At 42.9% G+C, this 71,552-nt stretch overlaps 3 protein-coding genes across 3 annotated transcripts; 1 reads left to right on the top strand and 2 right to left on the bottom strand.

Annotated features, from left to right (window-relative positions):
• Nucleotides 1-33,801: 33,801 nt before the first annotated feature.
• On the top strand, nt 33,802-37,306 carry atpaf1 (ATP synthase mitochondrial F1 complex assembly factor 1). Its single transcript, XM_069152920.1, has 9 exons — nt 33,802-34,027; nt 34,687-34,795; nt 34,907-34,969; nt 35,291-35,353; nt 35,471-35,521; nt 35,787-35,834; nt 35,953-36,048; nt 36,199-36,306; nt 36,785-37,306. Exons 1-9 carry the CDS (start codon nt 33,813-33,815, stop codon nt 36,971-36,973), a joined length of 942 nt encoding a protein of 313 aa, XP_069009021.1. The 5' UTR covers nt 33,802-33,812; the 3' UTR covers nt 36,974-37,306.
• A 1,119-nt stretch (nt 37,307-38,425) lies between these two features.
• On the bottom strand, nt 38,426-53,928 carry rhpn1 (rhophilin, Rho GTPase binding protein 1). The gene is given in 17 exon segments (XM_069152917.1): nt 38,426-40,677; nt 40,817-40,969; nt 41,165-41,311; nt 41,960-42,036; nt 42,124-42,166; nt 42,168-42,319; nt 42,412-42,543; nt 44,001-44,157; nt 44,247-44,434; nt 44,752-44,918; nt 45,681-45,805; nt 45,927-46,004; nt 46,465-46,540; nt 47,232-47,360; nt 51,454-51,569; nt 53,439-53,532; nt 53,759-53,928. Coding segments are annotated over 17 exon segments (2,064 nt in total). The 5' UTR covers nt 53,779-53,928; the 3' UTR covers nt 38,426-40,467.
• A 5,068-nt stretch (nt 53,929-58,996) lies between these two features.
• Nucleotides 58,997-66,152, bottom strand: LOC138200339 (uncharacterized). Its single transcript, XM_069152918.1, has 3 exons — nt 65,163-66,152; nt 63,758-63,811; nt 58,997-59,901 (listed from the first exon to the last, which is right to left on the bottom strand). Exons 1-3 carry the CDS (start codon nt 65,560-65,562, stop codon nt 59,660-59,662), a joined length of 696 nt encoding a protein of 231 aa, XP_069009019.1. The 5' UTR covers nt 65,563-66,152; the 3' UTR covers nt 58,997-59,659.
• Between the last annotated feature and the right edge of the window lie 5,400 nt (nt 66,153-71,552).

The following is a 71,552-nucleotide window of genomic DNA, read 5'->3' as shown; positions in this document are numbered from 1 at the left end:
TTATGTGTTGTTATGTTATGTATTGTTGCGTTATGTGTGTTTACGTTATTTAATGGTAGCGTTATGTATTGTTACGTTATGTATTGTTGCGTTATTTATGGTTACGTTATGTGTTGTTATGTTATGTATTGTTGCGTTATGTGTGTTTACGTTATTTAATGGTAGCGTTATGTGTGGTTATGTTTAGACTTCTCAGATCACCGTCGTGGTCAAACTTATTCCCCGCCGGATGCTTTTTTCGCTGACCGATGTGGATAAATTAATGAGCGTGGAATCTTAGGAATGTTAATTAATTTGATTATGTGCGCAGAAAGGGGGGTGGAGGGGTGAGGGGGGGTTATCGAGAAGGGGGTGGGGGGGGTGCATAGCCTTCTGTAGAAGACGAATAGGTCCTCTTGGCTTGAGCCAGCTTTGCCTGGCCTTAATATATAGCATGTGCTGCCACATAGTCAATGCACTTTTAATTCACCTCTTACTACACACACACACACACACACACACACACACACACACACACACACACACACACACACACACACACACACACACGTTCATTACCCCTTTTACTAATGGAAATCTAATCATTACTCCACCTGCTTGTTCACACACACACACACAGGCTGTGGTTTATTTATCATTGATATCCCCTGGTGTATTAATTCAGGACCACCAGGGGTGTTTATATACTTATGAAGCCACAGTCACACTAATAGTATCCCCCCCCCCCCAAAAAAAAAAAATAAAAAATAATAATAATAATAAAAATAGCAAAGCTGGTGATTCTGACCCGGAGCCGTTCACGACCCACCGATCAATCCACCTCCTCGGCTCAGTGCCCCCCTCCCCCTTCCCCCCTTCCCCTGATTTCCTTCCTGTTTTCTTCCTCCTCCATCCTCCTCTTCTTCCTCACCACATCATTTTGCCATGTCTAAATCACCCCCCCCCCCCCCCCCGCCGTCTAATTACCATCATCGTTAAGATACTGTATATGATGGAGCTGCCACCGTAAAGAAACACACCAGTAAAACGATGTGGAGGCAAACAAACAGGCGGTTTACGGCGGCGGCCTGGCGCTGCTGATACGGGACGGCAGTTATGACCGTTCGGTGACGTTTTCATTTCATATTTAACGGCACTCTGGTGATTATGGCACTTAGGGTTTTATTTTTTGTACGTTTATCTAATGGCGCTCTGGTGGCGGCGCGGCGACACTGTTTTATTTGACTCCGGTGCTCTGTCAGGCTGAATTTACCGCCGCTTCTGTTCCCCGTCGAGCATCGAGCCGAACGAATGTTACGAAGGGCCGGTTTCCTCCGCGGCGGCGGTACTTTTATATATTTTTAACTTGACATCCAGCTTCGCGCCATCGTCTGCTCCAGCTGGTGTTTCATCGTCATAGAAAGCGTCACTTCGTTTTTAGTCGCCGGTGAAGAAGAAGCAAAACACTGACACGGTGTCCTCTGGTGGACAAACAGGTGTACTGCACACTTAGTTGTAATATCGGGTTGCATCTTTTCAACGCTTCATCATTTTTCCATCCTTCCACCTTCCCTCCTTCATCCGTCCTTATTTCCTTCACTAATTTCTTCTTCTGCATTTCTCCTCATCTTTTCATGGCTCTAATTCTTCCTTCTTTTCCTTCTTGATTCCCTCCAACTCTGATTTATTTCCTTCTTTCTGAACATATTGTTACGTCCTCTTTTCCCTTTTTCTTTATTATTTGATCCTTCTCGTCTTTTGTTTTCTTCCTTATATGTTATTTTCATAATTAGCTCCCTCTGTTTTTTTTTCCAATTTGAAAAAAAACTGGACTGGATTTTTTTAATACTTGTTGACATCATTATTTACCGCTACAACACGTGTATTGGACCAAAGTAAAGCATCAGAGCACTTCTTCCACCATTTGAACAGTTAAAACACGTAATAATAATGTTGTATTTCACCAGAGTCTCCGTCCTCGACTCTTCCCGGCACCAGTTAGGTAACAGGCAGGTGTTTTCTATTTTTTTTTCCACCACCTCCCACCACTGCCCCGACCTCCTCTGACAGCCCTGTCACCATGGAGACGGTCAGTCAACACAAAACTCTGTGTCACCGTGGAGACGGGGGCCAGGCAGGGCCGGGACAGCGCTTGTCACAACGGCCCAGCGTCCCGTCCCCCCCCCCACACACACACACCCATCCCAGAGTCAGAGCTCATCGTGCGGCGGCGTCTCCGGCAGTCAGCGGCAGTCTGCGAGAACAGACAGGTGGAGGAGAGAGGAGAGGACAGGTGGGGGAGGGTGGTGGTGGTGGGGGGGGGGGGGGTGGTGGTGGCGGAGAGGAGTCATTAAAATATTTCCTTTGTCTTTCTTTTTATTGGCGTTTTGTTGTTTTGTGTTCGTGGATAGTTAACGATGGTGCGATCGTATCCTCGCTGCTGTCCCGTCGAGGAAGGAGCGCCGCGCTGCGACAGCTGCTCCTGTTTTATTAATAAAACTCACAGCTTTTTAAAGCAGACAAACAACTCCTCCGCCGGATGGGCCATTACCCTTTTTGTTTCGTATCTCTTTTGTCTTTTCTCTGTCTTTGTGAGACTGAGAGGTAAACAAATCCTCCTGCCTGTCGTTGGAGAGACGACAACAATGATAGTTTATATTATAAGAAAAGGCCAGAACCAATCAACGTTGGTCCACCTCCTAATACTCCCTGACTTGGCTACCTTCGAGCTCATCGGTTCCTACTGACGACAACTAGAAATACATTCCATCATTTCTTGGAAACCCCGAGGAATTTTAAAACACTGCATTTTTGGGAAATTATTTTCCGCAGTTAGTTGGACTCCTGATATAAAAGAGTTTGTAGCTTCCGAGTCTGAAATATGAGGCCTTCAGCTGCAATACCAGCGAGTGCCACTAGAGGTCGGCTCCAAAAAGCCTCCGGCTCCATAGACTCCCATTCAACTTCTCTCATCAAATCCAAAGTGAATAAAATGTGTCCATCAGTTATCTCGGTGTTGTTAGCTAAAGTCACTCCTTCTTATTAGTTTTCTGGACCGCTGGCTCCTCCCCCAGCTCGCCCAAATATGGCCACTTCCAGGTTCCAATGTAGGAAGATGGCGCTGGTCAAACCGACAGGGTGACGTCACTGCTGGTTGCTCCCTCTAAGCCTCAACAGGCCAAAAACAGTCTTTTTGTGAATGGAGTCTGGTCTGAAGAACTGATGAACTCCCACAAACGAGATGCAGTGATTTTTTTTTTTCTTCAGGAGTTGCCGCCACTTTTTCAGAGACCGAAGTGGGAATAGTTGTGTTTTACGGCTCCGGTTTTCCCTACGTTTTTTTTTTTTTCCCACCGTGCGCCTCTAATCAACGAGATAAACCGCCCTCCCGACTCGTGGTGCTCGTGCCCTACATCAGCGCTCCACCGCACGCCTGCACAACTTGCTGTAAACGCTCCGTAAAGCACTTTATCACAAACGCTTGTTCTTTTTGGTCTTTTTCTGCTTTCTTGTTGTTTTTGTTTTTCCTCCTTCTTCCCTCCTCCTCCTCCTCCTCTTTCCTTTAAAAAAAAAAAACAATAAAAGAAAGAAAGAAACCTGCATCCTGACACTCATTAAAAGAGAAAAGAGGAGGAGAAAAAAAACAAAAAAAAAACATCAAGAGATGGAAGCGTAGGCGCTCACACGCTCGCCTCTTCTCCAACCTGCGGTCACGTCACGGCGTGCCGAGGTGCGCTCGTTATGGAGATCAGACTCCCTCTGTTTTCCACTCACCCAGCCGTCTCACATAAAGACAATCAATTATGGATCAAATGGGGGGGAGGAGGAGGAGGGAGGAAGGAGAAGGGTGGGGAAGGGGGGCCTCTCTTTAATTCATCGCAGCCCTCCCTTCATGCAGTCTGTCCTCCTGCACTCCTTCACCATGTGGGAGGCACGCAGGACGTCCGCCGGTGAGGCGTCAGGGTCACGAGTAAATGTACTCGAGTACATTTACTCGAGAACATTTACTCGAGTACATTTACTCAGAGTACATTTACTCGAGTACTGTACTGAGATGCACTTTTACAGTACTTTTGTTTCCACTTTCTACTTATTATTGTATTTACTTTGAGATAAATTGACCCTTTTTGTTTCCCTCTTTTACTCTTTCCTTTCATGTCACGTCATTTATTTCCTTCATTATCCGTTTTTCTTACGTCTTTCTGTCGTCTTTTCTTTCATCTTTCCTTTTTTCTATTCTCCTCGTGTAGTTTCCTTCCTTTCTTCCTCTCCTACTTCCTTCCTTTCCATCCTTGTTTCCTCATTTTCTGCCGGCTTTCCTTCCTTTTTTTCCTTTCCTTCTCGCCTCCTTCTTTCTTCTCAGTTTAACTACTTGTTCTTGATTTCTTTATTCTCTTCTTCCTTCTGTTCTTCCTTTTCCTTTTTCTTAACATATTTTTTCCTCCTTTATTGATTCCTTTCGTCTGTCGTTCCTTCTTCTACAGCTTTCTTGTCTTTCCTTTTTTCATCCTTCCTTCCAACTTTCAATCCTTCTTATTTATCTAAATACATTATTTTGTCCGTCCTTCTTCTACAGCTTCTTTTCTTTTCTTCTCTTTTCTTTTTCCTTCTTTCTTTTATGATTCTCTTTTCTCTTTCTTTCTTGTTAATTTTCTTTCCATAATTTTTTACTTATTTACTGTCCTCTGTTACTGTCTTTATTCCGTCTCTAAATTCATGTCCTACTTTACTTTTCTTTCTTTCTTTCTTTCTTTCTTCTTTCTTCTTTCTATTATCCTACAGAACTTAACTCTCTTCACTATAAGTACTTTTATTTTGTAGATTAAGTTGATATCAATTCTTGTTGGACTTCACTCTGATTGCAGAACTTTTCTTTCCTGCTAAACTCATTTGAATTCTTTACTTCGGGACGAGTTGTAAAAACTCTGCTGTGTTTTTTAATCTGTGTGTCACTTATCTCTCAGTCAGCTCTCAGCTGTTTCAGTAAAACAGACGATAACTCAATAACGTCATACCCCCCCTCCCCCCTCAACCCCCTTCCATCTCTCCCTCCTCCTCCTCCTCTTATCCCCTCCATCACTCTCATTCATAATTTATCCGGAGGGCTGATTTTTTGCCGACACAATCCCGGCGTAGCAGCCGCAAACACTCTCTCCAGTTTCACTCGGGCGGCGTGCTGCGTGGCCACTTCCTCCTGCAACAGGAAGCAGGTGTCGATATGTACAGGAAGTGAAAAACTGGCCCGGCCTCAGGTGAGTCTGTCCTCTTAGGTGTTAGGATATCCCTTACCACCGATCCCTCCGACACACACACACACACACACACCACACACACACACACACACACACACACACACACACACACACACACACACACACACACACACACATCACTGTTCACGTAACTCGGGTAAGGAGGACATCAAATCACACCTGCAGCCTGTAATTCTATATTTTTACTTGTTTTAAAACTAATTATGAACTCTTATTGTTATTATTATTATTATTGTTGTTATTTCATTATTTGTTTCAGTTTACAGGATACACTCTCACAGATTTCCTGAAGGAATAAAAAAAAAAAAAAAGTGCCGTAATTTTGATTTAAAAGAAGAAAACATTATTATTTTAAAGACTTCTTTTTTCTTGTTATGACATAAAACCTCTAATATAATCCAGGTTTTAGCTGAAATTAGATTTAAATAAATTCCCAGTATCACTATAAAGTTAAAACAATATAATGATGAAAGGTATTTTATTATAATAAAGAAGGAATCTTGCTTTTTCTACTTCTGCTATGTTAAATAGGCTTTTTTTTATCTTCATATTTCACCTGTGGTCTAAAGTTGAATATTGTTCCTTTTTTAACATATTTTATTATCTGTCTCACCATTTTTTTTCATTTGTTCTTTTCTGTCTTTGCTCTAAATGTCATATTTGGTTACTATAATTTCATATAGTGCACACGGAGAGCTCGTGTGCAACGATACGTCCCTGCTGACAGGTTCATTCTGCAAAGGCGGAGCTTCATTACTACGATTCCACCAAAGTCAATATATTAAAAAAAAAATAGCAACTTTTAAATCCTCGTTTTAATATTGTAGTTTTTTGTAATATTGTACTTTGAGGGTTTTGCAAAGTAACACCTGGCTCTTTCAAAATTATTGATCATGCCATCAAACTTTGTGTTATTCATTGCAGTCCAGTTCTGTCTTAATCCGACTGTGTTATTGTTGGAAAGTGATCCAAACAAGCTTGTAATCCAACCTTTTTTTTTAAGGAATTTATTTTAGTGCAAATACACGATCAATACTGTAAAATCAAGATTTTACCACCTTTGCTCACAATCTACATTAAACTGAATGCAGCATCATAAACTAGATTTTTGTTTCCTGATTGTTTCCTCTCTGTTGCAAACACATGAACCTCGACTACGTTCGTTTATTGAGAAAGATGAGTCGTGTTAAACATTGCAAAACTTTAATTAAAAAATGCTTTGGTGTGTATTCATTAATTAATCAAAACATGAGAATGAATTTTACACACTGTGTAATATCGTCACGTGTAATATCTTTAATTTAAGAGATATTTAAGGCACATTGTTGACTCCACATGGAAAACATTTTCATTCCCTTCATTCATCTCGGGTAAACAGACGTATATTAAAGAAGATGTGATTCATCGCTTCACACAGTGATGCTGTTATTAAGAGATTCGGCCTCCATTCGCTGGTGTCACCTTTCACCTGATTTTGTAAATGTAGCAGATGAAGCAGAGCTTCAGGCGACACTCAGTGACCACAATGAGAAAAAACAACACTTCCACTGCAGCCCGGTTTCAATCATCAGGACTTTTCCTGTTTCTCTGGGTTGTGCTCCACACTGAGCGTTCACATCACAGTCTCCAAAGAAACCTTCTCAACTTGGCCTTTATTGTCTGATAATAAAAAGTTTCATATTCTGCATTGAAGACAAATAAAATCCTGCGTAGTTACCGTCAGTTTAGTTTATTTGATTTATTTGCAGTAAGGACGATGTGTAAAAGACATTAATCTCACCAGACACCACAAGACACACGTAACAAGAATTAAACACATCACAAGATTAATATAAGTTTGTAAGAACAGTTTGTCAAATGTAAAAGTCGGGTTATTTGAAATCCACTCTTTAACCGGAGATGGTGACGTCTGTGCAGGTTGTGGGATTTTATTTCATTCATTAGCAGCTTTTAAAAGAGAAAATAAAAACAAACAGATTGTGTAAAAGCAGAACTTCGACCTGGATGCTCGACTCATTTCTCCTCAGAGGTGGAGGAGCAGCATCATTAATGAGCTTATGAGTATGAAATTAAGTTGAATTTGATTTGAAATAAATAATCAGAAGTTACGATTTAGGATTAAAGTAGGAGGCAACTGATGCGTTGCTCCACTCGTACGCTGAAACAGTTGATAAATCAAGTTGATCGCAACCTCAGTTCTCTGTGGAAGAATAAAAAAATCGTTTTACAGCCACTTTTCACACAAACAGTGCCGAATGTTTCACCTTGTAAAAGTAAATGAACTTTGTTATTTGCAGTGTAAATGAACAGCAGACACTCTGGGATCACATCCGGCGTCTCCACTCTGACTGCAGCAGTCAGAGCGGGACGGTTTCATTCTCGACAGTCGATCGGACGCCGACTCCCCCGTTTCTCCTTGACCTCCTCGAGGAAAACACTGTGGTGTGTGTGTGTGTGTGTGTGTGTGTGTGTGTGTGTGTGTGTGTGTGTGTGTGTGTGTGTGTGTGTGTGTGTGTGTGTGTGTGTTCATGTTCATCACGGCGTTTTTAAAATCAGACGAGCTGGATTTTTTTCTGGTGTCCTGTGATGTTTCTGCCTTCCTCCCCTCTGAGGAAGAGGAGTCGGAGAAAAAAAAACAACCACAGCCAGCATCCCGGAGAGAGTCGTTAGAGAGCCATTTCAATTAAAGACAGAAGTGGGCTGGAGGGACTCGGGGCGGGTGGAGGGCCTCAGATGATTACCAGCTTCCTCCGCTTAATGAGACGCAGGAGTCCTGCTGTTTATTTATCGGTGGAGCGGACGGTCGGTGGGTGGACGAGTTTTCAGACGGACACGTCTCCTGCGAGATCGTCTTCGCTTCGTCGTTCAGATTTCATGAAGCCATTAAGTTGAAAAAACGTGTCGTCCACTCGTTGTAAGACGACATATTGTGTTATTTTTTATTTACAGAGAACGATTCCTTCTGGAGCCGCTTGAATCCCGGGTTTCTGAGGAGAAACAGGTAAGAAGGAGTTATCTTTAAATGAGGTCTGCTGATAAAAGCCCTTTCTGCTTGATGGTGGGCGGAGCTAACGCTACTGGTGACAGCCCACCCGTTGGTTTGTGAACTTTAGTTTTGAAAACCTCCAGTTTGGCATTTCAGCACGTCGCCATCTTTGGGGGTTTTTTTGGGAGCCAGAAGTGACCATATTTGGACAAGCTGGGGAGGAGCGAGGGGGTGGATCTGACACCATGCCCCGCCCACCTACAGCAGAAACCTGATAGTCCTAATCTAATGAATGCTGGAATTATTTTCAGAAGGAAACACTGATCAGAAGGAGTTTATCTAACGACACCATGATGACTTGTGGAGAAGTTGATGCTTTTTGAATGAGAGTCTTTGGAGTGAGCCCCTAGTGGCCGTCAGTGGTTTACACTTAGAGGCACTTTTACTGTGGTTTCACTTTTGATACCCAAAGACTTGCATCCATCTAAATCCATACAGCATTATGGGTGCAGCTCAGGAGCCAATTTACTGACATCTGGTAAATGCAGTAAAAAAAAAACAACAAAAAAAAAAAACACAGCAGCAATTAACGCTTTTCGCCAGAGGTGCCGCCAAAGAGAAGAGTTTGTTAAAAAGTCGAAATGTTTTATTCTGGCTTATTTCAAACTAATAACTTATGTCGGCCTTTTAGTGTGACATCACATGTCCAGAATTTCCACATGCAAAAAATAGAAAGGCTCAGGTGATCATTTTGAGCAGCTGAAAGATGATTTCCAGGGTAGGAAAAAGGTTTTAGGCTCATTTTTGCATATTTTCGGACTTTTTTCTGAACTTTGCTCTTTTTTCTTGCATAGTTTTTCCCTTTTTCAAGCCTCTAAATTTATTTTTAAGAGAGCAGACATGCTTCATATCAAGGTGTCATCCTGAGAATCACCGCTTTATATCTTTGAAATAGCGACGAGCTGAGCACCTCATCTACTGTATGTCAGATCCCATAAAAAAATGGAGGTGTGGGCAGCCGGCCCGTTGTAAAGTAAAGGTCAGAGAGTCACCAAAAATATCAGCCCCTCTGGAGAGTCACCAAAAATATCAGCCCCTCTGGGAACCGGGAAAACTCATTCAACATTTTACAGCAATCTGAGCAGGTCCGTTGAGATATTTCAGATCAAAGTGTCAGACAAACGGACTCAGGCTTGACTCCAACAAAAGCAAAAAAATAAAATAAAACAACAACTCCTGAATTTCTCTGCACAGAAAAGACTCTCTGATCTCCTGCAGTAATCACAGGCCGCGGTGCGAAGCCCAGATCTGTGTCGTCCTGTTGACAGCGACCACTCGTCATAAAAATAAAGTGAAACAAGTCCTGGAACCGACGGACCTCAGATGACCCATTTCTCTCTCGCCCCCCACACCCCCCATCTCCCCCCTCTCTCCACCGTCCTCTGGCTCTCGGCTCATGGCGACATTCCCAGGAGGCCGTTTTCCGGACGGGTTTTCCGCAAGCGAGATGGGATGAACTCCACATCTCTCACCCGTAAAGAGACCGAGCGAAAAAGCAGCTGCCTCAGCACCTGCTGGGCCCCCGGCGAAAATCAAAATATCAATAAGCTCTTATAGCATTAAGGAAAATGCCTAAATCTGACACTTTCTCTCCCTCCATCGCCTCCTCTTTCCCTTTGCCAATATCACTCAACCACTTACACTTGGCATGGGCCCACTGGAGAGTTTTACATGTACATTAAGAGAGGCTTTTTGCCTCTATTTGTCCTCCTCCGCCTCTTCCTCCTCTCCACTATATCTATTAAAGTAAATATACACTGGCTGGGTGGTGACACATATTCCATCCTCATTCATTTTTGAGCAGGTGATTGACAGGACTTGAGTTATCGCCGCGTCTAAAGAAGAAGGAGAAGAAGACCGCAGTCGGATCGTTCCTGCGACTCTCAGTTAATAATATTAATGTTTTAAATACGTGGAGGGAAACAAAAATCACAGGGAAAAACAACTGTTTTTATTCCATTAGAAGATAGACAGTGAGTGTGTGAGTGTGTGTGTGTGTGTGTGTGGGGGGGGGGGGGGGGGGGTAGTAAAGTCGTGTTTAGATAATCCATCACTGTAGAAAAGCGCAGACTGACCTCGTGAAAAAGTGCCTTGCCAAGTGAAAAAGGATGAAGATATGATACACATAAAAAGAGAGAGAGGGGGGGGGGGGGCTGGAAAAAAAAAAAAAAGTGGGCCGAATAAGCAAAACGAGATATCAGAGAGCGAGAGGAGTTTAAGTAGGGGAGTAAGGTGTGGATGGGAAGAAAGGCCTCGGGCAGGAAGAGGATGAAGAGAGGGGATGGGGGGGAGGGAGGGAGGGGGGGTGCATAGAGAGGGAGGGAGGGGGGGTGCATAGAGAGGGAGGGAGGGAGTGGTGGTAAAGCTGAATGATTGCTCTGTGAGAATTATTATTGATGATTCAGGCAGTGTGAATTATTAATGGGGAGCGAAAAGCATCTTTGAACGTGTCTCTGACATTCAATACTGACAGAGATCAATGAGCTGGCGTGGACACGAAGAGGAGAGGATGGAGGTAGGGAGGAGGAGGAGGAGGAGGAGGAAGAGGAGGAGGAGGAAGAGGAGGAGGGTAAACAAAAAAATTATTTAAAAAAAAAAAAAGTAAGAAGAGAGGTGTTGTTTGGACAAGTGGAGTCCTTCAGGTTGTCAGGAAAGGTTTAAGGAGGGAGGACAGAGGACGGGACGGCCAACCGCGGGGGAGTCATGTGACAGTGCTGAAGGTGATTGGCTGTGACATTGTCTTGGGTCTAATGCTCCTCCTCAGACACAGGAAATAACAGAGCAGCTCCTCCCCCCTCCCCCCTCACCCCCCTTCACGTCTCTCCTTCCTGTCTGCCACACCGCTCCATGTCATTGTGTGTGTGTTTGAACATATGTGTGTGTGTGTGTGTGTGTGTGTGTGTGTGTGTCTGTGTGTGTGTTTTTCATCTCACAACATCAGACAGGCAGGGTTAAAAAGTGCGTCGGTCCTCGTTCCTCCTCTCGCTGATATCTCTACGCCTTCTACGCCGATGACGTTAAAAAACACGTCCTCACGTCAGCAGCATTTTCTTTAAATGAACTCGTGGACACGAGAAGAAAAAGTTCGTGAACAAAGTCTGCTCACAGGAGTTACGTTGCGTCCTTTAAGACAACTTTAGGCTGGAAGATGTTCTCGTTTTTTAACTCTGACTGTGGTCACGTACCAGCGCGTTACTAAAGGACTCCACTAGAGGGCGCACCGGAGAACTAACGATATGAGTCGAACCTCTGAATTTTTTACGTATTTTTAAGTAAACAAAAAACATGGCGACGCGTTATCGCGTGGAAACTTGGTCTCACTGAGGTGGCGATTTATCAAATATTTTAACCAGCTCAGACAAAACGGCCCCCACTCTTGTTTTTCCGTCATTTTCCAAATACACGAATGTCTCAGACTCGTTTCCATGTCGACCAAAATGATGCTGATCTCAGGACGGCTATTCTACACGTGTGGATTATGTCGGACTTAGTCTATTAACTTATCATCAAAACTTTACGCTATTGTCCTGCTCGTTGTACTGCCCCCTACTGTTCATGTGCGTATTGCACCTTGTGGACGCGACCTTGGTTGGAGCTCAAGGTTACAACTTTAGAAATATATTTTTTTTTAATCAGTTTAATATGAAGTCCTGCGCTCCTCTGCACTAGTTTGGAGGTTGTTTTTTTTTTTAATTTTCAAGTTCTTTCAGTTTTAAAACGTAAAGTATTTTGTGAATAAGTGACATTTAATTAAATACCTTTGATCATTTCTTACTAGTATTATACAGAATATCAATCCCTCTGCATTTTTTTCTGTTCATCTAACGTGCTGCTGAGCGAAGTAGGAACCTCCACGGTGTGTGTGTGTGTGTGTGTGTGTGTGTGTGTGTGTGTGTGTGTGTGTGTGTGTGTGTGTGTGTGTGTGTGTGTGTGTGTGTGTGTGTGTGTGCGTGCGTGCAGGGGTCAGCGGGTCATGCAGGGAAAGACTGATCCTAAGGGACAGACTGCCAGGGCAACTCAGCTACTCCCCCAAAAACACACACACACACACACACACACACACACACACACGCGCACGCACACACACACACACACACACACACACACACACACACACACACACACACACACTCACGCCGCTCGTTCGGACTGTCAGTCGGACCGTAGCGGCGCGGACGTCGGCGGGGCTGACACTAAAAGGGGACAGGTCTCAGCTCCTATCGTCACGGTAACAGGCTGACGGGGGAGACAGACTAGCTGCAGCCGCCACACCTGATCACGGAGCCGGACGAGAGGTCGGAGCACACGAGCGTTCGCTTTTGCTCACATGTCACACAAACACAAACACAAAACTCAACACGGATTTACCGACCGGCGTCTTCATACGACATCTGACGGGCCACATTCAGCCATTTCTGAGGTCGACTCGGACGCCGCGAATAGTCCGGGAAGTCCGGCAAGAAGAATCACAGTCTTACTTCAGTGTAACCGAGGAGACAGCTTATGAAGGGAAGTCGTAACCCTCCTGAACAGGGACGTCAGTTTTGTTACACAAAAAAACATGAATTTTGTCCAAACCTTTGTGGTTCCTCATCAGAACGACTTTGCGTTTTTTTTTCTCCTCTCAGGTCAAAGTTCATCTCCGCAACGAGCTGTCGAGGCTGAAAAATATATCTCCGGCTGTACGATCCCCGATGGCGTTATCACGAGGACAACTCAGCCATCGTTTTGTCGTCTTCGCGCAGCGCGATGCTCCCTGTCGCCACCGGGGGGCGACGGTTGACGCTGCCAGCACCTGAATGTTTTCAGCTTTCTGGACCTCCGGATTCGCAGGATGTAGACAGTAACCATGGCGACAGGGTACTGTATGTACGACCAGCATCAATGACACATCACACGTGGATTGTGGATAGTTTCAGACTTCGGCTATTAACTTTAACCCCCCCCTCCCCTCCCCCACCGCCCCTCCTCCCGCCCCCCACCTCCCTGCCTGGAGTGCGTCCAGGTTGTGCACAGTTCCCATCACGAGGCGGCCTGAACGCTGACATATCTGTTTTTTACGATCTGAGAGCAATGTGAGCAAAATCCAATTTTTTGCATCCAGACACAGCGTGTCATTTAATGCATCTTTGTATGATAAAAGGTGCATCGAGACGGCGACTCTAACTGGAAGTGAGGAGGGTATTTTTCACACGTTTATACCTTTTGCGGTAGCCGAGTCGAGAACTGTTTAGTATTTGCAGCCGTATGCAGTTCATATAGCAAACGTGGACTTTGGGGATATTAATGCACAAAACTAATGTTTGTAAAATTAGCAATAGCTGCAAACAAGCTTCATTTTAAGGTGATTTTACATTTTAGAAAATGACGTTTAGTCTAAGCTGCGGTGGTCAAGTATCCTAGAAAATCCATTTTTGAACCCAACAGACTTGAAATATTAATATTTCTTTGTAATATATATTTCTTTAGAAAACACTTCACGCTGTGGTCCTATTTCTAACATCGCTGCACCTGAAAAAAACTTTTATTCCCCAAAGAAAAGGCTTTTTTTTTGTACTTCGTGGCTACCGTGGCACTTTTATCTTCGTCGGTGCTCCTCGTCTTCCTCGTCTCACAATGACTGAAGAGAAACTAGTTGTCGAAGGTTGAAAAACATTTTGAAAAGGATTTCTCTAGAAAATCGAACTTTCTTGCACTGAAAATTTGAAAAATCTCAATATATCTTAAACAAAACAGAAAAAAATACAGATATTTCTCTTTGGAAATGGGGAAAAAAATTATAATTTTTTTTGTGTGAAACTGGTTAAAAAAGAGTCTTCCTGACTGACATAAACGGATGTAAGCATTGTGTATTTATTATCCTCCCTCTCCTGTTGACCACCTCAGCTGCACTTCTACAATTTGTTCTAATGTCCTGTAACAAAAAAGAAATGGCCGATCTCCTCGCCCCCCTCACCCCCCTCGCCCCCCCCACACCTCCCTCACCCTCTGAGTCTCCTGCTGTCTGTCACCTCGCAGCTTTAATACAAAGGGACATGTACGATTGACCCGGCGCTAAAGCACTAACAGACTGTCTGGGCCCTTTACGGCCGCTAAAGAGAGACGGACTATTAACCTCCATCACCTCCACCTCCCTCACTCTCACTCCACTGTCACTCTCCTCTCTACTTGGCCATCACTACCTGGAATTGGCTGTAAGGGGGGGGGGGGAGAAGGAGGAGGAGGAGGAGGAGGAGGGGGGGAGGTCGGCGAGCGGGGTTAAGAGCGAGGTCGGTGGCTTTGTGTGACACGTCGCCCCGGCTGGTTTTTATAGGCGTGTACGGCGCCGCCGATCGCTCGGCCTGAAAGTACTCCGTTATTGGATTGATACGAGCGCTGATACGGGAGTGCAATCATGTTGTAGCTCGTGATACGCACCGCCTTCAGTAATGGAAAGCACAAGCACACAATATATTGTTTGAGGTGTACAGTGTGTGTGTGTGTGTGTGTGTGTGTGTGTGTGTGTGTGTGTGTGTGTGTGTGTGTGTGTGTGTGTGTGTGTGTGTCGAAGGTTGGGTGATGGGAGAAGGAGTCGGGGGTTCTGGTCACTCTTTAAAAGTAAAAATCTGGTTCACGAGAGGTTTCTTAGGCCGTTTATTGTGTTTTTATTCACTGCGTATCATTTATTTGCGTGAAAATGGATTAAAATTGATGATTTAAGGGTTTTAAAACTACAGTTAGAGTCACAGTTTGTTACGTTCACTCCAACATTTATTCGAACGAAAACTTTCAAAGATCGAACAAACCGCTTCTATTTCTGCGAACGTTTTTTTTTTCTGTAGTAAAAACACGTGTTAAGACGTCTGTTTCAGACTTCAGACAGGAAGTCGGAGCCGCCACTGTGCAGGGAGGAGGTCGGGGTGGACGGATGGGTCAACAAAGCATCGGTGTTTAATGGACAAGGCTGTTTGTTTCCTGTTTTAAACCACAAATCAGTGTTGTTGTTTTTTTAGCATGATCTTAATAATCCCCATAACCTAAACCAAGTGTTAGTTATTGTAACCATAACAATCCTATAAACTAGAAGTAATTTGAAACCAAAACTTTATTTTCTTCAACCAAGTCAAGTCGTTGAACATCATAACACAAAATAAAAGTCATATTTATGTTATTGACTTGCATCAGATTGAACCCGATAAAGTGTCCACTGAGTGTTCGTTAATAAAGCCGATTGTTTTCTCGACAGTTCCAGTGATCAACAGACGGATTTGCTTCAATCACCGAATTTCTTCTGATGAACTGCCGGTCCGTCCGTTCGCTTTCACGCCACGAACAAAACTCAAGAGAATTTTACCAGGAAGCAAACCGAGACGCTCTTTCTCAGGCGATGTCGGTCTGGTTGTTTTATTATCTTAAAAGCTAAAAGTTCCCACAAGTTAAAAACTCGTTTAACAAGTTGGTCCAAAACTTCCAACAGTTGAATTGAGTGTTTTTTCATTTTAACGTGTCGCCTGTTTCTACGTAGAAAAGCAATGAACGTCTTCTTCTTTTTGACGGCATTATTGAAGTTGTACATTTCTCATGTCTGTCACATTTGTCCCCCTATTGTCTTCTATCTTTGGGACTTGTTACCGTGGTAACTGCCCTCTCTGTTTGACTAACTGCCTCCAGTTGAGGCGACGACAAATCGCTCCTCATTTGGAAAGCAATTCTCAACATGCATCATTTGGCCTGTTCACAGGGGAAAACACACACACACACACACACACACACACACACACACACACACACACACACACACACACACACACACACACACACAGGCCATGATCAAGAGGAAGGAGTCAGGGAGGCAAACAGGGATCTCAGACAGCAGTGGAGAGTGGCAGAGGAGTCCCCATAAAGCCAAGGTTAATTCTTCTGCCTCTCCATCCATCACTGAGCAGCTGGGTTGGGGGGGAGGGGGGAGGGGGGGGAGGGTGACGGACCACTTTCGGTCATATATATATATGTGTGACGAAAGGAAGGAGGGTCGAGGAGAAATACAGTTGAGAGAGCGACGGGGGGAGGGGGGGGTGGCAGGAGGTTCTGCATCGCCCCATTGTCTCCCCAAGCACCCATAAAGGGCGTAGGAGGCGAGGGATCATAAGCCTCGTTTGGCAGGAGTTATGGCCGCCCAGCGGAAGGCGAGTCGGAAGGCCAATGACGGCTCGGGATGCAGTTGTCACGGTAACCGGCAGGCGCTGATGCAGGCAAGGTTTGGGAGGGAGGAGGGGGGGTCAGGAGGAGATCCGGGGGTGGACAGCCAGCGGGCCGGGACGACACCGAGAGCGCAGTAGAGACATCACTGTCAGTGGTGATCAATGGTCAGCAGGGGGGTCAGCGGGGGTCAGTCACCCAGTGAGAGAAACTGACAGGTAGATTTTTTTATTTTGTTTTACAGAGGTAGTGATACTGGAGGCGCAAGAAGAAGCAGAGGAAATAAAAACGAACGTGGAAAAGTCACGTTTCAGTATTTGAAAAGATTAAATCTGTTTTCAGAACAAAACATCAAGTTAAGACTTTGGAAAGTAAAACTCTAAGAAATCCATGTAAGTCAATGAAATGTCCTCAGAAGTAATAGAAACTACGAGTGTACAATAATGTGCTTTAAAAACATTGTGTGTTTCGTGATAACATTGTTAAAATGTTGTTTTTTTTAGATTGTCTTTAGAGAGTAGAAGATGAACAACAACAACAAAAAACATTGTAAATTTACAAACATTCGTGACTCTTCAGATAGCGAGGTAGCCGAGGTTTATTTACTTCACCATAAATGCACAATTTCCTCACATTTGCTTTAAAAAAAAAAGAAAAAGTGTCCAATAGAAGTCAGAAAATACTGAGAGACAAACTCACATCATGTTAGTTAGTTGTTGTTTTTTGCGGTGTTTTTTGACAGTAAGATAAATAATAACAACAATAATGTCATAATAATATTTGCGTATTGCATCCTGACGGACAGATAAACGCCTCTGGTGGTTGTCCGTCTTCATGTTTCCCTGCAGACCTGACTGCTGTCAGGCAGGTGGATGTTATTAAAACCATGCTGGCTCATATTTTGCTCCTTCTCTCTCTCTCTCTCTCGCTCTCTCGCTCGCTCTCTCTCGCCCCGTATGTCTCCGAGGGTCATTTGCCTGTTCAGATGAGATTATGAGCTATAATGGAGGAGGTGTGGAGTGCTGAGACAAGGAGAAATGGGGCCCGCCGTGCAGATAGAAGATTTGATGGTTAGTCGATAGCTCTTCTCCGAGAGGAGGCGAGCGCGGCGATGGCCCCGCCCACGGACCTTCATCCTCTAAAGGAAATGCATTATTTTTTTTCCGAAGATTACCTGAAACGGTTCTCAGAAAATCATTTTAGCATGAACTAACCTTGAACATTCCCATACTTATGTAAATGATCGCCATCAGTGGTAATCAATGAATGGAATAGCCTTGAGGGGTCTTAAATGTTATTGAGAACATTTTAGATGTTTTTAACGGCGTTTCTTTGTCAGGTTGGTCATAATGGCCTTGTAAGACAAGATGAGGGGTCACATTGCTACTCCCTCTTTTTCCTTCTAAAAGTTTTTTTTTTTTTGTGTCCAGCCTGTTAATCTGGAGAGTCAAAAAGGTTCCTTTGAATTAATTAGCCCAACGTAACCTGCGTATCCCAGCGAAGACGCGTACGTCCATATTTGGTCACGTTTCCTCGATTTCTTTAACGTCGTTAAACTGCTTCTTTTAAAACAGCCTGTGTGTGTTTTAGTCATTAAAAACGCAAATCCGCCTATTTATTGCGTAACTATTTCACATACTGTGTCTGGGGTAGACGGTGATGTGGTGACGTTTTTTTTGCACGTGAGTGTTTTATTTTGAAAATTGCATTATCCAAAGTTAAAATTTTTTAACTCTTGACGACCAGAAAAAAAAAAAAACAGGTCGCGGATGTGCAAGCGGGCCGGACTGCGTTGTGTGAGGTTTACCTGGTTGTCTGTCCTCATAAGTCTGCCGTCTGTCTGACGGGAAGGAGGACGCGGGTGACACGAAGCACCTGAGGGACGAGTTCGTCGTCAACGCTGACAGGAAGCGTGAATGACACCTGACACACGGCCCGACTCAGAGTGCCGTCTGCTGCTAACGGCTCCTCGGAAAAAAAGGCATCTGATTGACCGGAGCTGACACACACACATGCCAACACACACACACACACACACACACACACACACACACACACACACACACACACACACACACACACACACACACACACACACACACAAAGAGGCATGACGATACATTAAAGAGATGAAGGGTAGATGAGGCTCAATAATACTGACACCGCTGCGATCTTTTGGGCTAAAAGTTATAATTTTAAGAAATACAAATGTTTTATTCGAAGAACAATCCAAAACAAATAGATCTTCAATGTGTAAAAAAAAATTCTGAACTCGAGGGTCACTTACTTTCCCCCAAAAAAGCTTTCAGAGTTTAATCTTTTCTCACTAAAGCAGAAAGATCATCTCGAAAACGGAGACTTTAAAATACAAAATCCTGCCAAGCGCCAAAACCACGTGGTTAGTTCCAGGAAAAGATCACAGTTTGGGATAAAATCCTTAATCGTATACAAAAGTGGACGTAGCTTTCGAAAAATGGTTCCGATCCAGAAGTGTCTTCAGCTGCAATACCAGCAAGTGCCACTAGAGGTCGGCTCCAAAAAGCCTCCGGCTCCATAGACTCCCATTCAACTTCTCTCATCAAATCCAAAGTGAATAAAATGTGTCCATCAGTTATCTCGGTGTTGTTAGCTAAAGTCACTCCTTCTTATTAGTTTTCTGGAGGTCCATCTGAAAATAATCCCTCATTCATTAGAAAAGAAGATTCAAGAAGACCTGTTTTTGGGGGCGTGTCTGTTTGATTGACAGGCCTGTGGTGCAGTCAGGTTACAGCTATCGGTGGGCGGGACGTAGTATCGTCAGGTTTCCAATCAGATCGGTCAGATCTACCGCTGGCTCCTCCCCCAGCTCATCCAAATATGGTCACTTCCTGCTCCAAACTAGCAAAGATGTTCGATCAGTTAGAGACACCTGCTGGCTCCTCCCTCATTGTCATGTCATCTTATTTTGAAATCTAATATTATTGTGAATTATTTTCGGTCTTCCTAACTTCAGTACTTTCCTTTGCCTCTGTGTTTGAGTTGTAGCTGATACGTCGACAGCCTCGCTGCCTGACGTTGATACGTCTCAGACTCACCGCCAACACAAACAAAACTTGTGATCCGACCTCTAATCCGACCTCTAATCCGACCTCTAATCCGACCTCCGACCTACAGTCCGTCCCCCGAAGGCCTCCCGGCCGGCTGTGTCGTGCCGAGTCGTTTGTAAAGTCCTGTGTGAGAAGGAATGTGTGCAGTGAGCTGAGTGGACACGCATGGCCACTCCCACTTTAAGACATGAAGCCGATCTGCTGCTCATTCACGTATGTGCACAGCTGTTTCACCGCCGGTAATCAGACGCTCAACGGCTTTTTTGGTTTTTTTTTTGCAGCGAGCGTGTTTTATTTACTCACGTTGTTTACAAACAGTTTGCGTTCGTAGTGGTCGGACGTTACCCCCCCCCACCCCACTTCCCCCCCCCCCCCGAGAGACAGAACCAATAAGAAGCTGTCAAAGCTTTTGGTGTCAGGCTAATGTGCAGAGGATGCAAACACACACACACACACACACATACACACACACACACACACATACACACACACACACACACATACACACACACACACACACACACACTCTGCTCCTGTCATTGAGGATATTGACTTGGTGATCAAGTGGAATCAGGGATTATTTTAACCTTTCGCCCTGCTGCTGCTCGGACTCCACAAACACGCTCGACGCTCCATCGCCGAGAGAATTAAAGGAAATTACACCTGATTAATTCGAGATTATGAAAGTTAAAGTGTCGATTAATAATGTTGTTAACAAGCACATTCCTCAAAATGTTTTATACTGACTAAGAAAGCTAATTTCTTCCTGGTATTTCCTGCCTACATGTACCAGAATGCATTGCGTTTGAGCTCCTGACCCATAAAAATCTTTTCGGTCCCTTTAGTTAAATGTCTCCCCTCATACCGAAGTGTGTAGTACACCCATCAGGCCACTAGAGGGTGCAGAGTCTGTGACAAACCAGTTATTTAAGAAACGTAATATATATTTGATTTACGTAATTACGTTAAGTAACGTACTTACGTATAATTACTTATTTTCATCCAAACCAGAATCTTTTTCCTGGAAATAACCACATGTTCATTTTAATATTGCTTTTTTACTGTTATGTTTTTTTTTTTACTTTCTTGTCGAGCAGTTTGTAACTTCAGTTTCAAAAAAGGTTCTTTATAAATAAGAGTCACTTACTTACTTACATTTTATTGTTTGATTATTTTTGCGTAAATATAAACTAATTTGCATGTTTCCTCTCTGGATAATTGTCCTTAAACAGCCAATCACAAGACAAGAAAGTTGATATTGGACACATAATAGGAAGTTTTAACGTTTTTTTAATGTTCTTCTTTACAGCGGTACTGTAGCACTAAATATTCATCTAAATTATGATGAGGAGTTTCGTCTAATATCCGAATAATTGCTGTGGATACTCAGCTGAAACAGAAAAAGGAAGCAGTGGAAAAACTATTAGCTCCTTCCTGTTTATTAACCCTCCCGTCTCTATATAAACACTCTCCCGTTACCATCCCTTCCTCTCCCACCATATCTCCCCCCTCCCTCCCCCCATCTCCCGCTCTCTGTCTCACTCCGCCTCTGACACCCTGATCAATTCCCCATCAAATCCTAATGCCGCGGTTTAACTCAAGTGTGGCATCTTAATTAGAACGATAACTGCACACTGTCAGGGTCATCGACTGCACCGGCCGCCAACCAATGCTTCTCATCGACAGGCTGCCAGCGCTCGGAGGGGCTCTGAAAGCAGGGGGAGGAGGGGGGCGGTGGGGGGGGGGGGGGTGGACGGACCGAGGCGGGACATAGAGACGGACAGGAGGAGAGTGAGGGGGTGAGTTAAAAAAAAAAAAAAAAAAGGGGAAAGGCAGTCTGATGAGAGGGGAGCAGAAAGAGGACAGGAAGTCTGGAGGGAATAAAACGACCCGGAGACGTCTTACCTTCGTGTCCTCGACAGCTCCACCGTCCCCTGTCCCCCGTCTGTCGGCCTCTGTTTAAAGACGGTGCATTCAGGTTCCTTCTGAGAGCGAATCGAAGGAAGGACGAGAAATGTGACAGTAAAGTCTTTAACTGTAAGAAAGGGATTAATGGTACTTGAGAAAATCTGTCTTTTGTATGATGTAAAAGGACAAAGGAGAGAAGGAAGAAAAGGATTGGAAAAGGGAACGAGCAGCAGAAGGAGAGGAGGGAATGAAAGACGACAATGGAGGGAAAAATCAAAAAGACACAAGGAAGGTGGGAAAGGAAAGAAAAGGGAAGAAATATTATAAAATAGAAGAATAGAGGTAGCCTAACCCCAACCAGCAGTGAGGTCATCAACCAGCAGTGATGTCATCAACCAGCAGTGATGTCATCAACCAGCAGTGATGTCATCGTCGGTTTGTGAACGTTATGAATCCTCCAGTTCAGATTCTGTCCGTCACCATCTTGTTAGTTCGGAGCGGTTTGGAGCAGGAAGTGACCATATTTGGACGAGCTGGGGGAGGAGCCAGCGGTGGATCTGACCGATCTGATTGGAAACCTGACGATACTACGTCCCGCCCACCGATAGCTGTAACCTGACTGCACCACAGGCCTGTCAATCAAACAGACACGCCCCCAAAAACAGGTCTTCTTGAATCTTCTTTTCTAATGAATGAGGGATTATTTTCAGATGGACCTCCAGAAAACTAATAAGAAGGAGTGACTTTAGCTAACAACACCGAGATAACTGATGGACACATTTTATTCACTTTGGATTTGATGAGAGAAGTTGAATGGGAGTCTATGGAGCCAAACGACAAAAAAATCCTATACAAATCCTAATTTTTTAGGAAACTAGAACCAAAGTTTTTTGGCTCAGACAATAAATCCCTAAACACCTAATTATAATAAAAATGAAGCACTGCATATATGAATCGGTATTTAACACATCCACTTTCACAGAGGAGGTTTTACATCATAATCACTCTCATTTAGGGATTATCCGAAAATAAAAAACTGACAAAATTTCCGACCAACCCCTTCTCGGTAATTTGAGCTCGGGGTCTGGTGAGCCTGTTCTGGTGTAATAATCAGGATAATCTTCCTGTAATAGCTGGATTACAGCAGGTTAGGGAGACTGTACTCTTTGGCAGAGCTTCGCTTTGGATATAAACTCAAATTCATTAATCAACTAATGCCCATTCAAGGCCGTCTTAGAGACGCAGAGGGAGCAGTGTGAGGGGGGGGGGGGGCCTCCAGCCCACGCTGGGCTCGCCGTTACACATCACACAGGGTTATTAGGAAGGCTAAGGCTTGCATTATTGCATATTTTTCTTACTCGAAAAATATGCAATAATGCAAAACCACCTGAACTGTGGCGCCATGGCAACAGGCTTCACCGCCATGACAACACGCTCCGCTCACAACGCAACGAAAACACACGCAAGTTTCTCGTCCACAAAAAACACCGACCACTACTGGACAGATTTAGCTCCTGGTTTTTAGGTGCAGTCTGTGAACTTTTTTGTATACAATAATATATATATATATATTTATATACAATATTTATGCATATAACATAAAGGAACCATGAAACTGGAATAATGCAAATAAACAAGCGAACCGTGAGCTGTCGGCCTGAACATGAAGGTGCTTTGCTCTGCAGCAGGGCGAGGGGGGGTGGGGGGGGTGGTCACGATAAACACTCACAAGTCAACAAACACATTGAACCCCTGTGACCCCCCCCCCCCCCCCCCACCCCCCACTAAGCCACCGTCCCCTCAGTGGGGGCCACAGGTCCGGTGTGAAATGCACGCAAACATTTAAATATTTCAGACAGTACTCTCGCTCACCGACCAACCAACGAGTCGAACCGGCCACACACACACACACACACACACACACACACACACACACACACACACACACACACACACACACACACACACACTCTCTCTCTCTCTCTGAGAGAGACGGCGGCGGCGACAGCTTCATAAATAGTCTATGAGGAACGAGCTGCCCCTCCTCGCCACAGCCCGTCAAAGGCCCACGATGATTTATTGATTTCTTTATTTGTCACATAAAAAGGGAAAGTTGCTCCTCATGTCTCAGTCTTTTATCTCTCTTTCTCACCCTTCTTCTTCTTCTTCTTCTTCTTCTTCTTCTTCTTCTTCTTCTTCTTCTTCTTCTTCTTCTTCTTCTTCTTCATCTGAGCTCAGAGGGAGAAAAAAAAAATAATAAAATACTGGAGAGGACAAATCGCCACTTGACAGGTTGAACAGGAGGGAGTTCCCCGTCTGCTGTTTAACTCTCTCTGTCACTTCAGTTCATTTCTCTGTCTCGTTAAAACCAGAGACTCTTAATCATACATGACCATCCGGAGGAAAGACATTACAGATCTTACAGTACGAAATAACAATTCATATCCGTCTTTCTCAAGTCTTTCCATTTTGTTCTTAAAATGTATTTTTCCTTTCTTCCATTCTTGCCATATCCTGTAAATTAAAGTGGATGTAGCTTCAGGTCTGTAAAATGGTTCTGATCCAGAAGTGTCTTCAGCTGCAATACCAGCGAGTGCCACTAGAGGTCGGCTCCAAAAAGCCTCCGGCTCCATAGACTCCCATTCAACTTCTCTCATCAAATCCAAAGTGAATAAAATGTGTCCATCAGTTATCTCGGTGTTGTTAGCTAAAGTCACTCCTTCTTATTAGTTTTCTGGAGGTCCATCTGAAAATAATCCCTCATTCATTAGAAAAGAAGATTCAAGAAGACCTGTTTTTGGGGGCGTGTCTGTTTGATTGACAGGCCTGTGGTGCAGTCAGGTTACAGCTATCGGTGGGCGGGACGTAGTATCGTCAGGTTTCCAATCAGATCGGTCAGATCCACCGCTGGCTCCTCCCCCAGCTCGTCCAAATATGGTCACTTCCTGCTTTCAAACCGCTCCAAACTAGCAAAGATGGTGACGGACAGAATCTGAACTGGAGGATTCATAACGTTCAACAAACCAGTGGCTGGCCTTTGGATCAGATGCTGAACGTGACATCAGACCTCCTAAAAACCGTCTGTTACAGCAGCACGACGTCTTTTCCTCTAAACGCTCCTCAAACTCTTCCGACAGCACTTTAAAGCAACAAAAGACTTTCTGGAAAATGACGTTTTTTTTTACTTCCTGACTTGTCTGATATGTAGCGTGTACATGTGACGCCTGGTGTGTGTGTGTGTGTGTGTGTGTGTGTGTGTGTGTGTGTGTGTGTGTGTGTGTGAGAGAGAGAGAGAGAGAGAGAGAGAGAGAGAGAGAGAGAGAGAGAGAGAGAGAGAGAGCAAACAGTAGATGAAGCACGGCGAGAGCTCGCAGCGATGCTGAGATTTAAACTCATTCTGTCTGCGGCTCCATCAGATAACGAGCTGAATCAGCACACACACACACACACACACACACACACACACACACACACACACACACACACACACACACACACACACACACACACACACACATTTTCACAGAGATACTGAAGGAAAGTCTGACACCAGCTGTTCTAATGAGCCGGAGTCCTTTTAGAGAGACGCGACTGTCACTTCCTCGTTCCTCCTCTTTTTCCTCGACTTCTCTCTCTAACGCAGTTGGTTCCCAACATGTGGGTTGGGGACCCCGAAAGGGGTCGCAGCACAAAAGGGTCTCAAGACAATGATTGTGTTTGTCCTTGAGACCTGACCTCTGCGTTTCCTTGAGAAGGACTTCACTGATGCGGCGTTTACATCCATGTTTGTTTCTTCCTCTTCTTCTTTTCCGTTGCTGCGTTTTGGACCGTCGCCATCTTGTTTTATTGGAGCCAGACGTGACCATATTTGGGGTGGAAACCTGACTGCGCACCAGGCCTGTCAATCACACCTAGACACGCCCCCCCACCCAACCTTTGAGTCCTTATATCTATTGGAAACAGCCCCTGGTGGCCCTCGGTGGTACTACACGTTAAAAAAAGCAACTTCATGAAAGATCAGCTTCACCTGAATTTATAATCATAGGTGATAGTTTTCTCCTTTTTCTCTCCCACAAACATGTAAACATGTTCATCTCATTACAGAATCAATACATTTTTCTTTTCTTTTTTATGATTTATCGTGAAAATCCTTTATTATTATAAGTTTTTAATAATAATAAACTTTCTTTCCAAAAAAAATGCAGCTGAAAGTGCTTTACAGCAAGAAAGTTACATTTAGTGTTTCACATATAAAGGACCATTTAAAAATATAGAAAATACATCAAATTAAACACAAGCAGAGCTAAAATACAAAATAAAGCAATTTTTAACTATCAATTGTTTGTAAATTGAGAGTTTGATGACCCCTTTAAGGCTTTATTAATGTCTTATTTAATCACTGAAGACTTCCAATACATCAGTAATTATTATAAGATCTGTGAATGAAACAACAAATTTAGACTTTTAAAGAAATCATTCATTCTGTATCTGGTCTGTAACTTGTTCCCTGTTTTCTTACCTGTAATCAGAAATGTTAAAATTCATATTTTTGGCTGAAATGTTGAGAATAAAATTATGTTTTCTTTGTTTTTTAGAAATTACGTTGGAGTGAAAATATTTCTGAGGTCAATAATGAACTTTCAAAGCCTTTGTGATGTTTTTGTTTTTAGAAACACTGTTAAATGTGATTTAGTGAAGTGATTCAGGTGTTTTAACGACCAGCTCTCTCCTCGTTTCCTCCTCCTCCTCCATCCCTGATCCTCCTCCTCCTCCTTCCTCCTTCCTCCTTCTTCCTTCTCGCCTGTTCTCCGGCTGCTCCGTTAGCGCCGGATCGCTTTCAGAGCCCCGCTGTCAGTGCTAACCACACCGTGACCCGCCGACCCCTCTTATATCCTCCGCCTTATCTCTGCCAGCCCACCACAGCACCCTGCACCTCGGCCTCACCACAGACCGCTGCTGCTGCCTCTCCAGGGTGGAGGAGGAGGAGGAGGAGGAGGAGAGGGGGGGGGGGCATTCAGTGCCCAGCTGCAGGCCTGTCCCTGCTCATTTCAGGTTAGCCCGTCTGCATTAGCACCAGCCAAAGTGACAGCTGTCAGCGCCACTGAGCGCGCTCCGGATGCTCCACCTCCATCCTTCATCCGTCCTTGGAGCTCAGCCAGGACGGAGGAGAGGAGGAGGAGGAGAAGGAGGAGAGGAGAGGAGAGGAGAGGAGAGGAGAGGAGAGGAGAGGAGAGGAGAGGAGAGGAGAGGAGTAAATTAAAGAGGAGAAAAATAAGGATTTGTTGTAAAAAAAAAAAAAAAGGATGCAGGAAACAAGAGAAGGAGAAGGAGGAGAGCAAAGTGCAAAGAAGGAGATATGAAGAAGAAAAAGAAGGAGAAAACAGGAAAAAAAAAAAAGAAGGGGAGTGAAGGAAGGAAAGAAGAGAGACAGGAGAGATAATGAAAGGAAAGAAAAAAGACCAAACAGAAAAGGAAAGGAAACAAGGAGATAAATGAGGAAAGGAAGCAGAGGATGGCAAGTTGTAGATGAGGAGAAATATAAGGAGACAGAGTAGAAACAAGAGGAAAGTAGGAAGGAGAGGAGATGAGGAAAACTAAAGGAGAGCAAAGAAAAAGTAAAAAAAAAAAAAAGTGACAGTAAACATTTGAATCATCAATCAACTCTTTAATACCCTGAATATGTCGTGTTGTCTTTGTTTTCACTCTCTGACCTCTCTGTCTACTCAGCCGCTGCTCGTCTGTGGCCCCTCCGTGGCCCCCGCAGCTCCTCCGGGTTCGTGTGCGAGCAGCGCCGCCTGCCGGCCGGAGGCGGAGCTGCAGCCCGGCGGCAACCTGCCGCAGTGCTCCGCGCTCGGTGCTCGTCTGGGCATCACACCGCTCCGGTTCTGGAGGCTGTGGAGGCACGGAGGGAAGGAGAACCGGGATGTTCCGGTGAGACTGACAAACCGGGACCGTTTCTAAGCTGTGAGTTTGACTTCTTGTAATATTCTGGTTTAGTTCTATTTATTTGTCTGTTTTTGACCTGCGTGAGTTAAAATTGGTGCAAAGGGGGTTTTGAAAGATGAAGTCGGAGTAGAGAAGATAAATTAAACTTCTTCAGGACTTCATTTCTGCATTTTTTTTTATTTTTTATTTTTTGCTAATATGAACACAGGTGAAAAAAATACACTTTATGGAATTGGTGTAAAATTAAGGTTGCATGCACAAAAAGTCATAATTGCATGTTTTATTTTGGAAAAAGAAAGCTTGATTATTCTTTCACTTGCTGACTTTATGTGTGTGGCAGGTTTTTTTAAATTTTTATTTTTATCTCAACTATTTCATTTTTTAACGATGATTTAAAATTTGTATTTTAGGTTTTTACAATTTGAGGTTTCTCAGTTTACAATTTCAGTTTCATCATCTTGTCATTATTAATTTGTGTTTATTTATTGACTTGTGAGATGTGATGTATTGAAGCTCACTTTTGAAGGCAAACATCTGGATCAAAAGCTGTCTATAGAAAGAAAGTTTCATCCTGACAAAATGTTCCATCATTAAAACACTTAACAGTGATTTCTTTTTTTCCCCTTTTAGCTCCACATCCTTTAAAATCCTCTCATTTCTCTGCTTCTGTGTGTGATTTCATGTAAACGTAGGAGGTCGCAGGAGGAGGAGGCTCCTGCAGCTCAAACCGGCCGGACAAGATTGATCTGCGCCATAAAAATTCAACGCGAAAATCGAGTGCTTAAGCTGCTCACCTCCGAGGCTGCTCATCCTCTGAGTCATTTATTCTCGGTGCTTCGAGTGTGCGGCGTTAAAGCAGCGCGAGGTTGTCGTGTTTTGCAGGATCCAGGAATTCAGAGGTCGAGGTTGTTGTTTTTTTTTTTTTTTTTAATGATCCCATTGAAAGATCCCACATCTGGAAACAAAACAGCTGCACGCTCTGCTTTCGTTCGGTCGTCCTGCAGAGAGTGAGTGATGCCCTAATAACTGTGTACATGAATAAACAACACACACACACACACACACACACACACACACACACACACACACACACACACGTGTGTGTACACAGAGTTGTCGCCGAGCGGCAGAGCGGGTGTCTTGATTCCTAGACAGACACACTCATGCACTTTTAATGGGATCCCTCTAAAACGATGGGATTCCTTCGCCAAGCCAAAGCCCGACCCCTTTTTCATTGAGTGTGTGAGTGCTTAACCGTGTGTGTGTGTGCGCGCGCGCGCGCGTGTGTATGTGTGTGTGTGTGTGTGTGTGTGTGTGTGTGTGTGTGTGTGTGTGTGTGTGTGTGTGCAGGAGGTGTGGATAAGGGTCATCCAACCGGCCCAGGGGTGCGATTTCCACTCGCCGGAGGGAGGGTAAGTGAGCGGTCCCAAGACCCCGAAAACCCCCGAGCTTGAAATAAACATCACCGCGCACGTCGCACACTTTAAAACCAACACACGGAAACATCACCGAGGTCCTCCGACAACGCAGCAGGAGATTATTCTTTAATACACCTGCAAACAGATAATCACTCATTTTTCACTCTTTGTGCTTCTTTAAAATGGAGGAAAACTCTGCATCGTTCCATCAAACAGAAATATTACAGAAGTCTTTTTGCATCATTTTCAAAGCTGCATCCACCAACTTGAAAAAAAAAAAACTGCCTCCAGAGCTCCAGTTTTACTTCATCTGAGTCTATTTCATTTGATTAATCACATATTAGTCATCAGTTTGCACCACTGAAGAAGAAAGTCATCTCACGTCTCCTCTCCTACACACAGACTGAAGAACTGAGCTGTTTGAGGTTATAACTGTTGTAAAGTTTTGTTGAATCACTTCAAACCCTTTAAACTTCACTGAGTTTACTTCAATAACGACCGAAAGCATCTCGTTTTAAACGAAAACCTGCAGTTTCTTGAGCTGCTCGTGATTTTTACTGTCAGAGTCTAAGTGCTTTTAGTTTTTAGTGAAAAAGAGGTTTTAAACACAGAAAACATCCAGCGAGGTGCTTTTATTCTGTCATAGAAGTGTGAGGTCACAAATAGTTATTATTTCATCATCAGACATCTTATTTCATGACTAACAGTCAAATCCAGCTGTCGAGTTTACTGTCACAGAAAACTGGAAAAACTTCCACAAATTCACAACTGAGAAGCTGCAGTCTGTGAATTTGGGGTATTTTTGGTAAAAAATAATATTTAAACTGTTAATTATTTGCCAAATTTTTGCCATTTCATAGTTTGCGTGTTGACTAATTGATCCATGAACTGATGCTTTCATCTTTATTGGTTCCTGTTTCAGTTCAAACAGAACTGAATTTTTAAACCTCATGAAAATCATAAAGTTGAAAAAAAAACACAACAGAAATGTGCATAAAACGATTCACGAGACATCTCGAGTGTTTCCTGTCATTCAGCAAAATCCTCATTTAGCTCCGGGACTTTCTGTCAAAACTCATGACCTTCATCAGCAGATTTCACTCTGCTGTCAGTTGAGTTTTACATGTTTTAAATGTCCTTTTTGTTGGATTTCAACACTTCGTTGAAACAGGATGTGAAAGATTTGAAATACAACTACTGTAAGAGAATTGAGAGGGAAAATATATTTTTCTTGAGGATAAATGATCCCAAACTTCGACAAAAAACATTCAATTTATCAGCTAGAATATGAGCATAAAATCACACAGGAGATATTTAAGATTTGTTGAGTTTTGAGTGTCGTTGGATTTAAATGTAAAAAACACAATGTGTATGTTACATACATGTAAAATATCCATCAGGGTGCCGGACGCACAGATGTTCACATGTTTTACATTTCTTTACCTCCTAAAGTCTTGATTTTCCCTTCAAATGATCCTTTAAGTTTCTTTAAATTCATAGATATCTCTGTTTTAATACTGGAGGTCTTTTACAAACAAAATGCATCTGAAACTTTTGGATCTCCACCAGAATTCAACGTGAAGTTTTGTGACTTTGTGTAGCTGCAGATTGTCGGTAATATAGTTTGTATTGACAGACTTTAACATAAGAATATGAAGATTTGGCTGTCGGGCGACAACAAAGCACTGTTTTCTTTATTATTTGCATTTTTTAAATTATAATTTTATATATATGAAATGTTACAAAATAATCTGGATTTTAGAAACACACCTGAGCAACTGAACTCTGCAGGTTTGGAGGTAATTTAAACAAGAAACAACATAACTTCACGTTTTTATTTGTTCATTAAAATGTTTAGTTGTATTTGTGTAAACTTTGTCTTTATTTAAATGTTATTTCAAAGTCTCTCTTCGCTGCTCGGTGGAGGATGCAGGATAATCCCTTTACAGGTTTTATGCCCCAAATAAACACAACAAAAATAAGATATACTGTTTAATAAAGATCAGAATGAACCACAAAAAACATAAAATGACAAATAAACTCCATTTTAATGTGATAAAAATCACCATAAAGAAGACATGAGCTCTGAAAAATACTTCCCCGAGCTCAAACACAGAAAAGCAGCAAATACTGACAAAAGGTTTGGTACATTAGAGAAACAATTGAAACCTTAAAACTGCTGCAGATTAATTTTCTGTCCTTCTTTAGTTCTCCTCGGCTGCACAGCGTGAGTTCGATGCCGCTCTCGGAGTTTAAAAGCTTCTATTCGGCTCCTTTTTGTCACTTTTTCTTCTCCAGTTTTGTACCAAATGTTTTCAGCTTTGAGAGACGTCCATTGTTCTGAAGCTAAAAAGGCTGCATTATGTGTGTGTGTGTGTGTGTGTGTGTGTGTGTGTGTGTGTGTGTGTGTGTGTGTGTGTGTGTGATTTTGAGAAAATACTTTGGGAGATTGAATAAAAAATGAAATGATAGAGCAGCTGTTCCATATTTATTACATGGAAGGCACTTAAAAGGCTGCGAAAAGGAAATCTGTGCGTGTGTGTCGGCCGCCGTGTTACACGTCGCTGCAGCGCTCCAACCAAATGTTTGTGGTTTTTTGCTTTTGCTTTATTTATTTATTCATTTATTTATTTGTTCTCTGGTGAGCGGGATTACCTCTGAATTATGGAACAGTCCCCTTTCTCTCCTTAAGTAAAAAATAACATCTGTCCGGCAAATGGAGAGCTTAGTGTTTCTCTATAATTAATGGTAAAAGCCTCCAGAGCCGCACATAAAATATAAATCCTGCATACAGCCCCCCCTCCCTCCCCATAACAAAGAGGGCGAGAGAATGCAGAGGAGGAGGAGGAGGAGGAGGAGGAGGAGGAGGAGGAGGAGGAGGGCAGCAGGTCAGTGAGAGAAGAGGAAGAAATACAAAAAAACCCAAACAGAAGCAAAGAGCAGATTAAAGAAAGCGGTCAGCTCACTTCATAAAATAAGTTTAAAAGACTGTTTCTGCAGGTGAATTTAAATAAATTAAGATTATTTTTAGTTTTGATTTTACATAGTTTTTGTTGACTACAGTTCATTTCTGTTGATATTTCTAGGTATAAAAGAAAAGACAAGAAGAGCATTTTTTACTCCCTTTGTTTTAAATTGCAGCAAGTTAAACCACCTGAACCGTTAACTCAAAGTTAATAAAGGATCAGAATATGTTTATAATGTGTGTGAATATAATAATATAGAAATGCCACCGACCCTCAGAGTCCCTCTGTCACTTCCTGTGTATCTAATTTAGTCCAAACCTGAACAGGTGCAGCTGACGTCCTGAAGACAGATGCTGCTTCTCCACCGGAGAACTTCTGGTTCCAGAACCGGTTCTATTCTGGAACTGTGGAACCGGGCTGCCATCAGCAGAACAGTTGCATCACCATAGCAACGGACTGTTTATACTGGAACAGTGAATGTAGGTCAGGGAGGGAAGACCGAGATGATGGACGTCGCAGAGTTTAAAACGTTTCATGTTTTTTTGTCCCTTTTTTTTTTTACTAGAGGACTCGTCCTACTATGCTTCTGATTGGCTGGTTCTCCTTAGCTCCGCCCCTGATTGGCTGATACTCCTCAGCTCCGCCCCTGATTGGCTGGTACTCCTCAGCTCCGCCTCTGATTGGTTAATTGCTCATTGCCCTTTGTTGTTAGGTTGGTAAATAGCTAGGGTTATATAATGTAAGAATATCAGGGTTATCAGCCAAGTGAGGGGGCGGGGCTAAAAGAATAAAAAGCTTTTAGCTTCTTTTTTCAAATATTAACTTCAGTCAAACAGAATCAGATTTAGACTGAGAGTTCATGAATTAAATGTCAAATATGTTGATTCGCAGACCTTTCATTGTATAGTCCTTCAAATTAAGACACGCCCACTGATGACATCATCAAAATTCGTGCTATTTTGCGGTTTTACCATAATGAGTCCTCTATCTCATTCACTGATTTATATCAGGACGTCTGAAGTGATTTTGCACCGAAAATAAAAAGTATTTGATCGATTGAAGTTCCCGCCAAAATAAAATTAACACGTTTGTTTTTATTTTCTTAAAACGCAGAATGATCATTATTCGGTTTTCTGTGATGCAGCTGCCCGTGTACACATAAACACGTCTTCACACACCCTCATCATCATCATCATCATCATCCTCATCATCATCATCATCATCATCATCCTCAGAATGAAGGAAGTGAAGTCTTAACTGGGACAAATTCTGCTTTTATTCATGTGGAGAATATTCAAGCAGACTTCAGTGAAAGTCTAACAGCGACCTCTACAGGTCATAATGTGTCACAACAGCATACAAACAAACATGCAGCTTTATCATTCACTTTAATAGCTTGATATGAGTTTAAATAGTCAAACAAATAATTAACTAATGTTGTCTTAAAGTCGGATTAACTACCATAATGTTCTTATATTTTATTTTCTGAGCTAAGTGTCATCAAATATCATGAATGAATTATGACTGGTCTTATTTTCCTGACATATTTCTGGGAAATAATTTATTTATTATTTATGTATTATCTGGAGTTGCTAAAACATTATAGAAGTATATGCCTCCATCTATGTTTACTATTAGCTATTTATTATATTTTTAAGCCTTATTTTAAAAGTATTTATTATTCGATTTTCGTTGTTTATTTTTTTTAAATATATTTTATGTTATTTATAATTCAATTGCTCAATGTTTAACGTGTTATCACCGTTATTTTTCATGTTTTGTTTTATTTTCACGAAGAATTAGTTACATAATTATATATGTTAGAATTATGCTCCTGCAAAGTATGAATTTCTTCATCACGGATAATTTAACTGTTAAAACACTACTATATTGACATAATTTGTCATAAATAATTCATAGTTTATAATCAATAGTTCATGAAGTTTATCATTATTTTTATTCTTGCGGAACGAATAATGTCAAAGACACAGTTCCCCGCCGGAGCGTTATAGATGTGGGACGGGAGCGATGTAAAGATGGCGGCGGCCCTGGTCCAAATGTCATGTTTGTATCGGGGGATGTTGGCGGTCAGGGCCGCCGGCATCAGGCCGCTGATCCCCGGCCTGGTCCCGGCGCAGTTCCGAGCCTTCTCAGTTCGGAAGGAACCGGAACTGGAGGAGAACCCGTTCTTCAACAAGTACCAGGACAAGATCCAGAAGCTCCGCAGGTCAGCGGCTGAACGCGAAGGGACGTCCGAATCCCCGTTAGAAAGGCGCTCGTTTTAAGGATCACGTCGCATTTGACAACGTAACACACACCGCAGTGTTTTGTGTAAGATGTCATTAAAAGTGTGACTGGTTAAAGATTAATTCGGCTCATATTTAAATCATCCAGCATCACGTTTACTAATAATTATCTTCAAGGTAAATGTTTTAACTCCCATTAAATGTGTAACTCAAAGGCAAAGACTTTTCAACTAAATTGAACTTGAAGTGTGATTATTTATTAGTAGACTTTTCTATAAATATAATTGAATACATTTTGAGCCTTTATGTTCTAAAAGCAAGAAATAAATCGGATTATTTTTTTTTTAAAACGAGTGAACTAATTTCACCACCGATTAATTAATCTCTCAATTTTATATTTTGATTAAATGTTTAGTTTGTAAAATGTCAATCAGAAGTTCCCAGAACACAAAGCAAGGTGTTGAAATAGATTTTTTAAATGATGATAATAATCTTATTTTAAATTTAATAACATTGAAAGAGTTTGTTGAAAGGCTCTCTGGGATGTGAACGACTGTTTCAGAAACACAGATGATCCAGTAGCCTAAAGTTCCTTTATTATATTTCAGGTTTAACTGATTTTTTTAAAACTTGTTTTTAGTGTCAAACCGCAGGAGTTCAAGACCCGACTGGAGCAGCGCCATGAGGCCAAGAAGGAGGTGCTGGGACAGTCCAAGCAGGCAGAGTTCATCAGGGTGATGGAGCAGGAGGTGAAGAGGCAATCACGAAATAAAATATGTCCTCAGAGTTCCTGAAATGTTCCTGATCAAAATCAGGAGCTCAAACTGGAACATAACTTTTGTTGTGGGAATCTTTTGCAGTTGGAGAAAAGGGACAAGATGGCGGCCGGCGACGGAGCATCAGGAGGTTTCACGAAGGACAAGGTGAGACGAGGAGCTTAAAAACGAGACTCCTGCGCAGATGAACCAGCGTATGAGGGACGTGTGTCTCCGACGGTCACGACAGTTTCTTCATTGTGAGAAAAATATTATCAGGTTTTGTTATTTTTCTGGTTTAGTTTATACTTATCAAACAAAATTTAGACTTTTGACCTGCGGTGTTCCCCAAGGCTCCGTCCTCGGGCCCCTTGTTGTTTTCTATGTACGTGTTTCTATCAGTATTTATTGTTCGCAAACACAATATTTATTTTGAGCTTTTTTCAAACAGATTTTTGTTGTTGTTTTAAAACTGGTTTTCTTGCTCAGACGTTGGGCTCCATCCTGAACCTGGAGATGATCAAGAACATGACGGGCGAGGAGATATCCGAGGTGAGTCCGTCGTATTCAGGGTTTTTAATCTCAGTTTCTGTATTCGTCGTCTAGTTTCGCCTCCAGATGGTCGCTTCGCTTCCTGCCGTCTCCCCTGATTTGTTTTTCTTCTCTCAGCTTTGGATGAAATATTATTCCACCAAGGACACGATCAGCGCCGTCGTCCCGGTGAGCTTCAACACTCAATCTCAGCATCTCGTTATTTACGTTAGAACAAATGTCAGGAAAAAAAAAAGCTGCACACAATCAGAAAAAAAACAAAAAAAAACGCTTTCAATCGAAATGAGACGGATACAAATATTTGTTTGGAATAAATACACACAAAAATATAGTAAATACACCTTAACACTCCTCAGCTGCACAATGAAGTTAGTAAATAACTTGATAAACAGTTTTATGGATGATGTCACATCCTGTCTGCACTTCTATTCAGACGCAGATCTACGATGTGATTTTCAGCCGATCTCAGTCGTGTCAGATGGTGAGTCGGAGACACGATGAGGAAACGCTCAAAGTTATTAATGAACCAGATATTCTCCTCTTTTATTTTTTATTTTTTTCTAACTCATCACCATGGCGACCGTGTCTCTCTCCTCCAGTTTCTGTACGCGCTGCCTCAGAAGGAGGGTTACGAGTTCTTCTTGGGTCAGTGGTCCGGACACGAGCTGCACTTCTCCTCCCTCATCAACGTGCAGGTAAAAGAAAAAACGCCATCGTGCTGCCGGGAAAGTCTAAAACAACTCTCCCCCGGGCTTCTCGACAAAATCTTTTCATACCCTGAAAAAGGAATCGTCAGCTGAATGTTTCGGTAACGTTTCGGTTCTGTCCTCATCGTCTGTGTCCAGACGCTCGGCGAGAACGCGCCCAGTCAGATGATCCTCTACCACTACCCCGACCTGCGGGAGGAGAAGGGCATCGTGCTCGTGACGGCCGAGATGGACCCCAAGTTCATAGTAAGTGGCAGGAAGTGACCATATTTGGACGAGCTGGGGGAGGAGCCAGCGGTGGATCTGACCGATCTGATCGGAAACCTGACGATACTACGTCCCGCCCACCGATAGCTGTAACCTGACTGCACCACAGGCCTGTCAATCAAACAGACACGCCCCCAAAAACAGGTCTTCTTGAATCTTCTTTTCTAATGAATGAGGGATTATTTTCAGATGGACCTCCAGAAAACTAATAAGAAGGAGTGACTTTAGCTAACAACACCGAGATAACTGATGGACACATTTTATTCACTTTGGATTTGATGAGAGAAGTTGAATGGGAGTCTATGGAGCCGGAGGCTTTTTGGAGCCGACCTCTAGTGGCGCTCGCTGGTATTGCAGCTGAAGACACTTCTGCATTTTTCAGAGCCGGAAGCTACGAACTCTTTTAAATACAGTCTGTGATAACAACTAAACCATCTGTCCCTCCTGTCCTCCGCAGACCGTCCACCAGGCTCAGTGTTTGGCCAATCAGGTGCAGCTGTTCTACGGCACACAGCGGCAGGAGACGTACCGATTGGTGGAGACGTTCAACCACCGGCCTGCCGACTTCAAACACATGTTGGTGATCGCAGAGCTGGAGCAGAGCGGGCTGGGGTCGCCGGCGGCAACGCCCCCTGGGAGTCCCTGAAGATGGACCGAAGTCGCCTCCAAGACTGTCGGACCGTTAATCAGCACTTTCCATTGGGACTGACTTGTTTAAATCTGCAGCAGCAGCGGACGTCGTTTCAGAAAAAATAAAAAAAAATTTTTTATTTAAAGAAGCACAAACAGTTTCTCTGACGATCTGACGTCTTTTCATCGTGCTTTCATTTAAAACTACAGAAACATAATGTAGTGATAGATAAAACCCCTCACTGTACCCGACTCTTCATGTCAGACTGGACCAGAAAGACTTTGTTAGTTCAGCAGCTGAATTCAAACACCCAAATGAGACTTAATAAATCATCTTCCAAAGCCTAAATCTTTTAATCTGTTTATTTTAATGCTGAAATTGACCAAAAATCACATTTTCAGTTTCAGCTTCAGTTTTTTTTCAGTCCAGTTCTTCATATCAGCCCAGCAGAGCAGGTTTTTTTTTTTACATTTTTATTCCAGCAGCAGGAGATGAAGTCATCGACGCTGGTAGCAGTGCTGCAGAGCGTTTGAGACGGTGAGGCACCGACCGGGCTCTCCATCTCGTCTGGAGGACGTCCAACATCTCGGGAAACCGACGACCGTCCCTTCATCCGACCGGTGTCGTCCACGAGCTGCACGCAGCGGTAGGAACGCTTCCACACTCGGTCTGCCGGCTTCTGTTGATGGTTTATTGCCCCCTAGTGGTCAGACGTCAGTAAATCAAGAGACTGCATTTAAACCAGCAAGGCTGTCTTTAACCTAATGATGTGAAAATAAAATCTCTCGACCTACAGAGAATGATCAGCTGGATCTGCAACTCCAGTTCAGCTTCACGGAGCTTCAGAGGACCTCGTTTAGCTGTCCAGGATGTGAATGTACTTTTTTTAAGGTCCTTCTCACCTCCCTCAAAGTGTCAGTGGATCAAAAAAAAAAGAAGCTAAATAAAACATGAGGAGCATTAAGCAGCAAACAAAATCCAGTTATTTCCCAAAAACGGAGTGAATATTAAGACTTATTATTCACGTGGTCACAAACATGAATCAGCGTGTTTGCTAACAAGTTCCCCATTTTTGTCTCCAAGGAAACACGTCGGCAGTTCTGATTGGTTCGATTTGCTCTGATAAATGTAGTTTGGCAGCAGAGACTTGGTTCAAAACAAAAGCTCAAAAACTCCGAACTTTCACCTTTTGTGGATTTTTTGTTTGAATATTTTGTTGAAAACTTTGTGCAATCAGGGAACTGTGAATCTCTGCTAACTACGACCGGCGCTAATGAGAACTTAAAAAAACCAAAACAAAGTAAGATATAAAGAAGCTAAAATAATATTTGACTAAATATTGTGATTTCAAATTGTGACCTGAAACACTTGAATGTTTCGGGACGATCAAACCACTTGTATATTTCCGTGTGTCACGGAGCACACTGTCTCAAACAGTAATCAAATCAATACAAGTCATAATAACAGTAGTTCATTGTTCACTTTTATTGTATTTACACATGAAAAAAAGAAAATACTGTGCAAATCCCCAAACAAGAGAAGTCGGAGATGATCAGATATTCAAAACTCACAACAGTCGGGACGAATATTTCCTCACTGGCATCCAACAGAGACGTGAACACGGAAGTACAGCAAGCCGGAGGGGACAAAACAAAATGGTGAATCACTTTTGTCCCTTCTGGCTCTCCGTACTCGTGACTGTGGACCACCACGACACAAAAAACACATAAAACAGGCCGTGGCAAAAAAAACAACAACAACAAAGCGTTCACTTTTAGCTGCAACAGACGGTAACGTGCTACGATCCTAGTGGTATCAAAACGTCTAGAAAAAAGTTGGTCGATTAAAAGAAGCGTCGTAGAGTACAGTGGCTGGACATCATCACCTCTCACACACACACACACACACACACACACACACACACACACACACACACACCGTCTCTCCGCGTTGGTGTGTCGTGTTCATTATTGCAGCATTAAAAAAAAAAAAACTACATCAACAAACGATTTGTCACAGTGCATCGAAAAGTACCAAAAAACAACATTAAAAAAAACCCTAAAACTTCTCAAGAGCTTTTAAATCATCCAGAAAACGATGAGATTAAAACACAAGTACTGATGTGAGGATGAAGTCGCACTCAAACCGACTGAAAGCTCAGGAAAGAGTCGAATTCATGCTGAAATGGTTGGTGGTGCCTTCAGGGTCGTAGAAGAACACGGGAAACGGTAGAATCCTCGTTAATTCTTTCAACATCCGTTCTGTAAATTTGTACATGATTGTAACTTTGACATTAATAATTTCAGCAGCTGCGTCGTAGCAAGAAGCGAGTCGACGTTATTTCAGTCGATACAGACGGAGAAATGTGATTTTTTTTTTTTTTACGTCACTGACGCTGTAAATGAGCCGAGTACCAAACTTTAATACTTTCATGGTGTCGATACCATTTATTATCAAAAATACTGTTTACCGGCTCGCCCACGTAGATAAAATCACTGAATCTGACATCAGAGCACCTTATTTCATTTTTAAACTTATTTTTGGCCACATTCATGTTTGCTGTAGTATCAGGAGGCTCCTCTGTAAAAGAAAACTCTCCCCCGCTAAACTGCATGAACACTTAAAGGTTTGTACTGAAATGTAATTCTAGATTTAAAGTGGATTTTATATGTAAGCATCTAAAAACCGGATTTTTTTTTTTTTCGATCCGAGTTTCCTCCCAAAAAAGACTAAATAGATTTAATTGTTTGAACCTGGATTAGATTCAAAAATCACAGAAATGTTTCTCGTCAACATTCGCGTGCTGTAAAACGCACGTCTTTCTTTCATTTGTTTTTTCTCGGCTAAATGAACAAAATCACGAGTTGTTGTGAATCACAGTTGTTTGCTGAAAAAAGAAAACTTCAGTAATATTGAAAATGATTTGGAGAGAAGTCCGACACACAAAAAGATCTGCATCAGAAAAAAATAGTCCACTTTTAAGACTTGTTCAGACAGAACGGCGGACTGCTCACACTGCAGCGGTGCGTTTGTGTTCATGGGACACTTCAGTGCTCTCATTCCCCTCCAGTCTCTGATTTTGGTGCTTTTATTTTGAAGAGGCTCATTTAAGATTTTTAGTGTAACTCATTTTGGCCTCGTTTTTTTTTTTTTTTTTTTTTTTCACCGGCCGTCAGCGGTGACGTGTTTGTCCATCTTTACATACGGTCTAAATTTCTGCTCTGAAATTGTTGTCCTAGCAACAACAGTAAGCTCCTCCCACTTTTAATTCTTGCAAGAGACACATCGTTGTGTTCCTCTCCTCGTCTGTGATTGGCCAACAAAGTCGTCAGATCCACTGGTGGTAAAGAGACGTTTTTCTGAACTATGGTTGTCAGAGCTTTTTATCATCTCCCTCCTCCTCCTCCTCCTCCTCCTCCTCCTCGTCCTCCTCCTCCTCCTCGTTTCTCGGCGTGGCGTTGATCTCCCCCCTGCTGTGATTCCCTGAGTGCTTCCTGTGCAGCCACGTCTCAGTACATAGCCTCCGTGTCTCGGAGGCTCCCGAACGTCAAACTGAAAGTGCTTCCGAGTCTCTTGGTGACGGCGCTGCCGTCCCTCTTTTTCTTCCTGTTCCAGTTCAACAAGGAGGCGGAGCTCTGGCCCTTGGCCCCGCCCATCAGGCGCTGCCGAGTGTTCTCCTTATCGCTGCAGTGGGACAGCATGAAGGCCCTCCGCTCGCACTGCTAACACACACACACACACACACACACACACACACGAATCAGTACACATCCATGGCAACAGCAGAGATATCAAACACACACACTCACACACTCTCACTCTCACACACACACACACACACACTCTCTCGTCCCCTACCTGCGTGTCATGTGAGTGTAAGGTGACCACGCTGATCTCCGCCCCTCTGTCGCTGCAGTTCTTCAGCATGTCCACCACCTCTCCGTGTTTGGCCCACTTACAGTCCTGTCCGTCAACCGCTACGATGTAGTCGCCTTCTCTAAGCCCCGCCTCCTGAACCAGAGAGAAAGAAGCAGTGAAGAAGATCATTTTTCTGCAGAGAACTGATTCACACTTTAAACTGCAACATCGAACCTCGTAAACTTCGGTTCAGAAATAAAACATCGTAGCTTTTATTACACCGCAGCGATCAATAAAATAAACACCAATGAATAACTTTATTATTTATTTTTCTCTTCTCTTCCTCACCTCTGCGCAGCCTCCCGGCACCACGCCGGCCACCAGGACGGGGGAGTCTCCTCTGAGGGTGAGACCCAGGCCCCCCTCTCTCCTCTGCAGCCCGATCAGACGCACCGGGCCCCAGCGGGCCCTCGCACAGAACACCGACAGGGGGCCCTGCAGCACGGGACAGTCGCCTTCAACACAAGGTGTGTGTGTGTGTGTGTGTGTGTGTGTGAGTGAGTGAGTGTGTGTGTGTGAGTGAGTGAGTGAGTGAGTGAGAGAGTGTATGTGTGAGAGTGTGTGTGTGAGAGTGAGTGTGTGTGTGTGTGTGTGTGTGAGAGTGAGAGTGTGTGTGTGTGTGTGTGAGTGTGTGTGTGTGTGTGTGTGTGAGAGTGAGAGTGTGTGTGTGTGTGTGAGAGTGAGAGTGTGTGTGTGTGTGTGTGAGTGTGTGTGTGAGTGTGTGTGTGTGTGAGTGTGTGTGTGTGTGTGTGTGTGTGTGTGTGTGTGTGTGTGTGAGTGAGTGAGTGAGTGAGTGAGAGAGTGTATGTGTGAGAGTGTGTGTGTGAGAGTGAGTGTGTGTGTGTGTGTGTGTGTGAGAGTGAGAGTGTGTGTGTGTGTGTGTGTGAGTGTGTGTGTGAGTGTGTGTGTGTGTGTGTGAGTGTGTGTGTGTGTGTGTGTGTGAGTGTGTGTGTGTGTGTGTGTGTGAGAGTGAGAGTGTGTGTGTGTGTGTGTGAGTGTGTGTGTGAGTGTGTGTGTGTGTGTGTGAGTGTGTGTGTGTGTGTGTGAGTGTGTGTGTGTGTGTGTGTGTGTGTTTCCCCTCACCAGTCTTTGGAAGATGTCCGTAACGTGGACGGTAGAGAAGTTGGGGGCGGTGATGTCGGGTTTCTGCCGGGTGTGAGCTGCAGACAGAAGAACGTTCACTTAACGGCCGTTTAAACCCTGAAACTAACGCAGGTATCGATCGTGGCGTCGCTCGTCCGACTCACACTGGATCTCCGGCGCCTCGGCGGTCTCGTCGAAGTCGTCCTCCCCGGTCCAACTCGGAGTATTTGTCCAAGGAGCGTTTGTGCGTGAGAGACAGGACGTCCTGCAGGATGTCCATCTTCCTCAGGATCTTACACAGGCTGTGGACGCGCATGGCCTCCTCGTGGCGGATGACGGCGCGCCGCAGGTGAGCTTTACCTTCACGGGAGAAAACAAAAAAAAGACTCAACTTCTTCAAATTTGACAGTTGAGTCTTTCTGTTGATGTAACGGATGTTTGCACCAACTCACCGAGCTTTCGACGTTTTTCCGGATCTTGTAGAACCTGGCTGAGAGGCGGCCCGGCAGGAACGTTGACGTAGAACTGGAGGAAGGTCTTCTCTGCTTCTTCATCGCCCTCCTCCTCCTCCTCCTCAGCAGACACTGTAGGGCGACAGTTTAACGTGGAGGGACACAAAACCGAGTGAGGGAGGATCAGAGTTTAGCATGTCGTCCAAAATATCATAAAAAACAAACACTGTATTTCTGGTAAAATGGGGTAGAGGTTAGCAGTGTTGACTCCAGTCAGAAGGTTCTGGGTTCGATACCCTGGCAGGGAGACTTTTTTGTTGTTGTAAAAAATATATTATTGCGTACTTATATGACTTTTAAACATATTAAGGTAGACTGATCAACAGTGTGGTGGTTAGCGCTGTTGACTCCCAGTCAGAAGGTTCTGGGTTCGATACCTTCCCTGGAAGGAGAACATTAACATCTCAGATGAAAAGTCACATCAAGGGCAAGAGTTGAACCTGGAACCTTCTGACCTGAAGGTAACAACACGAACCACTGCACCACCGTGATGTCCTCCATTATATGAATGAAAGTCATCTCAGTCACAAGGTTCTGGATTCCATCAGCGTCCTGGGGAGGATTGTCTCTGGCAATTCATTTCCCCTAAGGGGCCTCATGAGAAACTGGGACTGTTGTGGAGGGCCGGACCAACAGGCTGAACTCAATTCTGCTCAACATTAATTTGACCTCTTTATAAAAAGCAGTAAATTGTATGTTTTTTATTAGCTGCTGCTGGTAGTAGTAGATGTTACAACTCGGCTATTAAAATGTGGTGCAAGCATTTTAAAAACGTCAACATCACATCACTATTCAATCAACATTCACAAAAAAGATTTTGAAAATGTTTGCAGTATTTCAAAGAGCAGCATTAAATTAACTTCATACAAAAATGTAATAAGTGCTATTGATATTTTGTTTGTAGTGTAATTACATCATTTGTGTTTTTCAGTTGTTTTTGTTCAGTGAGAGAAGGGTTAGATATTTATAAGAGCAATGACACCTCCAGCCCACAAAGCACACACAACCAATGATTCAAGTCTTAATGAGGGTAAATAATTACTGACTCACTGAATCAAAGACTGTTTTTTACTGGCTACGGGCTCTGCTACGGGCTCTTGCTTGGTGAGACGTTTAGGGAACGTCTGTAAATTGGGCGACTGAACATTACCTGGGTTACACATGCATGATGTACACTTATTTATGTTTGATTTCTAATTTACCATGCCCAGGTCTGTTTTAGGACTTTAAAACAGAAGGAAAAAGAAACATAAATTGTATTTGCCACATGTGGTATTTAGAAGAAATTTTAAACTGGATTTAAGGACAAAAGTCATTTCTAATGAAAGCTGTAATTTTTCCAAATAAATTTGAGATAATTTAGGGATCCAGATGTTCTGTTTTTAGGTATATATATATATATATATATATATTTGGACGATCCTCAGCCTCTTAATGTGCACAAAAATAAGTACTCAATAAAACTAACAATTTGAGATGGCTGAAGGTTTGATAACCTCCTAAATAATAAGATGAAATCTTTTACTCACACGTGTGGTCACAGAGTGCGACAGCGGCGTAGTAGTGTGCGAGAGCGCGGAAGTGCTCAGATTTGACCTGAACCATGGACGCCCATGAAAACGGCACGTAGTCCTTCATCAGAGGCTGCGTCATGGTCTGCTGCACCAACAGGTAAACATCCGACACCTGCGACACACGCATGCGACACGCAAGGTGAGCGTCACGGGGCACCGACAGAACCAACAGGGACGGACCGGGGGAACGAGCGCACTCACCCGTGCTGCTTCTTGAGCCAGGCGGAGCTGAGAGGTGAAGTGTGAGTCCTGAGTGGTGAGCGTGACGCGCTCAAACACACACTCCTGCACCTGGGCGACCATCAGCCGGACCAGCATGCACAGCGACGGGCAGCTCATGTCCAGACTCGGAGCGTTGGAGAAATTCTCCTTAAGGTAATTAAATGCACCTAAACACACACACACACACACACACACACACACACACACACAAGGAAATGGTTATACAACTTGACGAAACTCAAGAGATCAAGAGAATTAAAAATGGTAAAGAAATCCTTAGTTTCAGCTGTAGATTTAAAAATAAACAAAAGGTGGTAAATGTTCAAACAAAACTGACGGAGCAGCTGAGGTGAACAGGTTCAGCTGCTGGTGTGTAAAACAATGCTTCTTTATGTTTGCAGTCCAACAATGCCAGTGTAACATTATGCTGTGTGTGTGTGTGTGTGTGTGTGTGTGTGTGTGTGTGTGTGTGTTGTTTCTGTACCTGCAGCTCTCTGAAAGGCGTCCACGGCCACGTCGATGCCGGCCGTGGCCGAGCGGTCCTGCCGCGCTCCGATCTGCGTGTACAGAGCTGCGATGTTGAACAACACGCTGCCCTTCTCGAAGGCCAACGCTCGCTGACACGACGGGACGCCGGTCAGAGAGTCGTACCTGAGAGACGAGAAATTAAAAAAAATAACAAAACGGGGGTGAAATCCCTCTTTGCATTGCAGCCTTTTGTATGAAAAGAGTAACGATAACGAATCCAAAAATCTTGAAATTAAAGCTGAAATTCAACACTGGAGTGAAGAGTTGGTGTTAAAGTTAAAGTGCAACGTGAATTCGTCCCCCGGAGTCAGACTGTCAACACCGAGTTCCATTGGGACCTTTCTGAGGCGTCTGGAGGGGAAAACATTCGCTGCAGACCAGCTGAACTGTGGCGCCATGGCAACAGGGTTCTCCAACGGGAAGATTTTGTGCCTCAAAATATATGACCAAAAATATGATCAAGGAACAATTCCCCAAAACACGACATTGGACGGCTGTGGGCCCCCGTCAGGTGGCACAGCTTTAAAAAACAGCCACAATCCTGTAGTGGAAATCACTACATGGGCTCAGGAACACTTGGCTCTAAAGTGGGCATGTTGAAGCTTTTTCTGTTCCGCAAAAATTTCCCCCAAAATCTGATGTTTCTCTGCTCAAGTTTGAGGTCTGTGGTGAATATACAGCATATAGCGCAACTTTAGTTGTGAAGTTATCCATCTTTTTATGGCAGAAAATACAGTAACTGCGATAAGACGCCCAGATGTAGTAACTACAAAGACAAACAGCTTCCTCATTTCTATTGCATATTATAAAACACATGTCAGAGGTTATAAACTCTGTTTTGACTAAGCAGCACAGTCTTTAAAAGGATCGGCGAGTGCGTCCTACCAGTGGAAGTGAACTCCCAGATTCTTGTGAGCCGGGAAGAAGCGCTGGTCCAGGTAGTAGAGCTGGTTGTAGTACTCCATGAGCAGCTCCAGGCCGGCCTGGTTACGACTGGGCGTCCGCATGGCCTGGCCCAACACAACCGGACACATGTCAATACACGTGTGATGTCACCGTTTCTTCTACCGACTTCATAAAATACTGAACCAGATGGATTTTGTAGGAAATTGTTCGGGTGCATTTATGAACCTGTCTGAGCTCCATAAGCTCTTTGAGCTCCTTGTCGTAGAGAGAGCTGTCCTCTCCGTAGTGCTCACAGATGAAGTCCTGCGAGGGGAGACGGAGACATGATGAGAAATCTGCTTCACATTTAAAACTCCGTGAACAAACTGCAGAGGACTTATAATAAATAAAGAATAAAGCCGTTTGTACTACTTTGTGATTTATCAAATATCCTGCTTGACATCATTCAGTAGAATACAAAAATTGTGTCCGTTTCATTGGTTTGTTTTTGTTCGCTGCTCAAATTGAAACTCCTGCATGTTTGTGAGCTGAAAACAAAAAGCTTTGTAGCCCACACATTTACAATAAAATGTAATTTTTATAAAAAGTTTTTGACACTAAATAAATCAAGTCAATTGATGTCTTTTAAATTGATCATCTAAACTGAAAAACTGCTCGTTTAACGAGGTTCCTCCGCTACCTCGTGTTCAAATACTTAAAACTTAAACTCAAAGTGATGTTTACACTTAAAGAACATTTCCAAGAGGTTTAAGGTTGTTTTCACCTGGATAGAAACTGTGAAGTCCACCTCTTTGGTTTCCTTTAAGCCCAGTGGGATCATGGGAACGTTGACGGCCTCGCTGTGAAGGGAAATAAATACATAAATGTGTGTTTGTGTGCATTATTTCACGTTAAACCAAGTAAACAGGTGGCGTAAGGTTCAAGGCAGCGCTGCGCCATCTGCTTCAAGCCCAGCGGGTCCTCTGATCAGTGCTTCATCCTGCTAAGAAGCAAAGCTAAAGCCAAGTATTGACCCTTACACCCTCGCCGCCCCCTCTCCCACACAGCCCCTCCTCCCTCCTCCCCCCATTCACAATGACCACAAACAAGCGCGCACGCCACGGGGTCATTAATGACGCCGTAATCAGGGGATTTATCCCTCCCATGACCCGGAGCAGTGGAAGGAAAAAAGAAAATCTCTAAACACGCACAACTTCTTTTGTGTTGCTACACTTGTGGGAACCATTATTCACATAATTCCCGTAACCTGGACCGGAAACCTAATTCTGCCTTAATCCAAGTCTTATTTTACATGGGGGAAAAACACATTAACTGGTCCTCACAAAGATAGCAGGTCACACACGGATGCTCGTTTCCCCAATTATAATTCAAATTAGTGTTGAATGTGGCCTGGAATGCAGCGGACACAGGAAATGGATCATGATTTGTGTGTGTGTGTGTGTGTGTGTGTGTGTGTGTGTGTGTGTGTGTGTGTGTGTGTGTGTGTGTGTGTGTGTGTGTGTGTGTGTGTGTGTGCCAGAGCTCTCTCACCTGTCCGTCTGGTAGACCTCCATGTTGCTGTTGAGCTCCTCCAGCTCCTCTTTGAGCAGCTGCAGGTTGGAGTTGACGAAGCTGAGCTCCATGGCCACCGTCTCCTTCACCTTGTTGTTGGTCGTCGCCCTGACGGATACAACAAGTTTATTCATATTTAACATGTTCTGGGGTTCCAGAAAAATCAGAGCCATCGCTGGGTTGCCATGGTGACTGATGATGTATGTATATACTTGGCTGGAAATCCCCCCCCCAGTTATGCGATAGTTAAATTTGACCGGCTCAACATTAAGACAGGACCTGAGGTGAAAAAAAACAACAGATGTACCAGTTGGTTTCTTTTTGTACCAAGTTCTCTGTATTTGTACAGTTTTAGATGAAACATGTTAAAATGTGGGACTTCATGTGCAAACAGCCTGTTCAGAGCTGAAGATGATTATGTTCACTTATCCCGGACTTTGATCACAAGGCCTTCGCCTTTCACCCAACTGTCCGCCTCGTGTTATCCCACTGGGAAAGTCTTATTCTCACGTTTACATTTTTTTTTATCCCAAGTTTTAGGCACATTTTTTCAGCACACACTTGCACATTAAGATCACAGCAAGAAGTCACTTGTGTGAGGTGAGTAGACAACGTGTCCTCTGAGGATAATTAGCGTAATCACTACCACTGAAGAGCATCCCGTCCTGCACCTTTAAGAGTCCCCAAATAAAAGTTAAACAGCTGTTAAACAGACTGATGGTGAATTCAAACGGTCATTTTTTAATTCATCCAGTAATTATCAACACCGACCACATCAATAAATTCAGGTTATTCTCTGGTGCTGTTATTCCTAAAGAGTGATGACATTTACATTTTTTTTTAAATCTTTTTTTGAATTTAAAGTCACTCTTTGACAGTTTGAGCAGTTTTCCATTCGTTAGGGTTTAAAAGTGTTGATTATTAACACACTTATCAAAAATGGGCAGCGAGACTCGCCTAAAAGAACAAAAAGGGAAGAGCAGTGCATTTTGGGATATGACTGGTTTGTACACAGCTCAGCTGACCTAACTTGTCTTCAAATAATTACATAACTAATTACATAATTAGTTCAGCTTACATCAACTCGACCTTTAAACAGTTGAGTTTAAATGGCTGTTGATATACAGTGTGCACGTACAGTTAATATGATCAGACATGATAAACTGTGTTGAACTTACATGAGGTCGATGTGCCAAAGAGTGTTTTTTTGGTTTTTGTTTGTTTTCTCAGTGAAATATGTGATTTCTTATTTTGGTCAAACAAACAGTCCAAAACCTCCCAAAGAACAACGACACACGACAAAGAAAAAAGCACCAAATCGATTCAGCTCCGGTTTTATAGACTTATTAACTTTATCCGTTTGTGTTTTGGACTGAAATTCAGACATAAGAAGCGATTTCAAGACGTCACTTTGAACTTGTGATGAATATTCGGGTCTTTTTTTTTTCTTTTCTTTTCCATGTGATTCTTGAACACATGACCAAACTCGGCTCAAACGGCCAACTGAGGTTCACTTTAGAGCTTCTCTTAGATAATCTGCCCAGTTAGACCACTTTACCCTCACCTCTCTCCTCATCCGTCACTCCCTCTCTCTCCCTCTCTCTCTCTCTCTCTCTCACACACACACGCACACACACACGCACACGCACACACACACGCACACACACACACACACACACACACCTATATCTAGGATCAAGCCAAAGGCAATCTGATTAGTCAGCTTTAAACGGGCTGCCAAATATCCCCTTCACACACACACACACACACACACACACACACACACACACACACCCCCGCATACACTCTGCAGCTTTTGAGGGAAAAACAACTCCGTCTCACTCATGACCTGACGTATCAGAGTTACAGAGGAAAAAGTGAGTTGTTTTTCTTTCTCATTTATTTTTGCAATAATAACCGAACCTCATCTGCCTCCCTGCAGAGAAACACCCTGCAGCAACACACTATGACGTCTCCATCGTCCAATCACAGACCCTGATGAGTTACAGCCCCTCTTTCATCTGTAATTAGCATCTTAACCCCCCCTCCCCCCTCCCACCTCCCGTACACACACACACAACAGTTTCAAAACTGAGCGAGGTGAAAATGAAAGCCAGACGTTTTTTTGTGTGTGTTGACCGGAAAGGGGGAGGACAGAAAAAAAAAAAAGGTCTGACGGTGCCAGACACATAAGTAGGGGGGTGGTGGGGGTGTAGATGAGCTTTGACGAAGCTCCGCTGGGAATCCGTGCATGGGAACAGGACGGGAGGTTGGACACAAAGCCGGCTGATTACAGGCCGGCAGGCTGTGTGTTGGTCCTCTTTGTCCCAACAGAAGAGGCAGGAGGGCCTGTTTTATTTCCCCTGAACTGAGTCATCACCTTTTAGGATAACAGCCGCCTGAATCAGGTCAATAATGGAGTTAGAGGAGAGAGTCCAAAACAGGAACAAAAAAAAACAAAAACAAAAATCACAACTTGTTGCTTTGTTGACTGATTAATGGTTTTAAGTCATTAATTCAACAAAAATGCCAAAACATTCACTAATTCCACTGAAATGTGAGGATTTGTTGGTTTTTTTAAATTCTGTTTCACTGCGACATTTGGCTGCAACTAAAAGAATATATATATCACATATATATATATATATTTTATTATATTTGTAATTAATGGCTTGAACTGGTAAAAAAAAGAAAAGAGAAAGTCCGTCAATTTATTGAAGCCCGAGTTGGTTAATTAATGAATTAATGAATTAATATCACACGAGACAAAAAAAAGTTAAAAACATAATCATGTTTTGTGTGTTTTGCTTGTAAAAACAGGCCTAATTGATTATCATAAGAGTGGTTGATTAATGTTCTGTTGACAAATCTGACTTTATCTCCGGTTTTTAAATACTTTGCCAAATGTTGTGAAATGTTGTGAAATGTTGTGAAATGTTTGACTGTTCGTCAGACGGAGGAAACAATCCAAAGAGGATTTTTTTTTTTTTTTTACTTTTTCTGTAATTTTACAGAATGAAATAAAACTTCCCGTGAATGTTAACGAGCGTTTGGTTGCCGCCTCCATCCGTCCTTCGTGAAGATGTTTGTGAAACACTGAGTTTGTCTTAAATCAGAGACGCTGTCGCTTTCTGCGTTGATCTTATTAGATTCTGATATTGGTGCCACGAAGGAGGCTGAAAGTAGCCTCTTGCTTTAATTAAGTGGCTCTTCCTCCTCCTCCTCCTCCTCCTCCTCCTCTTTATGAGTGAGGGAGTAGCAGCAGCAGTGTTTTCACAGAGTTCTGCACAGTGCTGCTATTCATCCTGTAAACGTTCTTTAAAACTGCCACAACAAAAGCGAAGGGCAGATGTATGCACGTATATTATAAGTATGTTATAAGTATGTTATAAGTATGTTATAAGTATGTTATAAGTATACTCTCTGGCCGAGTATTAATTGACCTCCGAGTCGGTGATGAACTTTCACAGGCCGAGGATTCGTTGAGGAGGCGGAGGGAGGAAGAGAGAGAAGCTGGATAAAGATAAAACACTTTGATGTTCTGCCACCGTTTCTTTTTTTTTTAACTTTCTCCAGCAATAAAACTCCTGCGTGAACGACAGCCGGCTGCTTTTCTGACACGAAGCCGCACATTTATACCAAATAAAAAAATGTAAAAAAAAGAAAGAGAGAGAGAAGAAGAAGAAGAAGAGCAGACAAAAATTTGCACAAGCAGAGCGGCACATAAACATGCATGTTCACGCACAATGAACACAAACAGAGCCGTAAAAACTGGGTGGTGCTGGTGTGTGTGTGTGTGTGTGTGTGTGTGTGTGTGTGTGTGTGTGTGTGTGTGTGTGTGTGTGTGTTTAGGAGGGGAGCGACCTTTGACCTTTTCCCATCACGCAACGACAAAGAGTGAACCGACTCGGATGAGACCTGAATGGCAGGAAGAAGCTGAAGCTTTTCAAATTAAAATGAATGACGGGAACATTTATAACGGCCGATAAAGTTGGTCAACACTTTATCAAAACACTTTTTTTTTAAATTTTTTTTTTTTAACCCCAGTTTGTGTCTTTAAATCCCGTTTCTTAAACGGGTTAAAGCCGACACCGTCACCAATTGCCGTGTTTTGTTTATTTCCGTAGTGACAACACGCTGAAACTAAAACCTCGTCGCAGCATCGTCAGCGTGGCGTCCGGTTCCCCCCGCAGCCGCTCACCTGAACAGGTTCTCGGCTCCGGCTCTCATGCGCATCTCCTTGTTGATCTGCTGGTTGATGCGAGCTCGTCGATGCTGCAGTTTGCTGCGCTGAGTCTGCGCGAAGGGATCGCAGCCCTGCGGAGAACGTAAAGAAACAGACGTTTTACAGTTAACTTAAGACAGCTGTGACCGTTAGACGACGATAACCTGGATGAAGCCTTTTAAAAGTGGATAACGTGTCATCAAAATAAAATAACAAAGAAAAAGAAATCGTGAAAATAATCAGTTTTACCAATTTTTTAAAATTCCATTTAACAATCTGACAGAGAGCCAGCGTTAATAGGTGGATTACTTAATCAATTAACCAATCAGCATCCTCGTGTCAGAAGCCTGGTGACACACACAGAAAATTCTCCTGTACTTAAACTAAAGATTAAAAAAAGAGACATTTAGAGAGAGAGCTGCAGCTAGTTAAAAGTTGTGTAGTTTCAGAAATAAGGTGAAAAACTGCCAAATAATTTAGCAAGTAGCAAAACATAAAAGGGGATATTTGTGTTTCTGGACGTCCCCGATGACATCACTCACAGCTGATTACATCCTCTAAAATCTTAAAATAACTCAATGGTTATTTTTAAGTTATTAGCTAATGTGAAAATTGCATTAAGTATCCAATACATGCTGTGCAGCCTGGACAGAAAGCCACCCGAGAGGTTTTACTTCGCTCTCCCATCCTATTTATCGCTGCTCCGACATCTGTGCAGGTAAACACCTGGACCGAGTCCAAGCCCACTTTCTCTGCAGTGCAGCTTTCCAGCAACACACACAGACTAACGTGTAAACCTGTAACCTGCTGTGCAAAAATCTCTCCTCCACTTCACAGTCAGGGAGCAGAAAGGTGAAGCGCTTTTAATCCGCAGTCATTCATAGTTTTCAGCCATGTTTTTCTCCTCGGGAGCAAGAATCTGTTATTTGAATATTATTCTGCCTGATGTACCCGATATTATTCTTTGAATAATGTGAGGCCGGCGTCGGCGCCACTGCAGGTACAAAAAACAGGTTTTGGATTTTCAAACACACCCCGATAGATAGCGATAATTAAAGGATCAGTCGACTCCAATTACAGTAATGCATATTTTTCCACACTTATGGTGGTTTACAGCCACAGTTTGGTTATTTTCTGCTCTAGTTTTTAAAATATCTGAGATTTCTGCTGACAAAGATGTTTATCCAAAGGTCAAGTAAAAATACTCAACGTGTATTTGTTGACCTGCACAGAGGAGGGGTTTATGGGTAAAAAGCAACACCGCTTGTGAAGCCCTCAACAAAAAAAAGTCACAATATTGCTTCAATTAAAACAACTAGTTTGATAGCATGAGTTTTTATTGCATATAATGCACCTTAATGTATGAAAGTAAAATTTTGAAGGACTTGAACTTTACTTGAGCGTTTGATGCGACTTTATATTTCACATTTCTGAGAGAAATATTGTACTTTTTAAGTCTACGACATTTATCTGAGAGCTTTTAAAGATTCAACCAGTGGTTGGAATAAAATAAATAAAAACCAGCGTGTAGTCGAGGTCACAATCGAAATCTCTACAAATTGTTCAACAGCTCCATTAAATTGCGATCTATTTATTTTTCTCTCTCTGGCGTTCTCACATGGTTTCATTAAAATGATGTAATAGCTCAGCAAAAATTTACATGTACTCGCATTTATTAATCTTAAACTGGATATAAACCCACAGTAAACATGCTGCTGAAGACACTGATGCTGCACTATTAATAATCTGATGATGCCATATATAATCAGACTTACTTTAACTACATTTTCACTGCTAATACTTCTGTACTTAAATAGGATTTTTTTTTTTTTTTTTTCATGCAGAACTTTTAACTTTTAAAGGAGTATTTTTTTTTAACATCAATGTATGAGTACTTTTACTTTCCTGAAGGATGTGAGTGTTTATCTTGTGCTGTGTGGGGGGGTCCCGGGGTGTCTCACCTTTCGGATGCTCCCACTCTGGCTGCCGTCTGCGGGTAAGGCTGCGGGCAGGTCTTCGTCCGAGCCGCCGTCTGACAGGGACATGTCGGACCCTCTGTGGGGGGCGAATCATTTAGCTCTGCTGACGTCACCAGTCACACATACAACACACCGCACTTAAAACTCAACTTCTCAGCTTTTTAAAAGATGGTTAAATAAACCCGCTTTTTTCACCCCCCCCCCCCTCTCTCTCTCTCATCCCCCCCCCCCCCCCCCCCCCCCAAAAAAAAAAAAATTAAACCTAAACTGGCGCGTTCAGTTAGCTAACGTTAACCACTTGCCTCAAAGCAGCTTCTTCCATCGTGAAGTGAAAAGACACCGGCGGGTCGACAAGTCCCTACATTCCTCCACAGCTTCTTTTTTTTCCGCCAACTTTGTGAAAAAAGATTCCAAGTAAACAGGAAACTCCAAGAACCGGAGTTTTAAGTGGCCTCGCTCGCCGCTCCGACACCTCCTCCGCTCGCGTTTTGTTTTTTCTTTCTGGTGTGCAAGCTGCGAGAGCTTATTCACAGAGGCGGGCCGCGAAAGGGAGAGGCTTAGCCAATCGCGTTACAGCAACCGAGAGCGACAGTGAATGTGACGAATCGCTGGGAGGATCGGGACCGAAAGGCAGACCGATCGGACCAATCACGAGTCGCTCAAAGCGTCCCCTCTGCTGCGCGGACCGTTGCTACGGTAACGACAGGGCTGTGGCTTGTGTGTGGGCTCCTAAAAGATTGTGGAAGCTCCGCCCCCTCACTGGAACTGGAAAAAGAAAATGTACAAAATAAAATAAGTTAAAATAAAAAATGATGGTTACTCGTACATATATTTCCAAAGGGAAAATATAATTTTCTCCTCCTGTTATGCTTGAAGATATATAGAAAATAAAAAATAATGATGCTGCTAATGTTAACACTTAAAACATTTTGCTCAAGTTAAAGCAGGCAAAAGCAACCTGTGTGTATTAAAAGTTCTGTATACGTATTAAAGTGAACAAAAATTATAATATAATATTATATAATAATATAATATGGATTATTAGATTGCGTATGGATTAACAAGTAAGCAGAATTTTAATGATGAAGGTGGTTGTGGGGGATATTTTGATATAGTAGTGGGCATAATGTGTAATATTTTGTAGACATTATTTTGTATGTAAAATCTCTATCTGCAAAGTAGATAACTGCAGCTGTCAGATTGGCTAAATGTAAGTTTTAAAAGGAAAGAAATGAACAACCAAAATACCTCAAAACTCAAGTTTAAGAACTGTACCTGAGTAAATGTACTTAGTTACTTTAAAAAAAAAAAAAAAAAAAAAAAAAAAAATTATATATAATATATATATATATATATATATATATATAATATATATTCCACTTCACTTTTTGAGTTGTTGTTTTTTTTAAATGCATTCTAGTATCCTGCCACTTGGGGGCAGTTTGGTCCTTTTCATGACCCAAGATAATGTGTTGTGTTTCTACAGTGCATCGAACCACTTTACATTTTTTATAAACACTTTATCTGCATGCTTGATATCTCAACATATTTGAAAAATAGAACAATTATTGCGCAAGATGTGGAAAAGCTGTGTGTGTTATTGCACTTTTCTAAATCTAAGCTGCCGACATAGTTATAGTTTAACTAAGTTAAAATAGTTATAGTTAGATCATGCTTTTGCCTCCTCCTGACAAGCTGAACTACAACTTGCCTTCAGCAGAATCGACCTTTTATACTCCGTTTGAACCTTTTTCTTTTTGCTCTGGAAGTCACCGCTTAAAGCAGCAGAGTCAGAGTCAGAGTCAGAAATGATTGAAGAAGAAGCTCCTGTAAACTTTCCTCCTGCGAGGAAATCAATATCAAACAAAGTTATGACATTTGAATTCGTTTTCAGCATCCTCTTCACGCCAACGCGCCGTCCTGCCGGTCTGGGACATTTTCAAACAATCAATAATTTAGTTTCTCTCTTTCAGCACGAGCGACGAGGAGGACCTGCTGTCACGGTGAAAGAAATGTCTGTTTAGTTCAAAGTCAAGTGCAAACGCAGAATGTGATCCAGGTGTGACACACTGACCACCGACAACATCACACTAAATGGACCTGAATAAAAGGTAACATGAAGGCCTGCCTGGCTGTGGAGGCAACGGGAACTCACAGCACCAGTCAAACAAGGTGACATCTCATGGGACGAAGCTGCCCGAGGTGGCAGGAGGTCTCACTGAGGGGCACGGGGTGGAGGGGGGGAGGTGACGGGGTTTAGGGAACAGATGGTTGCCTGGGCGGTTGGCTGTCCTCGCAGCCACTTTCATTAGCTCCTGTGTCGTGCACTTCTTTTGAACGGGTCCAGGCCTCTCTGACAGGATACAGACTGAGCTTGTCCTCAACATACAAGGAAGGCAGAAAATACGTCAAACTTCAGGTGCTCTGAGGTGATGAAAAATTCAGGGAGGGGTCGGAGGAGGGGGGGGGGGGGTCGGTTGTGTGCTGTCAAATTAGATATATCTTCTGCTGCACATTCTCCTTTTAGCAAGAGAGTTGTTTTTTTTTTGCTCTTGTCTGGTGATGACGGGGTGAATGGATCCAATGAGGATGACCGTCAGACGCTCATCGAAACGGATTCTACGAGAAGCAGCTTTAAGTTGTTTCTGTGTGTAAACTTGTCGGGTGAAGTTTTGGCTTTCAGAGAAAAATTCATCTGGACAGAAAATCTCTATTCTGTGTCTTGTTATGAGGCTTTAGCCAGATGCTGTTTATCTCTCTGGTAGAAATATGCAGCCCAAATTTATTTCTCGAGTGATTCAGTGAAAATCAAACTTAATTGTGCAAAAATATTTGACTAGAAATTAATAAAACACAGAATTGTGAATCCTGTCAAAAATGTACGTAATCTTTCAACTTTAGAAGAAACGATTTTTTTTTTAAATTACTGAAGTCTTCAATAAGTACAAACAAAATTATAACGAAGCCATTTTAAAAATAAAAAAAGTCAATTTAGAAAATGTATGACATATGTTGCATATACTGTTAAAATAAAATATTTTAGCATGAAATCACACATTTTCATCGTCATTACTTTGTGTAGGCGTGAAAAACAAGCTGCCCACCGCTGGTACACTCAGCCTGCATGGTGTCTGCTGCATCTGTCTACATTCAGTTCCTCTTTAATAAAGGTCATCGGTTGTCGAATGTTCGAGGTCAAACAAGTGAACAAAAAGCAGCCGAATGATTTTTGTTCACCCGCGTTCAGAGCGAGACGCACAGAAAGAGAGATCGAGAGAAAAAACTGCCCCCTCACCTGTTAAACTGTCACCGTGCTAGAAATAAAGTCCACACAGGGTTTCTGCTGTGATTATAGAGTGCGTTTAGCCCAGTTTAGCCACCAAAACAAAACACGTGATTAAGTTTACCACTTGTTGTACTTCCTCGAACAACCACTGTCACGTGACCTTTGTCACGCGACTTCAGTCACGTGACCTTTTTGGACGAGGCAAAACGTGGCACCGACGGTATCCTGTGGTGGACTGAGGCTCGAGGAACTAACAGACTCTTTGACCTAATGATGGAAACGATTTAAAAAAAAGAAGAAAAGTGTCAGAATTCAACCCTAACGAGGAGGACGTGCATGTTTGTATTTCAACGATCCGTCCAGTAGAAGTTTGAGATATTCCAGCCTGGACCGACCGTCCGTTAACCACGCCGGGTTTTGGCTCATGATATTTTGGAGCAGTACAATTTTCATGCCCCAGATATCCATATTGCATTCATACGGTATTACACATGAGCTGCATGCTGTGCTCATTAGTATTTCCTCTGCATCCTCACAGCACAGCAGTTGGTCACTGCCTTACAGAAGCCCAGTGAAGACTGTGAAGTTGTTGAAGGAGGAACAAAAAAAAACACACTGCAGCACCCTCAAGGTCATGTTTTCTATGGATTTTGTGGGTTTTTTTGTGTTTTTTTTTTTTTTTATCATAAAACGTCCAAGTTATGCATCTGAGAGATTCCAGTTGGTTCTGTGATTTAAGAAAATGTCATTTTAATGCTTTGCTGCTTCGGGAGGACACCCACTGAAATAACATCTACAGTATATTCTGATGGAGCTGTGACCTTACACAGATATTTCAGACTGCTCTCCATTATTTCTGTGGATTTTAATTCAAATGAAGAAAAAACTGAGGCTGTAAAATTGCGTCCAAGTTTATCATTGAAGCTTTTAAGTCTAATATAGACATATTCTAGAAGAAACCAACAAGAGTGTATAAAGAGGCTGACATATCTCACTTTGTTGTTCTTTGGTTTGTTTTGATGTGATATATGATGTTTATTGTTGTTAGTGCTGGGTATCCTTCAAAATATTCAGATATTTGTACTGATACCTTGACTTTGGTAATGATCTTTAGTTTCCATGCAGTTTAGAGGGGGAGAGTTCAACCCAGCTTGTTTTCTGTAACAATTTACAAATGTTCCCTAAATGCAGCACATGCTAGCTAGATGCTAGCTAGCCGGTGCACAGACAAGCCTCCACTAGTTATGCGTTTAACAACAAAAATGTGTTTTGGCACTAAATTTCAAACAAAAGGACAAATTTTGCAGTTTAGTACCAAATTTTTTGTTGCTTGGGGTGATTTGTTATTTTCTTTGCCATTTCTGGTTCAGGTATTTTTCCCTCCCACTTTTTACTAAACAGCAGAAAAGTCATTAATGTATATATAAAAAAGAAACAAGTAAATTGAAATGAAGACTTTTTTTCCCAGTGAGCATTTATTTGATGATTTGAAAGAAATACAGTGATTGACGGCATCCTGATGGTTAAAAGAAGAACTTTTTTTTTGCAGACTCATTTTCTGAGGCTTTACACTTAAAACAACAGCTGGGAAATTATCACTGCTGCAGAGTTAAACACCGTTATATTATCTTGCCCTTTAAGGAGGTGCATTCAAGGACCTCTGTACTCTATTTCACCACAACGATGTGGGCGTGGGACAAAAACACAGTTCGGACATCGGTAACTTCGGGTCGAACATTTGTACATTTGTCTCTTCTTCTGGACCCTTCAGGTCAACAACGTCCTCCCCAAAATGCACAGTTCACAGCGGCTGTGTGTGCAGAGGGCAACGATCACAGCATGCACAGGAAAATAGGAAAATCAGCCCCGTTAGTCGCATCTTTGATTGGTGTCATGGACTCATCGGTAGCAGCAAGTAGCCCTTAACAGTGAGGTAATACCGGTAAAACCCAAGGCGTTGACAGAAGCCGTTTCACGTGACACATCGGACAGATGACAAGGAAATCAACTTTTTCTTTGCTTCAAAGGTGTTGCTGTGTTTAACCAGGAAGGTGAACTGAACAATGGCTTTTATACTTCTTTTTTTTTTTTGCATTGTGAAACCAGAGCTCTTTACAGGGTGAATTAGCACTTTTTCATATCAAGCTAATAACATGAAACTACAAAATAGTTGTATTTTATCAACAGGAGAAGACATTTTTAGTTTTTGCCCCCCCCCCCCCCCCCCCGTCCCACCTCCAGTAAATGACAGCATTATTACACAGAGGAAAGGGAGAAAGTGTCAATTTAAGGTGCTTCATAAAAATTTTGACAATAATTACAAAAAAAACCCAACAACAAACAATTTGTCTCACAGCATCAAGAAAAAAAATGAAAAACTTGATGTGATTGTTTAAATGAAGGTGAAGTGTTTAACCTCGCTACCAGCAATATTACAATAAGCGCTGACCGACGTGGTGTTGTATATTTAGGGTGATTAAATACTGCTTGCGGTTACAGTGAACTGCATGTCACATCAACAGAGTGGTATTTTCACATTAAAAGCTTCGGGGTCACTTGAAAAACGGGGCCAGCGTGATGAGGACGTGAAATAAGAAAAATACCACCTGGTTTTTTTTCCTCTTACTGCTTTTTCCAACAAAAAAAAAATCCGCAGCCGTCCTTCTCCAGTCCCGTCAGCAAAAGGAGTCCGGTCAGATCCAAACATCAACGTCTGATGCCTCCAGGTCCTTTCCGGCCCAACGGTACACGGGTTCTCACAGCCCACCTGCAGGTGATGAAACAGTGGATAAAGCTTCCACTCATGACAGACTTGTGAATCCACTTCAACAAGAAAAAGCAGGCAAATCCGCCGCTTCGTTTCTCTAAAGGAAAGGTCGTGGGTCGGGGGTGTGTGTGGGGGGGGGGGCAGCCACAGTTAGGTCCCAGAGTGAGTGTCCGGGGGTCGCTGCTGCAGCGGCTCGTCGATGGTGACCGCGATCTCCTCCGGTCTGGCGGCGCTCAGGCAGTCGGTTTGGTTCAGGGATATGTAGCTCATCTCCAGCAGCCGCGGTCGCTCGCCCAGCTCGCTCATCTCGCTCATCTCGTTCATGTTGCTGGCGATGCAGTTGACCTCCGTCTTGTTGCGGTTGGCGGCTCGACGAGAGGCGAAGACCCAGTCTGAAGGGAGGCAAAAAAAGAGGTGTGACTCTGGAGGTCAGCGCAGATAGAAATCATCATTAAGTTACACGGGGACTTCAGCCGAGTGTAAAAAAAAAAAAAGGGTAAAAATGTGGTAGAGCCACCAAATGGTTTGTGAACTACCGTTTTTGGGGCATTTGGGCAGAAACCATCTTGGGGTTTTCTTTTTGAGCCACATGTGACCATATTAGGTTGAGCTTTGGAAGCAGCCAATCGGCAACCAGCAGTGACGTCACCTGTTGGTTTGTGAACGTTACGAAGCCTCCAGTTCAGATTCTGTCCGTCGCCATCTTTACTAGTTCAGAGCGGTTTGAAAGCAGGAAGTGACCATATTTGGGCGAGCTGGGGGAGGAGCCAGCGGTGGATCTGACTGATCTGATTGGAAACTCGGCGATACGACGTCCCGCCCACCGATAGCTGTAACCTGACTGCACCACAGGCCTGTCAATCAAACAGACCAAAGATTACATCCATTTTTATAGACATTCATTATACTGTCCCTTTAGAGCTTCATTAATCAGTATTTCCTGCTTTAAAAATGCTGGTGGTAACAACACCACAGAAAGCTATCACTATCTCTGCAGCTTTCGTGTTTTTTATTTTTTTTTATTTCAAGCTTTTTTGGTTTTACAGCACATTTATTTTACGGTCAGTGTTTCTATCAGCAGCAAGCAGCTGTTTCCAGTAAACACACACTGATGAACTCCTTGTACTCGACCTGCAGCAGCAAACAGCAGACACACACAGTCAGACAGTATCTGGGAAAAAACAATTAAAAAATAGAACATCTAACAGCAAGACGTTCTCAAAAATGCAGGTTTTACATTTAATATAAGATAAATGCATAAAATATTTCCTTGTTAAGGAAAGTCACCACTATATGAGGGGACGCCTTCACTTTTTCACCTTATTTCCTGCATTTTGTTGCTTTTGTTTTTCTGTCCTACTTTTCTTGTTTACTTTCTTATTTTGTTCCCCTTATTTCTGCCCTGCTTCAGACTTCAGGCTCATTTTTTATTTCTATCTTCCCTCCGTTTATATATTAATTAGTCTGAGGCCACGTTCCCGAAACATGTCAGCACCACAATGACCCCGAAGTGAACAGCTTGACTGGAGCGGCTTCACGGACTCAGACTTAAGCATCGGTGGAGAGACCTGAAGACGGCAGTTCACAGTCGCTTTCCCGTCCAATCTGACGGAGTTCGAGAGGATCTTTCGGGAAGAATGGGATGAACCGTCCTAATCCAGGTGTGCAAAGCCTGCAGAGATTTACCCAAGAAGACTGGAAGCCATGACTGCAGCCAAAAGGGGAATCTACAAGCAGGGGTCTGAATACTTTAAAAAAAATAAGAGATTTTATACTTTGATTTTTTTTATAAATTTGCCCAAAAAAATAAACATGTTTTCTTTGTTATTTGGGTTTTTTGAATTTAGATCAATGGGGTTACATTGCAGATTTTTCCAATTTAAATTGAAACAACAACACAAATTCTACAAAAAGTGAAGAGGTCAAAATACTTGATCTTCATTGGCTGACAAACACAAAGTGTTTCCTTGGAAACCCCCAAACCAGGAGGGGCAATGACGTCTTTTACTTTTGATCAATTTTCCCTTTTATTCCTTGTTGTTTATTTATTTCCTTTTAAGACCTGATTGCAGGAGCTTCACGTGCAGAACTAAAGTACTCCTAGTTCACGACGAGCCTTCACAGCCTGCAGGGAAAGCGGACCGATGCAGTGTCGAGCGCATGCGTGCTGGAAAATTATCGCTCGGACTAAAAAGAAAAACAAGCGAGCTGAGTATTTAGAACCTGCAAAGAACAAGGCTGCAAACTTCATCTGACAGAAAGTCATGATGGGTTCAAGCCTCTGTAATTCCATTAGAGGCAAAGCACCATAAAATTGTTTCTGGGGGGAGATGTGTCTGAGCGCACTGCAGCACCATCATGTGTGGTGGAGCCTTCTTGAATTGGGACACATCAATCATCGTTCTGTCAGATGAGGAGCCCAGATTAAGGCTGACAGTCGTGAGTGTGAAGAACAGACAGAAGGCAGAATGGGATTCCTCACACTCAGAGAGTCACCCCCTCTTAAACGGTGCATTCAAGGCTCCGGTGCAAAAGGGGGACTGAAGTGACTGAGCAGAAAATGAGTAGGAGCTCCACTGAAATCTGAGGTTTTGAATCTATCTGATGCTCAATGTAATAATATCAAATCAATCTTAAACATATTTTTTTTCTATCAAGTTTTAAATGATTCTGTTGGCACGCTTTTTGTTTTTGCAGAAAAAATCCGACATTTCAGGGAAAATGAATGCAGTCGAAGTGTTGTTTGGGTTTCTATCTTTGACACGGCGGTTAACATACTGTTATTAACAATACTGTGTATATTGTTGTGGTTTGTGAGAACTGTGCAGCCTGTTCAGGCTCCATAATTAACACTATATTTTTTTTTAAATAAAACTTAATGGATTTACTGTATACCACTTTTTGCCATAAGGTTATATTTTTTGGTGCGGTTTTTGTATGGTTGTTTATCAGCAACATTACGAAAAACTACCTACGCGTTTTGAATGAAACTTGGTGGAAAGCTGAAGCACAGAGTAAAGTAGGACCCCTTAAATTTTGGAGCAGATCCGACTAATGGGGTAGATACACTGATTATTTTTCCCTTTCACCAACGTACCAAGATGGCACATTAGCCTACTAAACATTTTAAAGTCCAGTGAAGGCAGTGAAGTTCAGCAGTGAGAAAACATAGGCCATTCTAGGAATACGAGGACTCAGGCCGGGTACCAGTAATCCTCAGGGTTCACATGTACGTAACACAGCAGGAAGTCGTAATGGAGCCTTCAGGGACGGTGGTTTCATAGAAGAGAACTGTAGCCGGATATTACATCACCTCAATTAGAAATTGTTGGCTTTGGCGGATGTCAACTTTATCATCGAATCTAATTCCTAATCTCTGTTACGATACTCCCCTTTAAATTTTTTGAACCATTTCAATAAAATTTGGTTTCAAAACTTGCTACTATTTGTAGCCCTGGTTATTTCAAAGTATTACTACTAATACTGTGAATAAGAATATAAATAATCCCTGAATAATTCGTTTTTAGGATATTTTTTTTTTTTTTTTTTTTTTTACAATGTGGATTATATTGTCAAATTTTCAGTCATCATTTGTGGGCCCATCAGGGACTAAAACAACAGTCAAGATTATCCATAATCCAATTTATTTGGAGGGAAAACTGGAATTAATCACGCCTGAAATTTCAGAAAAAACCCTGTTGTATTGGAAAACTGTATGCACGCTTGCTATTCGTAAACTGTGATGTTTTCTTTATTAGTAACAGTCGTAATTTCACTGGTTGCTGGTGCAAAGCTCTGAAATGAGACCCATGCTGTCATGACCCTGAATTACAGTGTGTATACTCACTATATTTACTCCAGTGCATGTTTCCCTCTGGGTTTTTTTTCTCTGTGCACTGCAACATGTCAACAACAAGCTGTTTTGCTTTTCCGATGTTGCGCCATTTTCTGACGAGTGAAGCATCCTGCTGTGAGCCGGAGAGCTGACTGTCTTTTCAACCTTCCTCCGGTGAGACGGAGAACAGCTGCAGAACACAGATCCTCCACATTTACACCTTAGCAAAATGCCCACGAGCCCGAACACTTGTTTTTTTTGCCAGGTGAGGTGAGAAAGGCAGGCAGACAAGACCAGCTCTTACAGCTGACCGGGGGGAGGGGGAGCGGGGTCAGCATGTCTCTGTGGCAAAGCTAAGTGCTGCAAACTGTGACCCGTGTGAGCTCTGCTTTTTTTTCTCTTTTTTTTTTTACCTGGGTCGCTGGTTTCTCCTGCGTCACCTTCAGCAACAATCGACCTGCCTCCACCTGCATGCAGAGAGCAGGAGAACAAAACATGTTTGAGACTCGATGTACAGAATCCCTCCGAGTCAGGACAAATCAAAAAGGAAGAAACAGATGTGGACAGATGTGTGATCATGTGACTGAAGCGAGATGAAGGTCGGTCAGCGAGGAAGACGCTCAAGAGCAGGGTCGTCTCCAGTATTTAACCTGCACAAAAACACCTCAATTCAATTTATGACTTGTACTGAAGGGAATAAAACACAGTAAATTAATTCTGATACATGCTAGTGTCATCAAAAAATTGCTTTTTCTCAGTAATCCCCAAACTCTACGATAATGTCCCCAAAATATTTGTTGTTATCCCAAAATTTATCAGAGTAACTCGCAAAAACCCAAATTTGGTATCATTCATAACATTTTTGTCAAAGTGTAGAATTTTATTCCAGAGCTCCAAAATATTTTAAATTTGTTAAAATGTCAATAACTTCCAGTCGTCCTCCAAATGTTGTAATGACCCCCGAATTCCTGATATTTGTGTAACTCCGCCCCCCAATTTTGGCACCATAATCGAAAAATTTGACCATATTGGGGGAATTGATATTCTGAACAAATCCCAAAAACAAATGTGATGTCATAACTTCAAAATCTGCTGTAAAATTTACCGTTGGTTCTTAAAGCTCAATTATTCCCAGAAGTCTCCTTCCTCATTAAATAATCTGAAGTAATAAATTGATTTATCGGGTCATGTCAGCACTATGAGAAAACTGAGTCATAAAAATAGACTCATTATTTCGTTCTTTCATTCATTATGTATCACTCACAGGAAGCTTCTCTAAAATAGAAAAAAAAACCAGCAGACCTCCTCTCCATTTCTCATACAGACACTTGCTGATAGTGTAGTTTGTCAGGATGTCTCCCTCACAAGGTCATCGGCCTGATACCAGAGCTACTGTACATCTGCATTAAAATTACTACTTGGGGAATGTTTAGTGGGGAAACAAAAAAATAGTCTCCACTGTCTTCTGACTGCATTCACACATTCTACATATTCATTTAACAACCAATCTGTCCGTTACTATTTCAGCTGTGTGGATTCTTCTGTGTTCTCAGTCTGTTTGAAGTCTTTGAAAGCATTTTTCTTGAAACCCTGACTCTGAGGGCTCTTCGATGGGCTCCACATTCAATTTAAGGGAATCTTTCCCTGCAAGGCACTGCAATGGAAAAGTGTCATTTCATTGGCTGTTCTTAACCTTTATTAGCTTTCCTGTTCCTGTTAGTAATCCCGGTGGGACTGAATGCACACACACACACACACACGCATGCACACGCACACACACACACACACACACATGCACATACAGCAGAGGTCACATACCGACAAAGTCATTAACCACATCCTTGACCAGGTGTCCAACTATCGCGTACGCCACCGCCACCACCACCAGCGCCGCCATGACCAGGTAGAGCACCGCTTTGGGCAGCGGGATGGGGTCTCGCGCCGGCGTCCGGTAGTCCGTGTACAGCAGGTCGCTCTCGGAGTACGAGTACTGAAAGACGTGCTCCATGCCAGAGGTATGGTTGGAGTTGAGAGGCGGGTTGCTCGCGCTCATGGCGCCGTCCGGCTGCAGGGATGTCACCACGGTGGTCGTCGCGGTCTCCGCTTTGTCGATGTTGACCAAGCCCGTGGTTTTATTAATCAGAGGCAATATCTGGGACAGGAAGTAGCTCCAGTCCTTTATTGCGCTCGTGTTGCATAAAAACATTGTTTCGGCCATGTAATCCCCCACACCAATGACTGGATTGGATCAACGAGGCGCAAAAAAATCCTCCGAAGACGCGCGGAAGGAGACACGAGACTCTCCAAACTTGTCCTCCTTGGGAGTAAAGCTGTTTTTTTAATAATCCAACAGGTTTCCCCAGATGCCAAAGTCTCTGTCCGACAGGAGCTCATCGGTGCCTCTGGAAACTTACCCCGCTTTCATTGATGAAAGGCACAACGCGTCACTCACTGACGGGCGGCGCGGCTTTTACGCACGAATAAGAAACAACAACAAAAATCGGAATCGTGTGCCTCCAATCTTTGGTTGGTTTTGGAAAAGTGACATAAAACCCAACGCGTGTGACAGAGAAACAGGCGTCGATGTCATCCACGAGGGAAGAAACGTGCGAGGAAACGTGTCAGCACTCCAAAAAAAAATAAATAAATAAATAAATAAATCAAAAAAACGCGTACATTTGTGGATGAAGCTGTTAAAGAATCCGCGGCTGGAAACCCGGCGTCCTCGTGGCTGGCTCACGCGGTGATAATGACATTTGAACAGTAAAAAAAAGAACCGTCCTGTTGATGCACGGGGGATGTACGTGGAGCGGACGGTCCGGTGAACCTGCAGTCACGACACGTCCTCCAAGCTGCTCTCAGGATGGGAAACGTTCAGGCTGGAGTCGAACCGGGACGCTGAGGGACTCTTGTTCGTCCTTCATATCAACTCCAGCTGGGCGATGCTCCGCAGGAGAACCGCAGCCGGAGGTGAGTTCATGACACTTTCTTTATTCAACCTCAGTTCTGGTCTTTCAGATCGGACTCGTTAGTGAACAAATGCAACTGCAGCTGTTGATGTGATATAACATAAAATGGAGGAAGGTGGCGCTCTGTGGCCCAACAAGGAGTTTTCTTTCGGCTCAAGTTAAAATAAGATCCAGACGACACAGAGTTGGAAACTAAACTTAATACAAATTAAAGTAAGTAAGAACAAAACTGTGGAAAAGTTCCAACTCTCCAAATGAAGCCAAATTCTGTAAACTGAACAGCAGAGGGAGGCAGGACAGACGAGTTGATGGTCGCCATGTTAATTTAGCATACTAATGACTGGTTTGCAGATGATTGATCCATAATAAGAATATTTCAACAAACAAAATGATTGGCATGATGATCAATACAAAGCTGATTACGGTTCATCAAGTTTTAGAGAAAAATTCTCTCAAAGCCGCTTCGTGGTTTCACCAACAGTCCATGAAAGTTTAGTGGTGATCCATCTGGTAGTTTTTAAAGAGAGTGGAGACACGGTTTTTTTAGGATTAGACTCTAATGACGTGTTGCAGCTTCAACAAAGTCCCAAAATGACCCGAATAAATGCTGGTGGTGTTGATGGAGGTTCTGAAGGACAGAACCAGACCGCCGCCGGGTCGGCTGGGTCACGCGAGGTCACGTCAAAACTGTGACTGTCGGGATTTAATGTGAGGAATAAAAACCAAGCGGGACGTCTCTCAGTCTGAAATAAAGACGAACTGACACGTAAAAAAAAGACTTCACCAAATTAAGGAGCGCCTGGAGACGAGCGTTCCAGGGACAGGGACGTCCCGCTTGGGACAGGGAGTCCCTGTGTGGGTTCAGGCCGTGTCTTCGTGTAATCCTCCACTGAGTCGTCTCTCTGCGGAGGTCAGACCGCCGGCTGCAGGACTCCTTGTTCCCGTTGCGGGTTAAGATTCTTATTTTGGACTCCGGCTGCGTTTTGGGTTTTTTTGGGCCTCGTTTTCCTGCCGCCGGATTAATTCTGATCAAATTCGACCTGAAGTGCGTATTTATTTAAATCACCTGCTCCAGACGCATTCGCCGCGTCGCTGCAGTTTGTTTTAGGAATATGTTGCGCGGTCAGGTGACTGCACAAGTTTAAACCAGGGATCCGAGCTAAATAAAGGAAATAGAAAAGTTTTATCTTCATTTTTTTTGTTCTTTCATCAGCGCGGCCAGTCGGTTATCTCCGTAGACGTTTGCCTGCTCCTCTGAGGGACCGAAGCTCCCCGTGTTTTCCTTCTCTTTCACCGGGAAGATGAACCGGAGTCAATTAAGATCACATCAGCCGCTCCAAGATCGGCTCGGAGGAAATGTATTGGACTCGCTGACCCTTAAATCAATCACAGCATCCAGTGAGTCACCGCGGCCTTCAGAGCTTCAGCCCTCACAAGTTCTTTTTTTTTCTAACGCGTTCAGCATCAACAGTCTCAAAATGGATGTCTTGTTGTTTTGCTTTGGTCTTAAATGTGAGAAAAGTCAAACACAGACGTAAATGAACTAACGAGTGTTTGAAAAAGAGAACAAGGATAAACGCTCGACTATGTTCATATTGTCTTGATCTTAATAAATGTCAACGTGTGCGATTATGTTCTCAGGACACTTTAAATTCCTGCTGTCATTGAACATCTTCATAGATGTTGTTGGGACTCTGCAGTCTGACCTCAGTGGGAAACATCACAGCTTTTATTTCAGTAGAAATGTACAGAAACGGCTTCAGCTGCTTATTTACTTACTAAGTTTTCTGACATATAAAAAAAACAAAAACACCACATGGTCATGAAAAGGTCAAAAACTCAATTTTTTTTTTTCCCCCCTGAAGGAGGTCGTTAACTTCATCATGTACGCAACATAACTGACATAACAAACGTAGTTATTTTAATCCAAACCGAGATCTTTTCCTAAACTTTTGGTGCCACGCCACACGTTTCCCGGCTGTTACCACGACTACGAAGGTCTGGTACGTCCGCCGCTGCGACAGTCCAACGGTCACATACAACGTCTGAAGCGCAGTCAAGAAGTTCAGAGACTTTTGGGACCGCTGGTACGTGAACATTTGTGATTTCACTGTTCCTGAGCCCATGCAGTGATTTCCAGTCCAGAATTGTGGCCTGTTTTTTAAAGCAGCTGAAGGCCTGAAGAATGTAAATGTAATTTGGAATAGTTACTCACTAAAGTTGTTCTTTACCCCTTCTACATGCTCATTACTGTGCTGCGCTGTGTTCAGGTGCAACAGGAAGTTTTGGACCTCGCGCCTTAATGAGGAAGATAGTTACACCGAGCTCTCAAATTACTTTTATTTTTAATGATTTATCCAAAAGAAATTCCTCCTGACATCTGCCAGACACAAGAGACTGAAAGAGTGAAAAAAAAGAAAAAGGTTACGGACAGAGGAGTGAGGAGGAGAGCTCCACTTCCACTCCTCGTGTTAATCAGACGGGATTGTGACGGACACTCGTGTGATCGAGTCCTGCCGGATAACAAAGAATCCGTGTCGGCGCGGTTCTGGCTTATCTGGCCGCCTGATGAAAATTACCTCCTCGAACTGGACTCGTATACTTTAATCAGATTTGACCCGAGCCAGACAAACGCTTGATTCCACCTCCTCGCTCATCCGTCCTCCGTTTCCTCCCTCGCAGGCTGAATTAAGTCGTCCACCGTTCATCCTCACAGCACAGCCCCGAGGAAAAGTCATTTTCTCACCTTTAAAACCATCAAGGTCACTCCTCCTCCCTCCTTCTCCTTTTCCCTCCGTCTCTCTCTCCCTCTTTCTCCTCCTTCTCCCTCCTCCTCCCTCCTTCTCCTTTTCCCTCCGTCTCTCTCTCCCTCTTTCTCCTTCTCCTCCTCCTCCCCCTTCTCCCTCCTCCTTCCATCTCCTTCTCCTTCTCCCTCCTCCTCGTTCTCCCTCCTCCTCGTTCTCCCTCCTTCTCCTTCTCCCTCCTCCTCGTTCTCCCTCTTTCTCGTTCTCCCTCCTCCTCCTTCTCCCTCCTCCTCGTTCTCCCTTCTTCTCGTTCTCCCTCCTCCTCCTGCTCCTCCTCCTCCTCCTCCTCCTCGTGTCAGATCCTAATCCTCCGCCTCCTTTAGGTGAGCTGAGTTTCAGAGTTGATTCCCTTTCAGTCTCAGACCTCAGCGATTCTTATCTGAAACCTTTTCACCCTTTTCCACAACATTTCCCATGAAATCGACGTCTCAGACGTCAGCGGCTGTTTTATAGAAATAAATATATAAATATTTGTATTTGTATTCACTGTTCCAACACATTTGGTACATGTAGAGCGGCCCGTCCTTAAGAGGTGGCCGTATAACATAACGTTGGGGACTTATGGTGGGAATAATACAGGACCTTATTTCAATAAGCCGCGGTGGTCTGGATGTGAAGTGGAGTACGAAGACTCGGCGCTCGTCTGATTCATCGACTGTTTGGAATTTACATATTAAATACAGCCGGAAATAACGTGGTGCTCCCACAAGTCTTTATCATCCAAACAGTACAGAAGTCCCATTTATCCTTTTATCCTCCGAAGTAGTTATCAGGAAAACAAAACATTTCTCAATCTTTCTTCCAGGATGCAAAAAAAAAAAACACAAAACAAATCACATGCAAACATAAATACCATGGCAACTAAGAATTTGGACTTACTTTTTGATTAGTCGTAGTCTAAAAACTATGAGGAAATAACAAGAATGCCCAAAAGGATAAGGATAAGGATATAATTCCCATAAGTAAACGTTCATGACAAATTGACGTCCTTATTTCGACCCGGGTGATGATCTTTTCCCGTCCTTCACCAAGTAGCTTTGGTTTCTCAACCTGAGGCACCGTGTGAGACGTGGACGCAGGCTGATAGAAAAGAACAGGCCAAAACGAAATGTCAGCCTCTGGATTGTGTCTGATACTTAAAAATCTAATTTTCTATCATATAATTATGAAAAATAAACAAATCTTCAAATGAGATATTGTAAAAAAAAACCCATAAATTATTCATCATTTTTTGAGTTTGAAAACAAAATCCAATAAAGAACTGGAAGTCAGAGAGCGGTGCAGATATTTGTTGAGCTCAGAATAAAACATTTCTAAGAATTATCTGTCATAACAAAACCGTCCGTGTTCGACAAATCATTTTGAAGCCCTTTAAACTTTTAATATTATTCTGGCATCTTGTGCGTTTTCTTTTTTTTTAAAGACGGCCTTGTAGCTCGTCATCCGGAGAATATCCGTACAATCATGTCAGGAGGAGGTCAACCTCATTCCTGCCTGGATATATTCTGCAGGTAAATAGGACACCGGGACCTGATATTGATTTTCCACCGATGAAATTAAATTGGCTCGGCGTATTTCGAGGCGCTCCATCAAACCCGCAGCATCCTCTCTTCAAACTGGAGGTCGAAGGGACGCCGGCGACCCGACGTGAAAACAAAACCCAGGCATTTATTTTTTTATGTGTTTTAATTACCTGTTACTTCACATGTAAAACTGTCTGTAGCAGTTTCTAGTTTGTGGACATGAATATAAATCCATTTCTATCAGTACATTGAGATTTATATTCTGCAGGCGTGTCCGTAATGAATGTTTCATGATCGTCATCCTCTGATTACTTCCATTGAACTAATCACATCGGAGATCAGCAGGAGATTCATTTTAAAAATGGACTTCTGTGTTTGGATCTTAATATTCAAAATTAATTTAGGGAAGTGATCTGTGCTTATTTGAAGTTTTTTTTTCACTTTGCCATCGTGGTCTAAAAGCAGCGTTTTTTTTCCTGTTGAGTTTTTTCTGTGTCGTTTTTCACTACCAGGTGCTTTTATTTATTTATTTATTTATTTTTTGATGTGGAGGACCAGCTGACGTTCGGTAAAGACTCGACTCCCCGTTCGCTTTTTGAATTTCCGTATCGCCGCGAACACCTTTCGACCTCACGCCAGCTGCAGCAGCTGCTCGCCCAAAGAGCCGATGACTAAAACTAAAATGATCCTAACTGAGGCTATTAAAACAAAAATCTTAATAATTGAGATTCACTTTGCATCTTTTCTGAGCTGGAAGACGGTTCAAATAATATAAAAGATGGCACTTTTAAGTCATATGAATAATTCTTGATCAAAGTCTGGTTTTAAACTGGATGATTTGTTTTTAACATCAGCTTTTGGATGCACATGTAAATAATCAATATCACGTCAACAATCAACTCTTTCTGGAGT

Source organism: Embiotoca jacksoni, unplaced genomic scaffold, assembly GCF_022577435.1.
Source record: "Embiotoca jacksoni isolate LCO1_2020_lvr unplaced genomic scaffold, fEmbJac1.0.p SCAF_19, whole genome shotgun sequence".
Taxonomy (NCBI): domain Eukaryota; kingdom Metazoa; phylum Chordata; class Actinopteri; family Embiotocidae; genus Embiotoca; species Embiotoca jacksoni.
Note: the sequence above shows the minus strand (reverse complement) of the source record. Positions and strands in the feature narration are given on the sequence as shown.

What these genes read in the sequence shown, in the direction of transcription:
- atpaf1 (XM_069152920.1), top strand. Translation starts at nt 33,813, where the DNA reads ATGTGGGACGGGAGCGATGTAAAGATGGCGGCGGCCCTGGTCCAAATG. An exon ending in AAGATCCAGAAGCTCCGCAG is followed by an intron (nt 34,028 to 34,686) that starts GTCAGCGGCTGA and finishes ACTTGTTTTTAG; the next exon opens with TGTCAAACCGCAGGAGTTCA. An exon ending in TCAGGGTGATGGAGCAGGAG is followed by an intron (nt 34,796 to 34,906) that starts GTGAAGAGGCAA and finishes AATCTTTTGCAG; the next exon opens with TTGGAGAAAAGGGACAAGAT.
- LOC138200339 (XM_069152918.1), bottom strand. Translation starts at nt 65,562, where the DNA reads ATGGCCGAAACAATGTTTTTATGCAACACGAGCGCAATAAAGGACTGG. An exon ending in TGTGGTTAATGACTTTGTCG is followed by an intron (nt 63,812 to 65,162) that starts GTATGTGACCTC and finishes CTCTGCATGCAG; the next exon opens with GTGGAGGCAGGTCGATTGTT. An exon ending in AGGAGAAACCAGCGACCCAG is followed by an intron (nt 59,902 to 63,757) that starts GTAAAAAAAAAA and finishes GCCTCCCTTCAG; the next exon opens with ACTGGGTCTTCGCCTCTCGT.